Genomic DNA, 72,089 nt, shown 5'->3' with positions numbered 1-72,089 from the left:
TCATTTTGTGTCCTGTATGTGCAGGACAGTGCAGGACAATGATTAAACAGTAGCAGGACAGTGCATCACAGTGATTAAACAGTAGCAGGACAGTGCATCACAGTGATTAAACAGTAGCAGGACAGTGCATCACAGTGATTAAACAGTAGCAGGACAGTGCATCACAGTGATTAAACAGTAGCAGGACAGTGCATCACAGTGATTAAACAGTAGCAGGACAGTGCAGGACAGTGATTAAACAGTAGCAGGACAGTGCATCACAGTGATTAAACAGTAGCAGGACAGTGCAGGACAGTGCATCACAGTGATTAAACAGTAGCAGGACAGTGCATCACAGTGATTAAACAGTAGCAGGACAGTGCAGGACAGTGCATCACAGTGATTAAACAGTAGCAGGACAGTGCATCACAGTGATTAAACAGTAGCAGGACAGTGCACCACAGTGATTAAACAGTAGCAGGACAGTGCAGGACAGTGCATCACAGTGATTAAACAGTAGCAGGACAGTGCATCACAGTGATTAAACAGTAGCAGGACAGTGCACCACAGTGATTAAACAGTAGCAGGACAGTGCAGGACAGTGCATCACAGTGATTAAACGGCAGGACAGTGGTTACTTTTATATCAGTATAATATCATGTTGCCTACATAAAACTATCAAAGCCAACTACTGTACATTTTAACTAAACAGACCGCATGCGACGTTATCATCCCACAGTAACAGATATTTTAGCTAGCCTTTTTAGCTAACCTAGCTAGCTAGAACTCAACCATATGCCGAATGAACTATAAGGTCAACAAAGTCCACTGATTGTTGGTGATCATTACTCTACCCTCGGGTTTAGGAGAGACATTGTGAATGTAGAAGAATTGTGAAGAAAAGCCTTCCCCCAGCCTAGTGAATGAGAAAAGCCTGCCCCCAGCCTAGTGAATGAGAAAAGCCTGCCCCTAGTGGAGCAGGACAGTCCCTACACAATTACAACAGTACAGGACACAAAATGATCTAACTCCTACTGCATTCAGGGTCGAATCAGAGCGTGATCGCACCAAAATAGGGGTGATGAGAACCAGTGTTGCGTTCCTCATATCAACACTGGTTGCACGCACGCTAATGACGCCACGTGTGAAGAAACACACTCCTCAGTGTCAGTTTTAGTATTTAATTGACAAGGATGACGACACCCTGAAACAGACAATACAGCGAAATAAGCTGACAAAGTTTTACATACATGCATGTTGTCACTAATGTGATGCCCACTAGAAGTGGTATCATGTTAATATCTTTAGATTATGTGTCAAAACAGTGTGAACATATGGGTACAGGATTACCTCCATCAGAAACAAGTTAGAAGAGTCATTTATATGTAATGGGAGACATTAACATAATCTGGTCAATAGGTGGCGGTATAGGACTGGTGTTTAGTGACTTCGCCTTCCAGGGACCCGTTACTGTGTGCTTAGGAACGCACGAGGCGATCTCAGCCTCACAACCGGGAGGAGCCAGAGTCAATAACATCGTGTCTGCACCTTCCTTTGTCAAATGATTAACTACAACCTGTTTCATAGGTGGGTAATATACTACAAAACACACATAAAGGTTAACAAGGATACATGCAATGTCGAGGGTTCAAATGAAGTAACTATTGTCGATGTTTGAGTCAAGTTTAAGAAGTTTAAGACGACAGGTAACGTGGTTGAGAAGCAGACCGTCTATTGATGGCGCCACGTTTCGTTGGTACATTTAAATAGTGTTGGAACACAATTGTCCATTTAAGCACTAACGTGTCGAAGTTAAGTATCTCCAAGGGGATTATAAAGGTTTATGTTTTGAAATACATACTGTGTTGGGTTGAATTGCTGTGTAGTAAATGTGTATATTGTGTACAAGATGGTTAGAGGGAAAGTACTTTAGCTTACCCTACCAAGAAGGTAGCTAAATACCGGGGCTGTACCACATGCTCTCTCTCTCTCTCTCTCTCTCTCTCTCTCTCTCTCTCTCTCTCTCTCTCTCTCTCTCTCTCTCTCTCTCTCTCTCTCTCTCTCTCTCTCTCGCTCTCTCTATTGCGCCCTCCGTTAAATGTAAATATAAATCTATTCCCTTGAGTTATACCATGGTCACGGTTTAGCAAATTCCTAGTAGGGTTGAGAACGGCCCGATACAAATATAAATATAAATGTACTTTCAGTGCACATTTGAGTTTCAATAGAACTTGAGACCGGAACACAACTATGGATAACACTGAGGTGTGGAGGTATTTCGGTATATTAGAGAATAGTGGATATGACTGATGATAAGTGACTGATGATAAAGGTAACACTTATTGGTGATTTAAGGAATTGTTTGACAGACAATGAGAATGACAGTGTTGGTTAAAAGACATACTATGGTCCCTTCCAACATGCCTAGACATGTCTAGACAGAGGTTAACAGGATAATGTTTCTCTTCTCACGTGCTTATATTTAAGACGCCAAATATGTATAAAGACATAAGTAATCACAATGTACAGTATATAATACTGGATAACTACATTTAAAAGGAAAATGCTATTGAAGTGAACCAGGGTATTCTAAAAGGGTAGAATGTGTGTTGCAATGATGAATATGCTTTTGAATTAATAACAAGTATGGGAGTATAATTGAATGTATTGAAGTAATGTAACTAATTGAACTGGATGATTATACAATGATGATACAATGATTATACAATGATGATACAATGATGATACAATGATGATACAATGATGATACAATGATGATGATGATTGATTGATTATTCTGTTGAATGAATAAATGTTGTTGAAATATACAACCGGGAGGAGCCAGAGTCAATAACATCGTGTCTGCACCTTCCTTTGTCAAATGATTAACTACAACCTGTTTCATAGGTTAAACATATATCTGCTATCAGGTGCCATATCCTGGTACCTGTAACAGTTTATTGGGGGCTCGTCCGGGATCAGCGCCACCTGCTGGATGGGAGCTGATCCAGAGATCTTGACACCTGGACCAACCGCGACCCGATGAACCAGGAACCAACGCCCGGTGTAAAGGTCGTCGAATGAGGGATTGATCTGCGCAGTATCGACAGCAGTGAAGTGCCTCATCTGATGCCAGATGACAACGAGACTACGTCCACTACTCTACCTGACGAGAAGGAAGACCGGTGTCGTGTAGAGGAGATCCACCCACCACGGAAAGTCGTCACAGTGATCCTGAACTGAGAGCCAAGTGCGAGGAATCGGGAAGCAGCCATGGGAGACAGCGAGAGGAAAAGCTTGGTGTGGGACATCAAGAAGAGCCTGCTCACTCTACCTGCGGATGAACTGTTTCGCATTGCCGAGGCATTGGAACTGATACCAGGACTGGAGACGTCTGACCGAACCCACCTTACCGTAGACGACGTGGAGGGGTGCTTCAACTTTATCAACGACTACCTGTACAGTAAGGTTTTACTGGAGTTAGAGGATACAGGGTTGTCTTATTTATTACAGATAAAAGATGTAACTGATGGACTTATGCAGAGTGAGGTGGTGGGTCTAGAAGAGGGTAAAACCGAGGGCCTACGGTCCACCAGTCAAAGTGATGCAGTACCAGTCGACCCCGTTAGCGTCTTTTATGATGTAAGTGAAACCATTGAGGGTGTGCCCACTCCAAAAGTAAGCAACCAGGTTTTACAGTGCCTGCCCAGTGTACCACCACCCACAGCTCAGGCTGTGCCATTGAATAAGAGTGTAACAGACACCGAAAGTAAACAGGAAACCCCTGGTGTGTCGCCAGATAAACTAATATCTTTACGAGAACTGTCGTACCTTCACCGCAGGGAGTTTAAGCTCCAGGGAGGTCAGATAGGAGACCAGGGATCAGACATTAGTTACAACAGTGTCTGCAAACAGGTCGAAGGTCTGAAGGAGCAATTCAGCGATGCAGAGGTTGTCAGAGCAGTCTTGAGAGTGATCAAAGCTGGCAGCTTTAAGGATATGTTAATGGTAAAAGATGATTTGACTATCGATGAGCTGAAGGGTTTTCTCCATTCTCACCTCGGTGAACAAAGTAATACCGAGTTGTTTCAAGAACTCATGTGTACAAAGCAAAAGGATAGTGAAACACCACAGCAGTTTTTGTATAGAGTCATAGGACTCAAGCAGAAGATTTTACTAGCATCAAAATATGCTGCTACTGACGTTAAGTACAACGAACGAACCGTTCAGGATGTCTTTCTCCACACTGTATATCAAGGTTTAGGACACAAACATGATGACATTCGTAGGGAACTCAAACCCTTACTTGAAGACAGAGTACCTGATGAGGCCATTCTCAGACAGATGAAAAAGGTCATGAGCGATGAGAGTGAAAGACAGCGACGGTTAGGGCCTACCAATCGCAATAGACCCCCCCATGTACATAGTGCAGGTGCTGAGGTGAAGGGAGCACAGTGTCCCCCCCCCCCACTAGGGAAGAAAATACAGGAAAGAAACTTAAACTAGACCCGATCCAGCAGTTAACAGAGAAAGTAGAGAAACTTACCAATCTAGTGGATCTCCTGCAACAACCACCCCAGGTCAGAACAGGGAGGATAAATAGGCAGAGGGACAGGCCATATGGCTGTAGCAAATGTGTAGCACAGAATTTACCTAATTGCCCTCACTGTTTCCATTGTGGCGAAGAAGGCCATTAGGCTGTCAAAAGAGACCACCGCGTCAGGGAAACTGAGGCCGGTCACTGCAAGAGGACAACCATTGACCGGTTCCCCTTTACTGTCCCAACCTGACAACCGTCGTACTAGTGAGCCTGAGAAGGAAAGAGTAAGAGAGGAGAAAACTGCACCTAGAACAGGAACCAAGACGGTAAACCAGATACAGAAGCACACAGACCCCCCTAATTTACCAAACACTAAGAGTGAATGCCTCGCCAAGCTCGTAGGGAGAAGAGCTCTCACCCATTGTAACCTAAACGGTTTAGCAGTCCAAGCCCTGCTTGATACAGGGGCCCAAGTAAGCATGATTGACAGAACTTGGAAGAATAGATACTTACCTGACATGCCAGTCAGACCCCTTAGCGAAATCATCGAAGAAGAAGAGGAGTTGAAAGTCTACGCGGTAAACGGTGAGGTCCTCCCATTTGATGGTTGGGTGGCCCTTACGGTGAACTTAAAGGGGAATGAAGATCCTAACCTGTCAATCACTGTGCCTTTCCTTGTAAGCAGCCTTGTCCTTGAGAGACCCCTACTGGGTTTTAATGTGCTGGAAGTGATGATACAAGAACAACCTGGAAGACTGATCCCAACTCTCACCAGCCTGCTCTGTAACGCCATGGTGATACCAGCCGAGAAGGCAGAACTCCTGGTGAGTTATATCCAGACTGACAGACCCCCTGTCCAGGTTGGTCGCCTACGAACAGGTAAACAAGCCACTGTCATCCCCGCCGGTCAAGTGGCCTGGGTCAAGTGCCAAATCCCCCCCCACGTGGACCTGTCTGACCCCACCTTCCTGTTCGAACCAGATGACAGCAGTTTAGCGCTGGCAGAACTGGATGTTGGAGAAGGCCTGCTGCAAGCGCAAAACCCCAGGAAGCCGTATGTCACCGTGCCTGTGGGAAACAACACAAGGCATAACGTCACTCTCTCCAGGAAGACAGCTCTGGGCAGCATCCAGTGTGTTGGGAAAGTCATCACGACAGACTCCCCACGGCAAACCCCCATCCCAACCTACTCACCTGAAATCTCCCAGCCCACGGTACCCCCCAACCGTGCTGCTACAACGTCGGCTGTGCCCAGCTCCATCCTGTTCAAACCCCCCGTCGATCTCAGTCACCTCGACGACGAACAACAGACAATAGTCAACCGGATGCTTTGTGAAGAGGCTGGGTCCTTTGCACAAGACAGTGGTGACATTGGGTGCATCCCGAGCCTGCAGATGACAATCGCTCTCCATGATACTGTCCCGGTCCAGAAGACGTACTCATCAGTACCAAAGCCACTGTTTAAAGAAGTAAAAGAGTACATACAGGAACTGTTAATGAAAGGTTGGATAGTCAAGTCAAAGTCTCCATATTCTGCCCCAGTAGTCTGCGTCAGAAAGAAGGACGGCAGCCTACGGCTATGCATCGACTACCGCCTCCTGAACAAAAAGACTGTGCCCGATCGTCATCCACTACCTAGAATACAAGACCTGACTGACACGCTTGGAGGCTATACCTGGTTTAGTATCCTAGACCAAGGGAAAGCCTACCACCAGGGCTTCGTCGCCGAGGGTTCACGACCCTTCACCGCCTTCATCACTCCTTGGGGTCTTTACGAGTGGGTGCGCATCCCATTTGGACTCTCGAATGCCCCTGCAACGTTCCAACGGAGCATGGAGGAGATGCTAGGTCCCCTCAGGGACGAATGCTGTATCCCGTATCTTGACGACGTACTCTGTTACGCAAAGACATTTGAAGAACATGTAGAGACCCTCCGCAAGGTTCTCCAATCCCTTCAACGTCACGGAGTGAAATTGAGACCTGAGAAGTGTGACTTCTCAAGCAAGAAGTCAGATACGTGGGTCGCCTTGTGTCAGCAGAAGGGGTCAAGATAGACCCACGAGACATTGAAGCCGTGAAAGCCCTGTCAAGTAAGACACCCAGAACTGTCGGCGAAGTGAGGAAAATAACAGGATTCCTGGGATATTTCCGTTCATACATTCAGGATTTTTCCCGAATTGCCAGACCCATCTACGAGCTACTCCAAATCAAGCCAGGAAAGACCCCAGCCCCAGCGCGGAGTAAGAACATCAAATGCCCCCAGTTGCCCTCCAGAGAGCCCATAGAGTGGACCACGGAACAGCAGAGAGCACTTGAACAACTGATTGACCTTCTCACAAACCCCCCTGTCTTGGCATATCCTGATTTCAACCTACCCTTCAGGTTGCACACGGATGCCTCCGACCAAGGCCTGGGAGCTGTTCTGTATCAACATCAAGATGGAAAACTGAGAGTCATCGGGTACGGGTCAAGAACATTGTCACCAGCCGAACGAAATTACCATATGCACAGTGGGAAACTGGAGTTCCTTGCATTGAAATGGGCTGTGTGTGTGAAATTCCGTGACTACCTGTATTATGCCCCACACTTTACTATCTACACCGACAACAACCCGTTGACCTATGTAATGAGTACTGCCAAGCTCAATGCAGTCGGTCATCGGTGGGTTGGAGAACTGGCAGACTTCCGGTTTGACATCAAATACAGACCCGGAAAGTCCAACATAGATGCAGACACTCTTTCCCGCCTTCCCCTGGATATGGAGAGATATGAAAGGACCTGCACAGAAGAGCTCTCTAATGAAGCAGTACGAGCAACGTGGGAAGGAAGCCAAGCAGCTGAAAGGAAAGACGTGGCATGGGTTGCGGCGCTCAACATCGCGTCCCCAGACTCAAACCAGCAGTCTCACCCACACCTACAAACAATCAGTCACGATGAACTGGTGAAGGCCCAAAAAGAGGACCAAGCCATCAACACGATCAGGGAGTTGAAAGAGTCGAACACGAAATTGTCAGACGACGTACGAAGAACCGTAAGCGCAGCAACCCGAAAGCTACTTCATGAATGGAGCAGATTACATATTGAAAATGATCTCCTTTACAGAAAGACCAATCAATACCAACAGTTGGTCCTCCCTGTAAAATATAGAACACTTGCCCTGAAACATCTACATAATGAGATGGGTCATGTTGGAACAGAAAGAGTGATCCACCTCGCAAGAGAAAGATTCTACTGGCCTTTCATGTCCAGAGAGATTGAAGAATATGTGACCCGAAGATGTCCTTGTATCAAGTCTAAGAAGCCGGTCACCCATGTCCGAGCTCCCATGGGCAGCATTACCTCCAACTTCCCATTAGAACTTGTGTGTATCGACTATCTACATCTGGAAACCAGTCGTGGAGGGTATGAATATATCCTAGTGGTGATCGACCATTTCACAAGGTTTGCCCAGGCATACCCCACCAAGAACAAGAGTGGGAAAACAGCTGCAGAGCGTATCTTTAATGACTTTATACCCAAATTCGGTTATCCCTCGAAATTACATCACGACCAGGGTCGAGAATTTGAGAATAAACTGTTCCAAGCACTGCAACGGCTGTCTGGGGTCGGCCACTCTAGAACATCACCCTACCATCCACAGAGCAACCCAGCGGAGCGGCTCAATCGGACCATACTACAGATGTTGAGGACATTGACTGAAAATGAGAAATTGCGGTGGAAGGACCACCTCCCGCATGTGTTACACGCGTACAACTGTACCAAACATGAATCAACGGGTTACTCACCCTTTTTCCTCCTCTACGGTCGTCATCCACACCTCCCCGTTGACCTGTTGTTTGGGTTAACGAAGAAAGAGGAACCGTACTCACCCAGAGGGTACGCGGAGCAATGGGCTGAGAAGATGTCTGAAGCCTATCGGATTGCTTGCGAACATAGCAAAAAGTCCAGTGCAAGAGGAAAAGTAACTTATGACAAGAAAACAAAAGGAGTAGTACTGCAGTCAGGAGACAGAGTTCTGGTGAGAAACCTCAATCAGCGTGGAGGACCAGGCAAGTTGAGATCGTACTGGGAAAAGGCGATCTACGTGGTCAAAAGCCAGCTCGCTGAGAGTCCAGTATACATTGTCTGCCTTGAACATGGAGACCAGAAAAAGACCAGAACACTACACCGAAATCTCTTACTGCTGGTAAATGATTTGCCCGTGGAAATGACTCCACCACCAGCCAGAACTGTCCCTGCGAAGAAAACGAATGACAGACCAAGACAAGGAAGAATGTCAGACACACAAAGACAAGTAGAGACAAGGGACAGCAATGACAGTGATTCGGATGATGACAGTGACAGAGGATACTGGCTAAGGATACCTGTTGAAAGGACAGAGGAAAGATCACTTGGACACCGTGAACAACGACCTGAAGTCATGCCAGGCCTGCGCCCTGAGAGTGAAGACGACAGGGGAGGAAACATGGATGGAAATTTGCCTGTCTTGGCCAGACCGGAGGGAGATGTTAGTGAATCAGGGGAAGAAGAAGAAAGGGAGACACCCCGAGCTCACTCTCCAATACCCCAAGCTCACTCTCCAATACCCCAACCCCACTCCCAAGCTCACTCTCCAATACCCCAACCCCACTTCCAAGCTCACTCTCCAATAGCCCAACCCCAACCCCAAGCTCACTCCCCCGTAGCCCAGCTCAATCTCCGAACCCCTCCACTCTCGCCGGTAGAACAAGTCCAGTCAGAGGTTAGGAGGTCTGCCCGTGACAGAAGGCCTAAACAATGTCTCACGTATGATATGCTAGGTGAACCGTCAGTGCAGAACAAGGTGACTGTGAATTCAGTAGTACAGTGGCCACCGATGGTGCCCGCACCACACCACAGTCCACTACCACATCAATTGATACCCTTCGTAATGCCATGGTTGCATTCAATTTTTTACAGCCTTCCACAACATGGCCAGTATGCTTACCGTCCAGCCGTCACCCACGGTCCGCCCATGGGAAGTTTGTTAGGGGTTTGAGGGTGATATTGGATGGGTGTATTTAGTGATTTTCGGAAATGTCAGGAGCCATTTTTTTAAGGTCAGGGAGTGTGTGATGCCCACTAGAAGTGGTATCATGTTAATATCTTTAGATTATGTGTCAAAACAGTGTGAACATATGGGTACAGGATTACCTCCATCAGAAACAAGTTAGAAGAGTCATTTATATGTAATGGGAGACATTAACATAATCTGGTCAATAGGTGGCGGTATAGGACTGGTGTTTAGTGACTTCGCCTTCCAGGGACCCGTTACTGTGTGCTTAGGAACGCACGAGGCGATCTCAGCCTCACAACCGGGAGGAGCCAGAGTCAATAACATCGTGTCTGCACCTTCCTTTGTCAAATGATTAACTACAACCTGTTTCATAGGTGGGTAATATACTACAAAACACACATAAAGGTTAACAAGGATACATGCAATGTCGAGGGTTCAAATGAAGTAACTATTGTCGATGTTTGAGTCAAGTTTAAGAAGTTTAAGACGACAGGTAACGTGGTTGAGAAGCAGACCGTCTATTGATGGCGCCACGTTTCGTTGGTACATTTAAATAGTGTTGGAACACAATTGTCCATTTAAGCACTAACGTGTCGAAGTTAAGTATCTCCAAGGGGATTATAAAGGTTTATGTTTTGAAATAAATACTGTGTTGGGTTGAATTGCTGTGTAGTAAATGTGTATATTGTGTACAAGATGGTTAGAGGGAAAGTACTTTAGCTTACCCTACCAAGAAGGTAGCTAAATACCGGGGCTGTACCACATGCTCTCTCTCTCTCTCTCTCTCTCTCTCTCTCTCTCTCTCTCTCTCTCTCTCTCTCTCGCTCTCTCTATTGCGCCCTCCGTTAAATGTAAATATAAATCTATTCCCTTGAGTTATACCATGGTCACGGTTTAGCAAATTCCTAGTAGGGTTGAGAACGGCCCGATACAAATATAAATATAAATGTACTTTCAGTGCACATTTGAGTTTCAATAGAACTTGAGACCGGAACACAACTATGGATAACACTGAGGTGTGGAGGTATTTCGGTATATTAGAGAATAGTGGATATGACTGATGATAAGTGACTGATGATAAAGGTAACACTTATTGGTGATTTAAGGAATTGTTTGACAGACAATGAGAATGACAGTGTTGGTTAAAAGACATACTATGGTCCCTTCCAACATGCCTAGACATGTCTAGACAGAGGTTAACAGGATAATGTTTCTCTTCTCACGTGCTTATATTTAAGACGCCAAATATGTATAAAGACATAAGTAATCACAATGTACAGTATATAATACTGGATAACTACATTTAAAAGGAAAATGCTATTGAAGTGAACCAGGGTATTCTAAAAGGGTAGAATGTGTGTTGCAATGATGAATATGCTTTTGAATTAATAACAAGTATGGGAGTATAATTGAATGTATTGAAGTAATGTAACTAATTGAACTGGATGATTATACAATGATGATACAATGATTATACAATGATGATACAATGATGATACAATGATGATACAATGATGATACAATGATGATACAATGATGATGATGATTGATTGATTATTCTGTTGAATGAATAAATGTTGTTGAAATATACAACCGGGAGGAGCCAGAGTCAATAACATCGTGTCTGCACCTTCCTTTGTCAAATGATTAACTACAACCTGTTTCATAGGTTAAACATATATCTGCTATCAGGTGCCATATCCTGGTACCTGTAACAGTTTATTGGGGGCTCGTCCGGGATCAGCGCCACCTGCTGGATGGGAGCTGATCCAGAGATCTTGACACCTGGACCAACCGCGACCCGATGAACCAGGAACCAACGTCCGGTGTAAAGGTCGTCGAATGAGGGATTGATCTGCGCAGTATCGACAGCAGTGAAGTGCCTCATCTGATGCCAGATGACAACGAGACTACGTCCACTACTCTACCTGACGAGAAGGAAGACCGGTGTCGTGTAGAGGAGATCCACCCACCACGGAAAGTCGGATGATTGATTGATTATTCTGTTGAATGAATAAATGTTGTTGAAATATACAACCGGGAGGAGCCAGAGTCAATAACATCGTGTCTGCACCTTCCTTTGTCAAATGATTAACTACAACCTGTTTCATAGGTTAAACATATATCTGCTATCAGGTGCCATATCCTGGTACCTGTAACACTAACATAACGCATATATAAAGATATAGAAATATATATATATAAGGATATATAAAGTAAATACACACTAACTAACAATAATGTAAACAATCTCACATGAATGAGTTGAACGAACGTCTTGACTGGAGGTGGAGTGAAACAGTAACGTTAAAACTAAAATGGCTGTGCCGCCCATAGATGCATGACGAGGACTCAGAGTTCTTGAATGAGGCTAGCGGAGCTAGCTAGCATCATGTGACTGTAGCATCACGTTCATCACCACCGTAGAACTACAATGCAGGAAATAATAACAATCAATATTCATACATTCAGTCAATAGAATTACAAAAACTAAACGAAAAGTGTAAATAAACTCTACTGACCACTTTGGCCTGCTTGCAGCTCAATGGGAGGGGGTTTATCTTCAAATCTCTAGTATTTAGTCTTTTAGCTTTGAACAAAATAAAGTGCACAAATCTGCTGCGCTGTCTTCTTCTACCCGTCTTGGCACGCTCTGCCTGATCTGATCAAACTACGGCCAGTCAGAGCGTGAGACAGGAAGTGATACGTCACATGAAATAAAAATGAAATATAAAAATAAACATGTGCCCTCTATAGGCGACAGCTGCATTTACAATGGCCGCTCGGCAATGCTGAATAGGAGCACGGCATATCCGGTCAGATAGTAGTGAGACGCTGCCCTCTAGTGGCCAGCGATAAACTCTTCATCCCCCCCAGACCGGAAAGCTATGGGCCGGAGTAGATTAACGGTCTAAATCCCGTATCCAGCTGCCGGACTCGGGCTTGTATGGTGTAGGCGGCCTCCTCACGCGGCCCGGCCGAGTAGGATGGGGCAGCGGCGGCGGCGACTGCGGCACCAGGAGTCTTTCATACACCTTAGGAACGGCAAGGTCAGAGGTCACCTCATCAGCAGGCGCCGGTGGGAGAGTGATCACCGCCGAGTCGCGCGGTCCATCAGCCGGCTACTGAGGTGGGGGCTGATATCCTGGGTGGACAGGTGGGGGCTGATAGCCTGGGTGGACAGGTGGGGGCTGATATCCTGGGTGGACAGGTGGCGCTGATATCCTGGGTGGACAGTGGGCGGCGGCGCAGCCGACTGCTGATGGGCGCAGGGTGTGGCCGGCGTGTAGGCACGGAGGAACCGCCGGTTGCACAGTGTCAGACGTCCCGAACCGATACTGGTCGTGGCCTAGTGACTCCACCACCACCCCTGACCTGTCCCATTTGTGGGGGCTCGGGCCCTGCTGGTTCTGGAGGAATACTCTCTCGCCGAGTGCCAATAGGCAGTGCGGTCTTGAGTGAGTCCCCAGAGACTCGGTGGTACGGGACATACGGGTCCGCAGGGCGTCCTCCTTCACCGCCCATGCCTCGCGCCATAGCAGGCGGATATGCGGGTTCGAGAACTTCTCGAGGCGATTCACGAAGGAGAGCGAGCCACGAAGGGGGCGGCCGAATATGATCTGCGCTGGCGAGAGGTTGCAGTCGGGGTCAGGTGTGTTTCTCAACTGCAGCATTGCACGCAGGAAGCGGTCCTGATCAAGGCCGCCCGATAGGCCGGTGTTGGACATCAGGAGGCGCTTAGTAGTCTTCACCGCAACTTCTGCCCTCCCGTTTGACTGCGGAAAGCTGACGGAAGATACACGGTGCTTGACGTGCCATAAGCGGAGGAAGTCCTCAGTGTGGCTCGCCTTGAACTCCAGGCCGCCGTCGCTCGAGAGCTCCTCCGGTACGCCGAAGGTGGCGAAGAACGAACGGAGGTGTTGGACCAGGCCAGCTGAGCCCGCCAGGGCAGTACCCGCCGTAGAACTCAGGACCTCTACCCAGCCCGAGAGCCGGTCCCCGACAACTAGGTAGTGGCCCCCATAGTCGAAGAAGTCAGCAAACACCGCCTCAAACGGAGTGGACGGGGGTGAGGACGGCAGGGGGGGTGTAGCCGCCTGTGACGGAGCATTGCGGTTGCAGTCTGCACACCCGTCCCTGGTGGCTTGAATGTCCCCGGACCTCCCGGGCCAGTAGACTATTGCTCAGGCATGCTGCCCCATTGCTGAAGTCCCCTGGTGAGCGGCGTGGAGATGCCGAAGGACTCTCTCACGGAGGGATGGGGGAACCACGACGCGGTCCCGATAGAGCAGGACGCCGTAGACGGACTCACAGACCGATGACAGACTCGCCAGGGCGGGATCGTTGACGTCAATCCCACCCTCCTGCTCGATGAGGCGGAGGAGGTGGCCAAGGTACTCATCAGCCGCTGTCTCCCATGCGAGGAGGGGCCAAGAGACGGCACCGAGCTCCCGTGCATCGTCATGGATGGAGGCCATGAGTGCTGATTCCACGGTGTCAGGCCCGCTCGGCAGCCCCAGTGAGATGCCGTTTGCCGAGCCCGAGGGGGAAGGGTGCCTTGAAGTGGAATCAGCGGCATAGTTGCTCTTGCCAGGCAGATGCACAATGTCGAAGCGCCACGGGAGGGTGCGCTGCTTGAGTCTAAATAGACGAGAGTTTGTTATCTCATCCAGCGTGCGGTCGCCAAAGATCTTCACCAGTGGCTTGTGGTCGGTGACCACGACGAGGTTGTCGGACCCCTGCATGAAGTACCGAAGTTTTACATACATGCATGTTGTCACTAACATAACGCATATATATATATAAAGATATATAAATATATATATAGGATATAAGTAAACTAACCCTAACCCTAACTAACAATAATGTAAACAATCTCACATGAATGAGTTGAACGAACGTCTTGACTGGAGGCGGAGTGAAACAGTAACGTTAAAACTAAAATGGCCGCTCGGCAATGCTGAATAGAAGCACGGCATATCCGGTCAGATAGTAGTGAGACGTTGCCCTCTAGTGGCCGGTGATAAACTCTTCAACGTGCACGCGCGCTCCCGGGCGCGTGCGTGCGCTCCCGCGCATGCGCATAAATGTTCCCTTGCTTAAGCACAGACTAAAGACAGTGCCTAATTGCCTCTACGAATGGAATGTAACACACTTCATTCACAAGTTCTGTGTGAATGTATCTGAGAACGTATTTAACACACCTGACGACCGGCGCTATTGATATGCAAAGTAGCCCAGGTGGGTACTTAGCGAGTTGGCGAGTGCAGCGCATTCCTGTGTGCAAGCGCGTGCCGTGCACATCCGTGTGTGTGTGCACGCGCTTCTGCTCACAAAACTTTGGTTGCACGCCATGCAACCCCATCCCATGAGGAACGCAACACTAATGAGAACGCTCCCCCACGTCCCCGGGGACGCTGATTCGCTCCAAACCTGAACCGCTGGAATAGGTGGTCTCGGGTGCGAACCAGCGTCCCCGACAACGGAGCGGGCGTGGTGTGCAAGCTAACTGTAATGCATTCATGCTTGCTTGAATTTTGGGCAGATAAAAACATACAGCAACAACTGGACAATACCCACAAAAACTATATTTATGGGCAATTTGGCGAGTTCAGACCTCAACCAAACAAGCATGTTGAGCCTCACGGCTCAGTGGATGAAAACTTCGAGATGAAGCCACGTTACAAGCCCAAGACTTTCCTGGCTCGCATTAGGCCTGGCAATTTTTTTGCCATTGCTATGTATGCATTGGTTTCTTGTTCGAATGCATTTATTTCTATAGACCAGTGGTGCCCAACCAGTCGGCCGTGATCGACCGGTAGATTGCAGACTGGTTTTCAAGTAGACCGCAAGATTATTTTTATATAACATCGAGTATGTTGTCACATCGCGGCTGAGATGAGGCTTGCTTGAGCGCAGAGCTCTCCTCTCATTTCATAGACACAGACCAGCGCGGACCTTCAATGACATGCAATTGTAATTTCATTAGACACAGACCAGCGCGGACCTTCAATGACATGCAATATAATTGACGCGAGCAATGGGCTAACGTTAGCTGCTAACTAAGTTATTCCATAACTAGGCTAAGCTAACTAGCATTAGCCGCTAGCCCTGGAAACGCTCAAAGCGGACTCCACGACACCAGTTCCATTCGTGAGAAAAGGGGGTGGGTTATATTGACAAGGCTTGACAACAGAGGTTCAAATATAACTTCATATTTATTGATTATTCGTTTCTTTATATCGGCATCCAGTTTCCATCACCGTGTGTTCAACTATTCCATGTGTTGACGTTTGAGTGTGACATCATCGCCTACGGCAGCTTACACGCTCAAAACGCAAACCGTAAATAAAACCCGGAGCGAACCAAGACTGTAGTGTGTACAAAAACCAGAGGGGGGAGAGGGAGGGGGGGAGTTCGCACTCAAAGTCGGAGCGAGGACGGAGCGGAGCACCCGTTCCTAATGAGAAAGCCCCCTAAGGTATTTGTAGATAATGAACTAATCATGAACAAACCATTTATATACATTCGTAAATTATTATTAAATCATTTATAACTATATTTGTATAACATTTACAAATTAGTTCTACATTATTTATAACTCATTATCAACATTGTTTGTACTTGATTTGTTCATGAAATAATGTTGTTTAATGTGTAGTAACACATTTGTAGATGCTTTGAAAAATGGATATGAAAAAACGACTATACTGTACCTCCATTTATTTGTTCATGTTCAACAAATGATTTGTTAAGACATTCATAAAACATCTATAAATCATTTGCAGATGCTATTGTGTGCCCAGTGCCCTAATCTAAAGTGAAGCCTATTCATCATTAACAAATGTCTAATACAGTTCATTATTTGTTGACTTTTTCATCACCTGTTACAGCTTTCGGATACACCCTTCTTTGTGACATCAAACAGTGACAGAATTAGGACTATAGATAAATGCAATTTTATTAACATATAAAATACATTTATGTATGTTATGCACACATAACATATAGTGTAACTTGGGGGCACTAGGACCCAGGAGTACCCTGGCCAGGTATTGCCAGAGTATGTAGAGGAAGTATCACACGAGTGACACTTGACTTCACGTTTGTTGCCGTCTGTTTGAATGGAAGCACGATATACATTAGCAGAGCCAAGTTATTCGTGCTGCCCCACGCTTTTAAGGTATGAGCAGGCTAAACACCTTTTTTGTTGGTAAATTTATTCCATAATTTCTGACCTACAACTCTTATATTTTGTGTAGACGTACTTGATGTGGTGGGTGCTAAGGGTCCTACTAATCACCCCAAAGTACCAGAAAATACCAGAAAATACCAGAAACTACCCCAAAATACCAGAAACTACCCCAAAATACCCCAAAGTATACCCCAAAATACCAGAAACTACCCCAAAATACCCCAAAATACCAGAAAATACCAGAAAATACCAGAAACTACCCCAAAACACCCCAAAGTATACCCCAAAATACCAGAAACTACCCCAAAATACCAGAAACTACCCCAAAATACCCCAAAGTATACCCCAAAATACCAGAAACTACCCCAAAATACCCCAAAGTATACCCCAAAATACCTGAAACTACCCCAAAATACCCCAAAATACCAGAAAATACATCAGGATCCCCCATTTTCAATTCATTAATGACATTTATGACATACACAACATACAGATACAGATATCAAAATCTAATCTAATCATCTAATCTAATCTAATCATGACATTTATGACATACATCAGTGGTTCCCAAAGTCGGGGTCGCGACCCAAAGGTGGGCCGCGAGCAGCCACGGATGGGCCGCGAGATGATTTAAAAAAAATAAAAAATTATTTTTTATTTTTTTTATTTTTTTATTTAAATTTTTTTTGTCAGGCCACTGAACTTAGAAGCAGGCCAGGACAGTGTTTCTAGTTGTATTCTAAAATTCTATTCTATTGTATTCTAAAATGTGACTATATGGTTTTATATTAACTTAATAAATAAACAAAAACGAAAAATCTACTTATTTCAACGAACATTTCAAACTAAACAGATTATGCACATAAAACGCTGAAAACAACCGAAGCAACAATAGTATTTTAATGAGGCTATTATTATCATTATTATTTTGCAACAAGTTAGCCCTCTCATAAATAGCACATATAAATGAATAACTAACTTGAACTAACTTAATAGGATTGAAGTGATATTTGGCTTAAAAAATCGGTCGCCTGGCAAAAAAAAAAAAGAAAAAAGCCAGACGATGTGCATTGGGCCGCGGCTCTCTGACGCCTTATTTTCTGGGCCCCGGCCTGAAAAGTTTGGGAACCCCTGACATACATGACATACAGATATACAGTACTGTTACATTTGTGACATACAAGATATGCAAATATACAATACTGTATTTTGGGGTATTTTGGGGGTATTTTCTGGTACTTTGGGGTATACTTTGGGGTATTTTAGGGTATGTTGGGGTATTTTGGGGTACTTTGGGGTATTTTGGGGTATTTTCTGGTATTTTGGGGTATACTTTGGGGTACTTTGGGGGTATTTTAGGGTATTTTGGGGTATTTTCTGGTATTTTGGGGTATTTTCTGGTATTTTCTGGTATTTTCTGGTATTTTGGGGTATTTTGGGGTAGTTTCTGGTATTTTGGGGTATACTTTGGGGTATTTTGGGGTAGTTTCTGGTATTTTCTGGTATTTTCTGGTATTTTGGGGTAGTTTCTGGTATTTTGGGGTATACTTTGGGGTATTTTGGGGTAGTTTCTGGTATTTTCTGATATTTTGGGGTATTTTGGGGTAGTTTCTGGTATTTTGGGGTATACTTTGGGGTATTTTGGGGTAGTTTCTGGTATTTTCTGGTATTTTGGGGTATTTTGGGGTAGTTTCTGGTATTTTGGGGTATACTTTGGGGTATTTTGGGGGTATTTTGGGGTAGTTTCTGGTATTTTGGGGTATACTTTGGTGTATTTTGGGGTATTTTCTGGTATTTTGGGGTATTTTGGGGTAGTTTCTGGTATTTTGGGGTATACTTTGGGGTATTTTGGGGTAGTTTCTGGTATTTTCTGGTATTTTGGGATATACTTTGGGGTATTTTGGGGTATTTTCTGGTATTTTCTGGTATTTTGGGGTATTCTGGGGTAGTTTCTGGTATTTTGGGGTATACTTTAGGGTATTTTGGGGTAGTTTCTGGTATTTTCTGGTATTTCCTGGTATTTTGGGGTATTTTGGGGTAGTTTCTGGTATTTTGGGGTATACTTTGGGGTATTTTGGGGTAGTTTCTGGTATTTTCTGGTATTTTCTGGTACTTTGGGGTGATTAGTAGGACCCGGTGCTAACATTACATTTGAATTATGTGTTTGTTCCTAATGTGTGCTCAGTATATTGCGGTATGTGATGATGACACAAGGGTAATAATTATTTGTATTTTCAGGCGCCTATACAGCCTGAAAATACAAATAATTATTACCCTCATGTCATCATCACATACTGCACACACATTAGGAACAAACACATAATTCGACACTTACACTTGTTATGTATGCACATGTATTTTATATGTTAATAAAATTGCATTTATTTATAGTCCTAATTATGTCACTGTTTGATGTCACAAAAAAGGGTGTACCCGAAAGCTGTCTACAACATTTGTAACAGATGATGAAAAAGTGAAAAAATAATTAACTGTATTAGACATTTGTTAATGATGAATAGGCTTCACTTTAGATTAGGGCACACAATAGCATCTGTAAATGATTTTTTGGTTGTTTTATGAATGTCTTAACAAATCATTTGTTGAACATGAACAAATAAATGGTACAGTATAGTTGTTTTTTCATATCCATTTTTCAAAGCATCTACAAATGTGTTAGTACACATTAAACAACATTATTTAATGATGAACAAATCAAGTACAAACAATGTTGATAATGAGTTATGAATAATGTAGAACTAATTTGTAAATGTTATACAAATATAGTTATAAATGGTTTAATAATAATTTACGAATGTATATAAATGGTTTGTTCATGATTAGCCCATTATCTACAAATACCTTATAAATGTCTTATAACTGAGTGTTATTATAAAGTGTTACCAATATTTTTTGTGATCAAATTTTTTATTAATCTTTTTTCATTTTCACATGTAACAAAACACAACACAATACAGTAATAATAATACACAATACATCACAGGACAGTACTTCAACAATAATAATTACAATAACGACAAGATAATTTAATTAAATCAAATTAAATAAAACAAAATACACTTCCCCCACTCCCAGGACCCCTCAGGACCAACACCCGACCCGCTCTGCCGCTAGATCATGGCCTTTACTTTCTCAGCCGCTGAGGTCCATAGTTAAATGTTGGATTGCCCAACTCCAATCACCCTAGCAGTGGAGATCTCCATGTAAATGACATCCTAAAGTGTCAAAGGCAATTGATCGTTGTATGTTTTTCAGGTTGTTTCCACCTCATGGCTATATAATTTTTGGCTGCTGTAATGCCCGCTAGAATGATTCTTTTTTGTTGTATGGAGGCCGGTAGTAGTGATATATCATTTAGGAGCAGTGTTGCTTTTGCAAGTGGAATTGTCAGGTTACATATGTCTGAAAGTTTAGTTGTTAGATTTCCAAAAGCCAGCCAGCGGTGGGAATTCCCAAAACATGTGCATATAAGTGCCAGTGGCCCTCAGAACGCACAAAGTGTATCGAGAGTCAGCCACAAACCCCATAGCGCACAGCTTCCTAGGTGTGAGATACGTCCTATGAATATGATTTAAATGTATTTGCTGGTGATTAGGGTTACGGGAAGCCAATGTGACATTAGTTCAGATATCATCCCAGTCAAACTCAGGGTCTAATTCTGGGATGTCCTCTCACCAAACTATATCTAATGATAGGTTTTTGTATGTGGATTTGATTGATCTGAAACAAAACCCCTTGAGGTTGTTCTGTCTCTTAAAAAAGGGTGTGGATGTAGTGTTTGAGCCCACGGAACCCCATGTGCCTTGAGCGCGCCACCCTTAGCTGTAAGTAGAAGAAAAAGGATACGCCGGGGATTGATTGAATTGATTGATTGATTGATTGATTGAAAACTTTATTAACAGATTGTAGAATGGGTACAATACAGTACAGCTCAATACACACAATTGTTAAGGGGATGCAGACCAGAGAAAGACTTTCATCTTGTTTACATCAGGGTCCCCCATTTTCAATTAATCAGGACATATATGACATACATGACATACAGATAGACAGTACTGCTACATCTATACATTTATGACATACCAGATTTGCAAATACAGTACTGTTTGTGATAAACAAAGAGTCCAGAAAAGAGAGTATATACATTTGACGTGGTCATAAAAATCTCGTAGGTCTTGAAACGCGCAAAGACCGGTCTTATCATAAACATCCCCTAGAGCAGTGTTTCTCAACTGGTGGGTCGCGAAACCCCCGTCCTGTTTCCTATGTTGAGTGGTGGTTATTTTAATTCACGGCCGTTTGTTGTTCCAAATGAACTTAGGCCCTGTCCACACGAACGCGGGTGTTATACAGAGCCTTAATGTGCGCGGTTGCACTGCTCGGCCACACGCAACCGGGGTTTTAGAACACTGCAACCGCGGTCTTTGAAAACCGGAGTCCAGGGTGAAGTTTTGCGCGCATCCCGGTTACAGTGGTTGCGTGTGGGCATAGTAACCGACGCTATTTCCAGTGTTTACGGCAGAGTTGTCGCAATTATTTCCCATGTTTACGGCAGACTGTCGCAAACAATAGCCAAACAATAGCAAGTTAGCAACCGAACGCGGGATAGAGAGATTAGAGCAGAGCCAGCTACATCTGAGGGAACGCCGTTTTGAAAATGACAGCTAATGAAATGGAACAAACTTTTGTTCGAAACGTCTGTGTTGAAGAGTGTTGTGATCAACTGATGATTTCTTTTGTCGCATTCCTGACCTGACGCTCAGAGTAAACCTGTAGCTGCGGGTACCAACTAAGCTCATTCGTTGTCAAGTTATTATTATAAGGAACCCAGTCTGCATCCCCTTAACAATTGTTTGTATTGAGCCGTATTGTATTGTACCCATTCTGCAATCTGTTAAATAACGTTTTCATCCATTCATTCTACTAGCATTTGTCACAATCCGCTTCCCCAGCCTGGCCACACTCTACCTCCACCTCAGAAGGCCTGCCCTGCAGCCCCCTCTAGTGGTAGTGGAGTGTTCCCGCTTCTCTCCCTTGTCCCTCTGTTAGTCACAATCCATATGTGCATTCTCCTTATGTCTTTATTGTTCAATGTGTTTAATGTATTCTTGTCTGTGTTGCCCACTCTGTTTCCCGGTCTGGTTTAGTGTTGTATTTGTATGTATCGTTGTTATTCAGTCCTGTCATGTTATATATTGTTGTCATTGTTTGTCTATCCAGGTGTGTCTTGTTAGTGATTAGTCCCCTATATATTCTGTCCTTCCCTGTCACTCCCCTGTCGGTCCGTTAATCTATCTTGTCACATTCGTTGTTTTCCTTATCAACGTGTGGTTGTGTTTCGACGCAGCACCCTTCCGTGCTGTGCTCTCCACGTTTGGTATTGTTTAGTCTGCCAGCTTATGCTGTGGTACTTATTATTGTTTTGTTGTTGTAGTTAAAGCCTTGTGAAGAACAAGTAAAGCCTTTTTTCAACTACACTCCCATTGTGTCCTGCCTGCCTCTCTCTCTCGTTCCTGTTATTGCTATTGGGTCCACACCAACAACGAATCCTTACAGCATTAACGTTACTACGTTAATGTATGCTAGCCACAATGCTATACTATTATAATGGCTTTAAAAAATCTGCAATCTTTTTGTGAGACTAAACTCCGCTCTTGGTGGTAAATTGTGTTGATGTTGGTTTTGTTTCATCAACAAATGAGGCAGAACACAGTGAATGTATCCTTTTTTGTTTATTGCAGTTTTATTGCACTTTGTTTCTTGCTGAAAAATAAATGCTATGTTGCTAAATGGCTCACGCGAGGTGATTTAAAGATGGTGGACTGTTTTTTTTTTTTTTTTTTTATTTATTGATCTTTTCCCCCCTCCTTTTTCCTCCATTTTTCTCCCATCCCAATGTTAGTCGTTATGCCAATTCCCAATCCCCTTCCTGGTCGCTGCGCACCTACCCCCCACAGTCGGTCTGGGAGAGTGGAGGCTATCACGTGCTTCCTCCGACACACGTGTAGCCAATCAACTGCTTCTTTTCACCTGGCAGCGCGGACTCTCACTGAGAGAGTGTAACGTGTGGAAGGATCACACTACCCCCCTTAGATCCTATCCTCGCTGAGCAGGCGCCCCGACTGAACTGTAGGAGTCGCTGTTTACAATGACCAGGACCCACCCATCAGCTTTCCCACCCCTAACACTGCCAATTGTGTTAGTATGAACGACCAGCCAAGCTGATAGCAATGTGGAGAGCTGGGCTCGAACCCAGCGTCTCCTGCATTGGTGGCAAGCGCCTTGCCCACTACACCACCTAGCCGCCCGGTGGACTGTTGTTTTTGAGCAGGACGTGGAGTGACTCGTTCAACCCTTCTGATTGTTTGAAAATTGCCTTCATGTTTGAGCTACATCGCCACCTACTGCTTTGGCATTGTACTACATGTATATACATCACTCTGTGCGGAATTTAAACCAGTCGTGTGGACAGAGTTTTCTTTTCTTTTTTATAATTTTAAAAAGCCCGGTGTCAAAAATACCCGTGATCGTGTGGACTGGGCCTTAGATACCATAGCTTGTATCTTGCGCCAGTGGTCAATTGGAGGGGGTAAGGGCTATTGTATAAATTAAAATAAAGTCTAACCCTAACTAACCTTACTGTGATGCACTTGTCCTAATATACTAACCTACACTGTAGCACTCAACACTTTGATCAACATTGTTATTCAGCTGATAGAGTTGTGCCCTTCCTGATGACTTGTCGTACATGTGAGGATTGGTTCTTTCCCCACCACAGGCTTCTTAAAGTACTGTGATGATTGGTCCGTTCCCGGCCACACGCTCCGTTCCTTTAGGGTACTGTGAGGATTCTGTGATGATCGGTCCGTGGCCGAACGCACACTTCTAAGTCAAGTATCAATTACCATCACGCACCTGATGTGTGTTCTAATCAGCGCCCCAGAGGCTTTATATACTCTGATTCCCCTACTATCGATGTGGGATCGTTCTGAATATTCCTGCATTTGCCTGTCTTCCCCGTCGCTGTTTGCTGTCTTTTGCTCTCCAGGACTTTCGTGGAGAATCCCTGTGGAGAACCTGGATTCCCCGTTCGGAGCTGCGCCTCGTTATCTGCCCGCTTTACGCGTTGCGCTCTGGTGAGTTTTTGGAAACAGTTCTTTTTGGATCACTAGTTTTTTGTGTGTTTGTGAAACACCGAAGAGATCCCGTTTTTGTTTATACTGTTCTCACCTATTTTTGTGTTGGATTTACACTTTGGATTACCGTATTGTTTTTTCTCTGGACTCTGCTAACTGGGTGTGGTACACCGAAGATCAAGTCACTTGGATATTTATTGGATCAGTCACCTCTCTGTTTCTGTTGTGCGCTGGGCTAACTCAGATTTCTCTCTCTCTCCGTTTCCACCGGGAGTGAAAGCTGGGAGGATCTGCAGAGCGGGCTTCAGACGTCACAAGCTAATTCCTTACCACCACCTACTGGGAGAATCTGCAGAGCCGCAACAATCTTCACATGCCAGATTCCCTGTTTGTTCGGTTGCTCAACTTAATTCAATCTTGTATCTCTGAAAATAAATACGCCCTTGCTTTGGCTAACTCTGAAACAACTCTCTCTGTGCCGTTGCGCTTGAGGTCGGTTACAAACCCTAACAGTACAGAACTTGTAAGTCGCTTTGGATAAAAGCGTCAGCTAAATGACTAAATGTAAATGTAGATGTATTGTGTTTCATTATTAAACCTATATTGATCATGAAGATCCGTCTACGACATAATTGATCAGTTCGGTTCCACCACACCCCAGTGGGGATATTTAAGATTTCTCTACTCTACTCTACTCTACTCTACTCTACTCTACTCTACTCTACTCTACTCTACTCTACTCTACTCTACTCTACTCACCCCTCTATTACCCCACCTCTCCAATACCCCACCCCCCTCCTCCATCCCTACCCCCCTCTAATACCCCCTATACCCAACCCCCTCTCCTCCACCCCCCCTCGAATACACCCTATACCCCAATCCCTCTCCTCCACCCCCCTCTAATACCCCCCTATACCCCCTCTGTCCTCCACCCCCACCCCTCTAATAACCCTATACCCCACCCCCTCTCTCCATCCCCACCCCCCTCTAATACCCCCTATACCCCAATCCCTCTCCTCCATCCCCACCCCCCTCTAATATCCCCTATACCCCACCCCCTCTCCTCCATCAACAACTCTCTTCTGACTCTCCTATCACTCACATTCAGATAAGATGACACCTAACAGCTGATGAGAATCTCTCACACAACATTCCTGATGATGCTTCCTCTCATCCTCATTCTCCTCCTCTCTTCCGGACATGGAGCGAACCGTTTGCCTCACGGCTGATTCATTGAGGGCGGGGTTTGTGATGCAGATACAGTGAGACAGATCAGATGGTAGACCCTTGAAACTTTGTGGAGTGGTGTGTGCGTGTGTGCGTGTGTGTGTGTGTGTGTGTGTGTGTGTGTGTGTGTGTGTGTGTGTGTGTGTGTGTGTGTGTGTGTGTGTGTGTGTGTGTGTGTGTGTGTGTGTGTGTGTGTGTGTGTGTGTGTGTGTGTGTGTGTGTGTGTGTGTGTGTGTGTGTGTGTATGCGCGTTGAAGGCATGCTGGAGTGCTGGTGTTGTTGAGCTGTGGAAGGTGAGATAGCCCACGGGCACGACGTGGTTCGGGGGACCTTTCAAATCTAATCGCATCGCCTCTTGGTCCCCAGCCCAGCCCGGCCCCTCGCTATCAGAGCAGATAACGTGCTCCAGTAAAGGTTACGACTCCCTGTGACATTTCTGTTGAGACCAAGCAATCCCGTGTTCCTGGACTAATCTTAAATTCATATAAGTGTGTGTGTGCGTGTGTGTGTGTGTGTGTGTGTGTGTGTGTGTGTGTGTGTGTGTGTGTGTGTGTGTGTGTGTGTGTGTGTGTGTGTGTGTGTGTGTGTGTGTGTGTGTGTGTGTGTGTGTGTGTGTGTGTGTGTGTGTGTGTGTGTGTGTGTGTGTGTGTGTGTGTGTGTGCGTGCGTGCGTGCGTGCGTGCGTGCGCGCGTGTGTGTGTGTGTGTGCATATGTGTGTGTGCGTGCCCTCGCTGCGTCTGTCTTCGTATCTCTCACATTGAATGGTTCATGTTAAAAGGTTTTGAAATATGGAGAAAGAGTGGTATGTCAGGATGGAAGGGCTGGACAGTCGATTAAGATGAAGGGAAATGGGGAACTATGAATCTCATATTGGAACATTCTGCCTTTATGAATTTTAAATTCAAACGGTTGTGTAAGAATCATCATAGACGAGAACATTATTATCTAAGGGTAGAGGTGGAATAGGTCATGGAACAACTATGCTCCTTTAAGAGAAAAGTTTATTTGTTACTCATAAAAAGTCTCTCAACACCTATTTTCTATTTCATTGAATTATGAATATAATTGGATTTAATGGAGTAAGATTAGATCTCCATGGTGTAGATTAGGTTGGAATCCAACCAGAGTGCAAATAGAGCAGTAAAGTGTAACAGCAATATACAATGTACAGGTGATTAAACTGGGTACAAAATATCCAAATTAGTACTACTGAGTGTAGTGCTAATCATATAAGTGTTAATTTTGGCAGCTATTTTAATTTTAGTTTTAGTCTTAGTCATGTGTCAAATGCTCCTTTTTCATTTTCATCATATTTAGTCACCTTCATTTATTTTTCGTTTAGTCAGTTTTAGTCAACTACAGGTCTGAGCATTTTAGTCTTAGTCAATTTTAGTCTTGATTTTGTCTTTTTTATTTTAGTCTAGATTTAGTTGCAGAAAATGACGATGACATTTTTGTCTAGTTTTCGTTAATGAAAAAAAGGCATTTTATATTTTTATATTGTAAATAATGCAATTCTATTTATTCTTTAAGTATAGTCTAGCCAAAACCCTATCAGCTGATTCACAATAAGTTCAGTAGAAGGCTAGAAGCCCAATAGTAACCAAACATACCTTGAAATGGTCAATAGATTCAGAAATAGTCAGACATGGAATGGAACATATTCTGATTTCAATTGCTTATTTTCTTTTTTTAACCAACAAAGCAACCAACAAACCAACAAAGAAACAATAGGATAGTGTAAATACACAGTACATACTGATTGCAATTCTCACTGGGACCTACTGTACAAATTTCACACACGTCACACACACATTCTCTTTTGTCCGTTGAGTACAACCGTAGATCGCTGACGTCACTTTAAACTTAAAACTTAAAATGGCGGCCTCCATCAGAGCATTCGGCTAACAACATTAGCTTAGCGAACCTGCCACTGCACTTCTATGTGCATAAAGTGTGCTAACCAAATATCACAGCCCCTAAGACTGGGAGCGTTCTAACTCTACTGAGCATGTACCCAACATTATATGAAAAATAAAGTCATTACGGGCGGCTGATTGGCGCAGTGGGCAAGGCGCTCGCCACTAACACAGGAGACGCTGGGTTCGAGCCCAGCTCTCGGCATTGCTACCGGCTGGCCGGTCGTTCATACTAGCACAATTGGCAAGTGTTAGAGGGTGGGAAAGCCGGTGGGTGGGGATTGGACGTTGTGGACAGCAACTCCTACAGGTCGGTTTGGTGACGCCGGTGCGCGTGTATCACTTCCGCAACGGATTTGATTTCCGGGGTTGGCCTGATTGGCCGCGACGGCCACGTGACACGCCGCGGCCCCGCCCCGCGGCAGCGGGCGAGGCGGCAACGCCAGAGGCTGCTGTGTTTCACTGCCGATTTCCCACTTCAACAATGCAGCAGCATTGTCGCGCCTAGCACAGTCTCTAACAGTAACAGTAAGAAGCATTAATGTTGCTGAATTAAAGAATGAATAAGTTAAACGTGTCAATTCAGCAGTCAAAGTGTACTGTATAAATCTAACTTCATTAGACGGCCGACGTACGGCTCTCTTGTCCATTAATGGATATATAATGGATATTTTATTTATCTGCCACCGTGGTGTAATGGTTAGTCCTCATACCTCTCACGCGGAGGCCGGATGACCCGCGTTCGAATCCCCCCTTTTTCAAAATGTTTCGTGTCAATTCAGCAGTCAAAGTGTACTGTATAAATCTAACTTCATTAGACGGCCGACGTACGGCTCTCTTGTCCATTAATGGATATATAATGGATATTTTATTAATCTGCTATCGTGGTGTAATGGTTAGTCCTCATACCTCTCACGCGGAGGCCAGCCGTGTATAGGTGTAACAGACTGACAGCCAATGAAATGGGGTGCATTTGTCACGCTGTCCAAGGAGCTGAACTGCTCTCGTGCAGCCGTGTTCGAATCCCGGTCGGGGCAAAAGCCTGTCATACATTATCAAAGATAAACAGCTATGTTGAATCAATAAACATGAATATCACTAAATAAACATGAATATTGCACAGATTTAGATTATAATAGTAAAGCTATTATAATAGTTCAATGGTTGTGATGGCAAAGTTCGTGTCAGGTTCCTTACTGTATATTTGCATATCGAATGTCACAAATGTAACAGTACTATATACCTGTATGTCATGTATGTCCTTGTCATAAATGTCATGTATGTCATAAATGTCACTATGAATTGAAAATGGGGGACCCTGATGTAAACAAGACAAATGTCTTTCTCTGCTCTGCATCCCCTTAAACATTTTGTGTATTGAGCCGTACTGTATTGTACCCATTCTGCAATCTGTTAAATAAAAATTCATTCATTAATTCTGTCCCCGTCTCTCCTTGTTGCACATATTTAGATTATCATTAGATTGTAGCGGCAGAGGTTTTTGTCAACTTAAATCATGTTTCTTAATTTATGCACAGGAGGACTGTGTGTGGATGACCACAGGCCTGTGGTCCCCAACACCTCTGGGGTCAAACACCATCTCCTCAGTCTTCTTAACATTTAAAACCAGACAGTTATTGTCGCACCAGTTTACAAACCACTGGATTTCCAAATAATAGTCAGCTAGGTCACTGTCATTCTTAATTAGAGCTAAAATGGCAGCGTCATCAGGAAATGTTCATATCATATCTGGTGAATTACCTAGCTCATGGAAGTCGGCCATGGTTCTCCCCTTGTTAAAGGGCGGAGACCCCTCTGACCTAAATAATTATCGCCATATTTCCAGATTGTCTGTAATGGCCAAAGTCTTTGAATCGCTTGTAAACAAACTGAAAGAGTTTCTAGCTGACCATAATATTCTTAACAAGTCTCAGTCAGGCTTCAGATCCATAGTACTTCAGCGACTATGCTAGTCTCAAATGACATAATTGAAGCACTAGACAAGAAAAAACACTGTGCAGCATTGTTTGTTGATCTGTCTAAAGCGTTTGACTCTGTGGATCACGCATTACTGCAGAGGCTTGGCTGCATATAGGTCTTGGTAAAACGGCTTTGAGCTGGTTTAAAAACTATCTATCTGAAAGAACTGTGTCTCAGTAATAATAATAATAATAACTTTATTTGTATAGCACCTTTCATACAGGGGATTGCAGTTCAAAGTGCTTTACATCAGTAAGAAATAAAACATAAAATCAGTGTAAAACAAGCAGCAAGAGCAAAGCATAAAGTGAGATAAAATAATGCAGATATATTAATCAATTCATATCAGAACCTCACGTTCCAATATGCTTCTGTAATCTGTTACAAAACATGATAAGGTTATAGTATGCACCCAGCAGATAGTGGGGCGTAAAGATAAAAGTAGAAATAAGTCAAATGAGCAGACATATAAAATCACAGTTTTTCACATTAGGATCTAACATCCTTTAGGGCCACCTTGTTTATGGTTTGATTCAGTTTTAGTAGAATGTAAAATACATGAATGATGAAATGAGCACATAAAGTGCAGACATACTATAAAATCCTCTGATATATAAAATAAAGGAGAATAAAGACATCCCTCCAGGCCTCCAACTCCCTCTGAAAAAACTCTGTCTCAACAAAGTCCTGGAATGGCATCCTGGGATTGGTGAGTCCTTCTGCTGCATAGGTCTGGAAGACCTTAGTGGAGCAGTAGAAGTACAGTATCTCACCGCTCCAGTCTGATAAAAAAAAAAGTGGATGGTGGAGCCATCTCTGAGGAACCGGGACTTTGGCTGACCACAGGCGAGGCAGGTGTGTGTCCTCTTGGGGAGCCGGCGCCGCTGTTGTTGTTGCTGCTGCTGCTGCTTCTCCAGCATCTCACTGAATGAATGAATGAAAACTTTATTTAACAGATTGCAGAATGGGTACAATACAGTACGGCTCAATACACACAATTGTTAAGGGGATGCAGAGCAGAGAAAGACGTTTGTCTTGTTTACATCAGGGTCCCCTATTTTCAATTCATAGTGACATTTATGACACACACAACATACATGACATCATGACATTTATGACATAGGGACATACATGACATACAGGTATATAGTACTGTTACATTTGTGACATATACGATATGCAAATATACAGTACTGTTACCCATAGATCCTAACTATTATAATAGTTCAATGGTTGTGATGGCAAAGTTTGCGTCAGGTTCCTTACTGTATATTTGCATATCGTATGTCACAAATGTAACAGTACTATTGTTTCTGGCTTAAAGGCCAACCTTCATGTTGTATTTTTGTTCAATAAACAATGTGGACTAAACCTTCAACAATACACAGAAGGTTAACCCTTTCACTGCCACACGACAGCCGGTTAACCCTGTAAACCTTCTAGTCCCAAAACATTCTGTGACTAATTCAGTGCAGATTGTAATGTATTGTCATCATGCAGCACAAGTACAGTACAACCAAAAGAGGTTTGGCATCCAACCAGAGTGACTATGTAGCAGTAATGTGAAATAGTAATATACACTGTACAGGTGGTTAAACTGGGTATAACATATATAAATTAGTACTATGAGTACTACATGTATGTACAGAGTTGTAGTATTAATATGTACAGTGATACAGGTATAAAGACACTATGGTAGTAAGTCATACTGGCCAGCAGTGTAACTAGTAAGAGTAGGTAAGAGATATGTACAGATATATATATAATTATATACCAATGATGTAAACTACCCATAATTGATCAGTAGGGTTTAACCTGGAGGTTGGGCTTTAACCATCTGGCCCAGGGACTACAACTGAAAACTAGCAACCCTGCTAATGTTGGCATATTTACAGTTTTTAATTTGTATTCATTTATAAATGTATAACTGTTGATTGATATGCACTGTCCCTGATCAAATAAACGGAGTAAAAAATAAAAGCATAGCAGATAGATAGAGATAGATAGATCAGAAACAAAACACGACTCAGTCAGCTTCACAGAGTACATCCAACTGTTGAAACTGCCAACACAAACGCTAAAAAACAGTTTAACCTATTGGTAAACAAACGTATTGTTGAAAATATACAATATGACTGCTGTTGTGACATTGTTGGATCTTATACTGTAGTTTACATTTGAGAAAAAACGAACTCAGTCACTCGGTAAATCAATTCAATTGGAGTCTCTTTAAACAGCGGCAACACAAACCAAATAACCTATTGGTAAACAAACGTATTGTTGAAAATATACAATATGACTGCTGTTGTGACAGTGTTTAGGAATCGGATCTTATTTAGTAGTTTAAACTCACCTTCAAACTTTAACAGGTTGAATGAAAAACGCTACTTTCTCCAGCTCTGCCAAACGGATCTCTTCTTCTGTTCTTCTTCTCCTAAATGTGGATACAGCGGCGCAGCAGCCATCCACAAACTCGCAACAGCGCCACTAGTGGCCAAAATAATACATGGTTTTGTAAACAGGGAGTGGATGGAAGTTAAGGGAAGGATCGTTGTTAAGACACACGAGTGAATGGACGTTAAGGCCAACTACTCCAGGGTGCCGGCCGCGGACGACCCGCGTTTGAATCCCCCCTTTTTCAAAATTTTTATCTTTTTTTGCGATGTAAATGCTTCAATCTGGTGCACTTTGAGAGCTATATAAAGAATGACATCCTCAATGCATGTAGATTTATAATAGTTTAACTTAAAACTAGGCTACTTTTGCGTATACAGTCATTAATATTATATTCCAAAAAAAATTATATTAGACACGCGGGGTTTCGAACTCAGGTCATCCACTTGACAGGAATGAGCACTAACCATTACACCACTGTGCCAGACAAAATATATCCATTATATATCCATCAATGGACAAGAGACCCGTGTTTCTAAACAAGATTACAAACATCACAAAACAAACTGGTCAGACTACTGTTACTGTTAGAGACTGTGCTAGACGGCATAAGCGCGGCGCGATGTGAAAGGCGAAGTGAACTCCAGCGTCGCGCCACTGGTAACGCAGTGGGAAAAGTGATTAAACAGCTCTGCACTCAGAAGATGTGGCGCGACAATGCTGCTGCGGCGTTGAAGTGGGAAAGCGGCAGTGAAACACAGCAGCCTCTGGCGTTGCCGTCTCGGCCGCTGCGTGTCAGGTGGCCGTCGCGGCCAATCAGGCCAACCCCGGAAATCAAATCCGTTGCGGAAGTGATACCCGGCGCGGCCGAATCAGGAAGTAGCGGGGGCATCTTGAGCCACCCACGCGTTACTCCTCGCCAATGAGAGTTTGAGCTGCTGCGGTGAAAAGATGTGACAGGCTGCCTCCTCGTTTACCGGAGGGGACACGTGATGCAAGGCTTCTATCCTCACTACAGCCGACCAGTGGGAGGCATAGTCTAGCAACGTTCAAGACAGGGGAGGGAAGAATTGGATACTACGAAATTGGGATGGGAGAAAAATTTAAAATGGGGAGAAAAAGTGGATAAAAAAGAAAAAAAAAGTTGTTACGATGTTTTAGTGCGCTTCAAGCGCTAAAGGGATTCATTAACAACTTATACTAGTAGGGTCCATCTCACTCTGTGTTAGTACTCGTCTGTGTCTTTTCTTTTCATACCAACATTACCTTTTTAACACTTTGAGTGCCACGCCGGGTTTTCCTTTTTACCCCCTGAATGCCACCATCGGCGCCAATGTTAACGTTAATATCGCCTAATCTATGTTTTAAATTATGGCTATGTGTCTAATCTGCCCATCGCATTATCAAAGACTATTTTCCAGTCAGTGCTGTAGAGGCAGATTGGTTTTTTATCGCGTCATTTCCGTTTCAGAGCATTTAGAAAAGCACCCGTTTTCAGATAAAAAACAGCCCATTCTGGACCATTCTATGAAAATCGTCTTTTACTGGAATATTCCACAACGTTGATATTCGTCTGCCTTTTTATGAATCGTTTTCAAATAAACGCTAGATGATCAATATTATACGTGCACGCAAGCACATTCGGGCCGCGCACGGATAATCGCCGCATTGATTTCCTCTTGGGCTCTTTCGGTTTCACTGTAAAAGTCCATTTCACAAAACAACTTATAACTTCATCAAAATTAGTCTGATTATCCTAACACTGATAACATAGAGTCCTTACCTGACATCAGATGGTATCCAACTGGTATATTCCAATTCCTGATCACCATTCGAAAAAATCGATAAGTGTATAGATCCAACGCGATACAGTAGAACTCCATGATCAGCGGGGCTCAGACGCTCCAGAATGAACTGTGGTAACCCCGGCTGGATCAGTGGACTGGAAAATGTGGAGTACCGGATTTTTTTCCCCATCCATTTTCATTGAGTCCATTCCAAAATCCCTTATGTCATATGGGAGACGATAGGGGGCGCTTTTTTCCACATATAATCTCCGGCGGTGCTCGTGTATACTCGGGTAGGCTCGTGTGATGCAATATGATTTCAGATCGCTAAAAAAAAAAAAAAAAAATCCGAGAAATCTCGTGAGTGGCTTTCAACCACATAAAAATAAACCCGAGATATCTCGTGTGTGGCAGTTAAAGTGTTAAGTGAACGTGGTCTTGTCCTTGTTGTATCCATGTGTAATGTTGATAGTAGTGGATGTACACAGACGAAGGAGTATCTACGGGGGAGAGCAAGTCTGTGTCTGGGATATAGATTCCAGGCTATTAGCTCTTCTCACAGCCTCTTTAATAGTTGTCATACAGAAGTACAGAATACTTTCATACAAAATGCTTCTTACTGTTACGCTCCAGAGACTGTGCTAGACAAGATAGTATCAAATAACATAGTATAGCCTGTAATTTAGAAGAAGAAAATGAGGTCACAGTGTTCGGTATAGACATATGTACAATGTTCTGAGTTACCATATAATATACAATACTATGCAGTGTACTAATGTACAGTACTATCTAGTGCAAAGCAGAAATGGGATGAGGTACAATTTAGCTACAATTTACAGTAAGGTGTACGAGTTGTAGTGCAATCCTTCATCAATAAATATAAAGTGTGGGGAGTGGGTGCTACAGTGTGTTTGTTTAAAGTGGGTGTGTGCTATAAAGTGTGTGGAGTGGGTGCTACAGTGTGTTTGTTTAAGTGAGTGTGTGCGTGTGGATGTGTGTGCTATGTGCGTTTGGTGGTTGTTGTTGTGTAGTGTTCATTCATTGTTCGTTTAGCAGCCTGATGGCCTGGGGATAGAAGCTTCTTCTGAGTCTTTCTGTGCTCGCCTTGAGACTCCGGTATCGCTTGCCTGACCGCAGCAGTTCAAAGAGGCAGTTGTTCGGGTGACTGGAGTCTTTAATGATTCTCTTAGCCTTGCCCTTGCAACGCTTGTTGTAAATGTTCTGGAGGGTGGGGAGCCCCCCTCCAATTGTGCGTTCGGCTGAACGCGTCACTCTTTGTAGTCTGCTTCGGTCTTGTGCAGTGCTATTCCCAAACCAGGAGGTGATGTTGCCGGTCAAGATGCTCTCTATTGTACATGAGTAGAAGTTCTTAAGGATCTTCTGACTGACTTGGAACTTCCTTAGGCGCCTGAGGAAGTAGAGGCGTTGTCGTGCCTTCTTCACAACACTGTCAATGTGTGTGGTCCATGTCAAGTCCTCGGATATGTAGGCTCCGAGGTACTTAAAGCTGTTGACTCTCTCAACCGGTGCCCCGTCGATGCTGAGGGGGCTGTAGTCCTTGACCCCCGACCTCCTGAAGTCCACAATCATCTCCTTTGTTTTGCTGACGTTCAGGGAGAGGCTGTTTTCCTGGCACCATCCCGCCAGGACCTTGACCTCTTCCAGGTAGGCCCTCTCGTCGTTGGCAGAGATCAGGCCCACCACCACTGTGTCGTCAGCAAATTTGATGATTGTATTGCTACTCCGCTGAGCCACACAGTCGTGTGTGTACAGGGAGTAGAGGAGGGGACTCAGAACACAGCCCTGGGGGGCCCCTATGTTGAGGGTGATGGATGAGGAGGTGCAGTTGCCTGCTCTCACCACCTGGGGTCTGCCAGTCAGGAAGTCCAAGACCCACTGGCAGAGGTCATAGTTCAAGCCCAGGTCCCTGAACTTGGCTATGAGTATGGAGGGGACTATGGTATTGAATGCCGAGCTGTAGTCGATGAATAGCATTCTCACATAGTTCCCCTGCCTCTTGTCCAGGTGTGATGCTGCTGTGTGCAGCACATGGGCTATGGCGTCCTCCGTGGACCTGTTGGGGCGGTATGCAAATTGCAGGGGGTCCATGTTGATGGGGAGGGAGGAGCAGATGTAGCCCTTTACTAGCTTCTCAAAGCACTTCATGGCTATGGAGGTGAGAGCTACAGGGCGGTAGTCGTTGAGGCAAGCAGGCTTGGATTTTTTGGGTACAGGGATAATAGTGGACTTCTTCAGGCAGGTGGGGATGACAGCCTGTTCTAAGGACAGGTTAAATATGTCAGTGAATACTGGGGCCAGTTGGTCGGCACAGACTTTTAGGACGCGGCCGGGGATGCCGTCCGGACCTGCTGCCTTCCTGATATTCACTTAGTTCAATTAGTCACGTTAGTGTCACATGATCTACATTAACGTGACGTCACGTCTCATTGTCGTCGGGGGGAAAAGCTTTGTTGACGACCATATTTAGTCATCATTTTCGTTGACAAAATTAACACTATGTACAGAGTTGTAGTATAATATGTACAGTGATACAGGTGTAAAGACAGTTTGGTAGTAGTCATACTGGCCAGCAGCATAACTAGTAAGAGTAGGTAAGGGATGTATACAGAATATATACAAATATGACAATGAAGATTTGTGTGTAAAAGTAACAAGTGTATACAACTGTATTTCACATTAGGTATGTGGCAGTCCAGGTTCAGTAGCAGCAGTCTGCAATAGCTGCATTTTTATGCAAACAGTGCAGGTGAGCAAGTTTCAAGTTTGTTTATTATTAGTTGTCACAATAAAGAAAATTACTTTAAAGTGAAATGCTTGGTTCTGTATGAGCCCCTGAGTGTGTTTCATACAGTAAAAAAGTAAGTAAAAGAGGAATATACAATACACCTGATATACCTGATCTGGTCTGGTGGTATGCATCCCTGCTCCTGTATCGTCTGCCAGATGGTAACAGGGAGAACAGTCTGCGTGCTGGGTGGCTGTGGTCCTTGATGCTGCTGTGCTGCCTCCACTACTCTCTGCAGCTGTGGGCAGACCGGTCCCCCTACCAGGCCGTGATGGAGCCCATCAGTATGCTCTCCATGGTGCACCTACAAGGGTTTGTGAGGATGCTGCTGTTCATGCCAAACTTCCTCAGTCTCCTCAGAAAATAGAGCCGCTGGCAGGCTTTCTTGACCACTGTGTCTGTGTGTAAATGGTAAATGGTGCATTTATATAGCGCTTTTATCCATTTGTTCCTCACATTTTACCCATTCACTCACACATTCACACACCAACGGCGGAGGCAACCATGCAAGGTGCCAACCTGCTCATCGGAGGCAATTAGGGGTTAAGTGTCTTGCTCAAGGACACTTCAACATACTGGGAGGAGCAGGAATCTAACCGGGGACCTCCGGATTACCAGACGACTGCTCTACTTCCCGAGCCACTGGTGCACTGTGTAGTGTCCAGGAGAGGTCCTCTGTGATGTGCACACCGAGGAACTTCAGCCTCACCAGTGTAGATGGTCTCCTGTAGTCCACAATCATCTCTTTACTTTTACTGACGTTGAGAGAGAGCTTGGTGTCCTGGCACCAGCTGGTTAGAATCTTCACCTCCTCTCTGTAGGCCGAATCATCATTGTCTGTTATGAGGATGGTTGTGTCATCAGCAAACTTGATGATGGCGTTGAAGCTGTGCTTGGCAGCACAGTCGTAGGTGAACAGGGAGTATAGAAGGGGGCTGAGCACACAGCCCTGTGGTGCGCCTGTGTTGAGGGTCAGTGAGGGGGAGGTGTGGCTGCCGAATCTCACCACATGGGGCCTGCCCGTCAGGAGGTCACATATCCAGCTACAGATGGAGGTCTCCAGTCTGAGACCAGTGAGCTTAGAGACAAGTTTAGAGGGAATGATGGTGTTGAACGCTGAGCTGTAATCAATGAAGAGCATCCTCACATATGTGTTCCCTTTGTCCACGTGAGTGAGCCTGGTGGTTGCCAGGGCGATGACATCATCCGAAATGAAGGGGGTCGAAGGTGTCGAGTGGAGCAGATGTGGCGGTAGTCATTTAGACAGGAGGCCAGTGGTTTTTCGGGGGCCCAGCATGGGATACTGTCCAGCCCCAGAGCCTTCCAGGGGTTGACCCTTTTGAACTACCATCTCTAGGGTCACATTTTACCCATTCACTCACACACCAACGGCAGAGGCAACCATGCAGGGTGCCAACCTGCTCATCGGGAGCAGTTAGGGGTTAAGTGTCTTGCTCAAGGAAACTTCGACACACTTCCGGGAGGAGCCAGAATCGAAACTGTAACCTTCTGATTACCAGACGACTGCTCTACCCCCTTAGCCGCTGTCACCCCCAAAAGTAGTAGTGGTCTAATGTCCGTTCCCCCCTGGTGGGGAAAGTGACATGTTGGTGGTATTTTGGGAGAAAGTTTATCATGTTGGCTCTCTTAAAAGTCTCCCAACATGACGGGTGTGAGTTCTCCAGTCCATTTACAATCCTATACAGCTCGTCCAGGGCTGGAGATTCATCAGCTCCCCATCAACCTGGACCCCCTGCAATTTGCATACCACCCCAACAGGTCCACGGAGGACGCCATAGCCCATGTGCTGCACACAGCAGCATCACACCTGGATAAGAGGCAGGGGAACTATGTGAGAATGCTATTCATCGACTACAGCTCAGCATTCAATACCATAGTCCCCTCCAAACTCAATGCCAAGCTCAGGGACCTGGGCTTGAACTATGACCTCTGCCAGTGGGTCTTGGACTTCCTGATGGGCAGACCCCAGGTGGTGAGAGCAGGCAACTGCACCTCCTCATCCATCACCCTCAACATAGGGGCCCCCCAGGGCTGTGTTCTGAGTCCCCTCCTCTACTCCCTGTACACACATGACTGTGTGGCTCAGCGGAACAACACAATCATCAAATTTGCTGACGACACAGTAGTGGTGGGCCTGATCTCTGCAAACGACGAGAGGGCCTACCTGGAAGAGGTCAAGGTCCTGGCGGGATGGTGCCAAGAGAACAGCCTCTCCCTGAACGTCAGCAAAACAAAGGAGATGATTGTGGACTTTAGGAGGTCGGGGGTCAGGGACTACAGCCCCCTCAGCATCGACGGGGCACCGGTTGAGAGAGTGAACAGTTTTAAGTACCTCGGAGTCCACATATCTGAGGACTTGACATGGACCACACACATTGACAGTGTTGTGAAGAAGGCACGGCAACGCCTCTACTTCCTCAGGCGCCTAAGGAAGTTCCAAGTCAGTCAGAAGATCCTTAAGAACTTCTACTCATGTACAATAGAGAGCATCCTGACTGGCAATATCACCTCCTGGTTTGGGAATAGCACCGCACAAGACCGTAGCAGACTACAGAGAGTGGCCCGTTCAGCCGAGTGCACAATTGGAGGGGGGCTTCCCACTCTCCAGAACATTTACAACAAGCGGTGCAGGGGTAAGGCTAAGAGAATTATCAAGGACTCCAGCCACCCAAACAACTGCCTCTTTGAACTGCTGCGGTCAGGCAAGCGATACCGGAGTCTCATGGCAAGCACAGAAAGACTCAGAAGAAGCTTCTATCCCCAGGCCATCAGGTTGCTCAACGAACAATAACACTATGCAACAACCATCAAATGCACAGCACACACATCCACAAGCACACACTCACTTTAAACAAACAACACACTGCAGCACCCACTCTCCACACTTTAGAACACCTAGACACACTTTATATTTATTGGCAAAGAATTTGCACTACAACCCATACCTCAGTACACCTTACTGTAAATTGTACCTAAATTGTACCTCATCCCATTTCTGCTTTGCACTATATAGTATATTGTATATTAGTATATTGCATAGTATATTGTATGGTAACTCAGTTACTTCTATTCTGCATTGAACATTGTACATATGTACATACTGAACACTTGTGTCTACGTACGTGACTTCTATTTTTTACATTCAATTTTTTACATGCTATACTTATTTTATTTCATACTTATCTTTTTTGTCTAGCACAGTCTCTGGAGCGTAACAGAAAGAAGCATTTTGTGTAAAAGTATTCTGTACTTCTGTATGACAACTATTATTAAAGAAACTTGGGGGGAAATGTAAACTCTCTGGGGAGGTAGAAAGGTCCACAGCTCCACAACAGGGGAGATGTGCCGTGCGCTAGTCGCCAGACGGCCACGACAGCTATCACATAAACAGATAGCTTTAACAACCTTAATGGAAACTGTCAAGCACAACATCCACTATACAAACACGGCTGGTGATACAAACAGAGATGGCATACAGTGACAAGGCCTCCACGTTCTAATGCCTAGATTGGAATCTACAGTACACGGAGCATGAGACAGATATGACCTACCCCCCCCCCCCCCCCCCATCTCTTCATATTTCATTATTTGATTAGATTTTTTACAATCAAGCTTTGTCTTGAATCACAAGTCGTTATTGGTATTCTGCGTGGAATCAAATCAAGTATCCAATCAGCATTTTAACCCTGGTGAGTTGACCAGCATTCCTCCTCTCCTTTGCACGGCCGCGGAGAGAGGCTCCCCTCTCATAACAAAAGCATTTTTCTTCAGAGATCCACTTCATTACCCCGACTAATATGAAGCAAAATGTTTATTCAAATGAGTGTAGCTCGACTGCGGTAAAATGAAAGGGGAGGGGTGGCTGGGGGTTGGCTGTTGAAATGGATTATCTGCTTGCAAAAAAGAAATCATATTTGAATTAATTACAAATTGAAGGGGCACAGGGTTAAAATAATGCTTATTCTACGGCTATTTTCTTATTTATTTATTTTGCTCATGCATTCGTTTATTCTCTCCATCCATCACACTGGCCCAGTGCCATCAGAACGTGTCCATGAAACAGAGAATAATTACATTTTATCAGGATCAACATGACAATGAGAACCTTTGTGAGCAATTGATTGGCCATTGCTTGGAGGAGATGGCACATTGTGAGCATTTGATTGGCCACTACTAGGGGAAAGACTTTCTATTAGCAATTGATTGGGCGGCGTAATTTTCCACCTGAATGACTGCCAGGCACATACTGTTATTGTGTGACTTTGGTTGAAGCCACCTTTGTGTGTGTGTGTGTGTGTGTGTGTGCGTGTGTGTGTGCGTGTGTGTGTGTGTGTGTGTGTGCGTGCGTGCGTGCGTGCGTGCGTGCGTGCGTGCGTGTGTGCATGTGTGTGTGTGTGTGTGTGTTTGTGTACATGTGTATGCTGGTGTGTGAGCATGTGTGTGTGTGGGGGGGGTGTTGGTGTGCATGTGTATGCTGGTGTGTGTGTGTGTGCGGAAGGGGGCATGTTGGTGTGTGTGTGTGTACATGTGTGCTGGTGTATGTGTGTGTATACTCATATTCTCTTGCTGTAGAATGGTGTTCTCTGAGTCCAAATGGGGTCTGGTGGGTGGGGTAGGGCTTTTTGGAGTGGGGTCTGGTCGGTGGGTGGGGTGGGGTAGGGTGGATGTCTGGTGGGCGGAGTGGGGTCTGGTGGGGGAGGAGTGGGGTCTGGTGGGGGAGGAGTGGGGGCAGGTGGGCGGAGTGGGGTCTGGTGGACGGAGTGGGGTCTGGTGGGCGGAGTGGGGTCTGGTGGGCGGAGTGGGGTGTGGTGGGGTGGGTGGGCTTGAGAACAGAGCTGGCCATCACTGGATCAGCTTCATGTGACAGTCTGTCAGGTCACCTCTCATCAGGATGCATACAGCCGAGACAGTAAATCCTCAACAATGCACACACACACACACCCTCCACATGTGCACGCACACACACACACAAACCCTCCCCTTGTGCATGCACACGCACACAAACACACACTGTGATTGCTAGTTTTCACATCCACGCACCCCTGATATTTTGTACAAAGATGGCATTAATTTGTGAGAAAAGACATGGAATATCATCGTACCATCTGCATCCAGCCATCAGGCTGATATGACACATGTAGCAACCACAAGATACGATCCGCCTGCCACTCACACTGCACTCCTGTCGGCACGGAGACGGCCATTTAGCAGGAGAGTGCAATCAGAGCCCCATCTCAGAGAAATAGGACGCTGTGACCTCTCTCACACCTCTTGTCTTCTCCTTCGCCTCTCTCCTTTTCACTTTTCCATCTCTGCCTCTCGGCCCTGATTTAATTTACTTACATATCAGGCAGACGTTGACCAAAGGAGTGTCAAAGACCAGTTTACATGACAGTCTTCACAACCCCTTCAATCACTGCTGGTAAGCGTGTCCGCGATACCAATGCATGTACAAACAGCTGTTTAACTTTTGCCAAACGCACATGAGTAATCGACGGTAAGGGGTACTGTAATGACTGTTTTCATATCTGATTATTTACAGTAACTCACTAATGTATTGCTGGCATGATGTCAAGTTCCTTGTCATTTTCTGTTCTGATCGTCTCTTATATGATGAATTAAGAAATTAACTTTTTAGTCAAATGTCTTGCAATAGATAGCGTTCTGCGATCTGATTGGCCACTGACCTTTCTGGTCGTGTGACATGTGCGGCCAATCGTGTGATGCCTGTTTCTTTCACCGGTTAAGCTTAGGCACTCTTTCGAAGTTGGTTAAGATTAGAGTTTGTCTTAGAGCAGGGCGATAGAACACCAGCCCTGATTCCAAACTCTAACCTTAACCAACTTCGAAAGAGTTGCCTAAGCTTAACCAGTGATAAACTAGGCGTTAGGTAGTTTGCATGCCGTTCGAGGCGGAAATGGGCAAATACACAGGCGTCACGCGATTGGGCGCACATGTCACATGACCAGAAACGTCAGTGGCCAATCAGATCGCACCAGAAACGTCAGTGGCCAATCAGATCGCAGAACGCGAACGCGGAACTGGAAATCCGTTGGTAAAAAAATAGACGCGGACCGGATACCTTGGTGCTTGACACTCAAATAAAAGGAAATCAATCGATCGATCAATCACACCATTTTCATTACATACCAATAATTACATGCATATAGGATCCTATGGATATGGAACCTTATCAATAAACAACGCCCACGGCCATGGCCACGCTCGTGTATAGATCACTTTAACAAGCGGATCAGAGTCCTCCTATGATACCCGATCAGAGACTCCACTCTTCTGAAGGACACCGACGGAGAGCGTGACAAACTGCTTATTAAACCGAGAGCGAGCGAGACAATCTCTAGACCGAGCAGCAGGGGGGGGGCGAGGCGTGACCACGAAGGGGTGACAGAGCGAGACGGCGAAATGAAGAGAGGTGGAGAGAGATGAGAGGAGAGAGAGAGAGAGAGAGAGAGAGAGAGAGAGAGAGAGAGAGAGAGAGAGAGAGAGAGAGAGAGAGAGAGAGAGAGAGAGAGAGATGGAGGGGCCTGCTAGAGCTCACAGGGCTTAGAGGAAGAGGGAGGGAGGGCCACTCGCTTATAGTGGTATAAACATGCAAGGTTGGGGAGTAGGTACGAAAAAGTGACTATACTAGGCGTATAAAAAAGTATATTGGATCATGTCTCCAGCACCCCCACAGCCATAGCTACAAGCACTTACGTCAAGGCTCTCATCAACATTCATTTATTTTCTTCCCCCACGCTCCTCCATGAGCTCAATTGAATGCAGAAGTGCAGTGGTCTATGGTGTCATTTGTTTACTGGGGCGACAGTGGCTCAGGAGGTAGAGCGGTCGTCTGGTAGTCGGAAGGTTCTGGTTAGATTCCCTCTCCTCCCGGGCAGCATGTCGAAGTGTCCTTGAGCAAAACACTTAACCCCTAATTGCTCCCAATGTGCAGGTTGGCACCTTGCATGGTTGCCTCCGCCATCTGTGTGAGTGAATGTGAGATAAAAGCACTATATAAAATGCACCATTTACTATTTATATAAAATGCACCATTTACTCTAATTATACCAAGGTATCACAACTAATCTGACAATGATATATGATAGGATATTATTGTTTAACCCTACAGCCAGGGGGCTTTAAAACTAATATCTTCCCTATTTAATCAGACCCACTGAAGACCCACATTTGTCTACCTTAAAAAAATAACACATCATAAATACACCCATCCCCATTTCCTTTGGACGGAGGGAATTTATGATAATTTCTGAGGGAAGGAAAATAGCAATCCAATGAACAGACTTATTAATTGAAAATGGGACCCTGATGTAAACAAGACGAAAGCCTTTCTCTGGTCTGCATCCCATTAACAATTATGTGTATTGAGCCGTACTGTATTGTACCTATTCTGCAATCTGTTAATAAAATGTTCAATCAATCAATCAATCAAACTGTGAGGCGGTATTGGACGTCAATCAATTTGAAATGCAGCCATTTGTCAGGACTAAAGCTCCAAATGATTAGAAAATAAACTGGTTTTAACCTTGTCAGTCTTTTCTTCCTCCTCCCTTTTGTAATTATTGAATACTTGCATAATATATATTAGCGACGAAGTCCGTTTGTGATAAAAAAAAAATTGCATGCAATTTGAGTTTTTAAGATAGTAGGGGGCAGAACAGTCAATGCCGCAGTGTTCGCGGAACCAAATGTGAAAACAGCAGGGTTTAGATCTCTCTCCAGTGCTTTCAAACCCCAAAAATATTCTATCTGTTCCTCATTTCCTCACAATCCAGTTTAATGTTGATAAAGTCAGCAGTAAAGACGCAGCGGGCCCCTAAGAAGCTCTGGTCCTCCAGTCCTTAACACTTTCAGTGCCAGCCATAACGTTGATTAATGTCCTTGGATGCCAGCATCCACTTCAATGATAGCGTTAAAAACGCATAATTTATGTTTTAAATTATGGCTATGTGTCTAATCTGCCCGTCGCTTATCAATGACTTGTTTGCAGTCAACATTGTCGAAACGGATTGTTTTTTAATCGGTTCATATCCTTTTTATAGCATTTCGAAAAGCTATCGTTCTCTCGAAAACTTCAGGAAAATAGAAAGACACACACACACACATACACACCAGTGGCGGCAGGGGGGAGGGGCTAGCAGGGGCTTAAGCTCCCTCTGAAAAAGGCTTAGCCCCCTCTAAGCCCCCCCTCCCAGTTATGTTTTTCATTTTATTTATATATAAAATACATTACGAATTCCGTTATATTGGACATATGTCTGTCACTATAGCCAATTGAAATGCTAGAAATGGTCACGTGGACTGGGAGAACCAATGGAATAGTCCCACCGGGCCGTGTGTATATTTCCCTAACGCACGTTCACTTCCTCGTTCGAGATGCGAGCGTGTTAAAAAAAACAAAACAAACATATTTGGATAGCTTCTTTGCAACGGGGAAATATAACGCTTCTTTTAATAAACAGGAGCCATACTTAAAATACGGGTTTATCGCAACAGGTCGGTGATTCTTGCGTGCCGAGCCGACGTCCTCTCTGCATAATATGTGGCGACAACAACAACAACAACGATGAACAGCAATGATGACAACTGTGTTCAAGTTGGCAGATAAAGTAGCTGCATTCAACGCCAATCTGGAATTGGAGGGCGGCGAGTGGATATTTAACGTGTTTCAAACATTAGCAGGGATTTTGGAGGACTTAACAACAAACAAGGTATGGTGAGTCATGTTTTCATGCTGATCTGTTCATCACTCGCCGCGGTGATCTGCAACAGCTGATCTGCTGTTCATGAATGAATGAATGAAAACTTTATTTAACAGATTGCAGAATGGGTACAATACAGTACAGCGCAATACACACAATTGTTAAGGGGATGCAGACCAGAGAAAAACGTTTGTCTTGTTTACATCAGGGAAACCCCATTTGCGAGTGATGCTCACTTATGCCTGTTTTTTACTGTTGTGAAGCACACTGTGAAGCACACAGTGAAGTATGAAAAGTGCTATACAAATAAAGTTATTATTATTATTATTATTATTATTATTATTATTATTATTATTATTATTATTATTAAGTGTATGCACCCGCCGTGGTGCTGCATTTTTCAATATCAGTATATTAAATTAGCCATTGTTTTTGATCCTGGCCCGCCAAGCAAAGGCTTGGGGAAAATCTAATTGCCGACCCCATATTAGCCGTTATTTTGTTTGTTATTGTTTGTTGCATTAAAATTCATTAGCACCTGCTATAAACAATCCAGCCCCCCAGAGCTCCCCCAATGCCAATTCTCTGGCGCCGCCACTGCGGGACACGCTGTTTTCTCAGTGAAAACAGCTCTGATTATCCTAAAACTGGTAACATAGACTCCTTACCTTAGATCAGATGTTCTCCAAAAAGATTATTCTAATTCCTGATCGCCATTCCAAATATCGATCGCGTTTATTGATTGATTATTGGCTGCTTTAAATATATATTCCAGGCTGCTTTCCATCTCGCGATCACTTCCCTCTTGATCAGACGGCTCGCCAGCATAGTGGAGCCAGTAGGCTCCCCCTCCACACATCCACCAGTCTAATCGAATGGCCTGCAGTTACACAGGGATAGACGATAGGGGGCGGTATTTTCCCATCGGAGCTCCTAGAGGGGCTGCTGTACCAACGGGAGACTCGGTTGATGAAATATGAATTCAGATCGCTAATAAAAAAATCAAGCGACAATTCGCGTCGGTGGCACTCAACGGGGGGCATGAAATAACGAGTTAACACGTCTGTGGCACTCAAAGTGTTAAGTTTCAACCTCAGGGGAGGGGAGGAGCCAGGAGGAAATTACTCACTAGTTTAGTAGCGAGGCAGAAGTGATCAGATAAGGATGCATTGTACCGGTACATGCTGCCTGTAAATCAATCAAGGTCGTCTGGCTTCCTTTAGTAATCTTAATTTGTGTTGGCAAAAAGCTGTTGCACAGGGAGTGTAAATGCATCTTTTATTTCCATTTCTTCCAAAGCAAATCATCATAGTTCAGTCCATTAATTGACTCGTGTGATTACTACTAGGTTATATCATTGCCCCTCCCCCTGTGCTGGTTAGTGATTCTATACTGCCACCTAGTGGCCATGAAACAACAGACGAGTTGTAGGTTTAATAACCTGCATTAAATGTGTCTGACAGTCTTTAAAAATGATGGATGTTTCTCAACAGAAATAACACAGCAGGCACTATGTATTTAAAAAACTGAAACACAAACATTCGTTTTGTTGTTACAATTAAAAGTCAACAGACCAAAATAACTTTTTACAGATGCTTTTATTGTTTTGCTTACAAGAACTCAAGTGGAAAAACAAACGATGGAATTCAGAAACAAGATCTGACTAACTTATTTCATAAAGTCCTACATCACAACATTGCTGGAATGGGACTTTGTGCTTAATGTTCCTTGAGCTTGGAAGATCTGCCTTTTCTGTTGATGCTCCTAACAGAAATGAAAATAACCCAGGCCTATGTTAAAGTGCAGATTGGCTTAGAGGACGATAATGTCTTGTATGAACTACCAGTAATATAAATCATATTAACAACTTAGGCATAGATGAGTTTGTGTAGGCATATAGATATCATAGGCAGTGAGAGTGGGTATGGATGGGGTGGTTCTGGGGCCAGGGGTGTAGCTCCAGATTCTGGGCCCCATGAAAGAATGTATTTGTAGGCCCCCAAATGCATTTTTTTTGGCAATTTCTTTATTGATGAAAACGCATAATATGGTTTTTACCTATACATTCGGATCAGCAGTTCAGCACCTGCACTGTTGGTGGGTGAGCCTAGTAAAGGATGTCGCATTGCGTTCATCTTCAATGAATGGACCAATGCAATAGTCTACCAAAGCCCCCCCTCTCTCTATATATATCTCACACACACACACACACACACACACACACACACAAACATAGTATCAATGAGAGCATCAATAATACACCTGAGTGATGTCTAGTATAAAAAAAAAAAAAAAAAAATTGGGCCCCCCCCCCCCCAGTGCTGGGCCCTTGGAATCATCCTAAGCTACCCCCCCCCCCCAGCTACGCCCCTGTCTGGGGCACCTACACATGTTTGTGGTGGCCATTAAGGGCCATGTGTTAGTGTATTGTTATGTAGCAGTAGCATTGGCATTGTCAATATGAAGCTCACTTCAAAAGGGCTGATTGGGGGCCATTATGGGCCATGCTCTCTACATGCTTAGTTTATAGGCTTCATTCAGCGCTTTATCCTTATCCTTAGGGCACAAGTATTTGCATTTTATTATTAATATAATAAATGGTTATTCTAGTTATACATTCGTATGTATTATTATAAGTTTAAAAATAAATGACGATGCGTATGAACTGAATTAAACTGTAGATTTAAATCATCATTGATTATTTATTAAAACAACCAGCAACATCAACTCTCTCAGAAAGTATAAATCGGAAATCCATTAACCATTTGATCACAACAAAGTTTATTAGCCCTTCGATGGTTTGGAGCAGCTCTCGCCGACCCACCCGGGGAAGCATGTGCACTGAAAGTTGGCCTTTGTGTCCACAACCTGACGCAGTGTCATCTGTCCAAAGACGCTGTAGTCCTGTCCTCCTTCTGGCTTCTTCATCGTCACCACCGTCCAGGCTGTGGGGTCCAGGTGGAGGTAGGCTTTGGAGTTAGGGTCTCTCCTCTGGCATCTCCCCTTTGACGAGCACAGATGCTTGCTGCACAGGGTGGCCGCTGAGGTCACGTTCACTAGATAAGGACCCAGGGTGTCATCGATGTAGTTTTTAACCGCTTCACAAGAAGCCTGGGAAAAAAGAAGACAATAAACAGAATAGCAACCAATCAGTCGGAATCAACATACATTTTACACATGATCGAGAGAACATTGAAATAGCCATTTTCACCTGAGACTCTGCGTAGTTAGCGTCTCCCCAGAGTATCACCCCTGCCGATCCCAAAGCAGCACTCTCTCCAATAGTGTAGACCAAGTGCTCCTATACAGGACATGGAACAAGAGGATATCAGATCAGATGATTCAGTCAACCAACACCACACTAGTATGTGTGTGTGCGTGGCACTAAACACTAACGACGGCCACTTGCCTGAGAGAGGAACTCCATGGAGTATGTGTAGACGAAGCGAGTGTATGGGATCACAGGGAGGGGGGAGGGCATCAGCAGCCCTACTCTTATGGCCTCACCGACACGGTTTTGAGTGTACCGTTGGACTTCCTCGCCAAGCCCGTTCATTTTCATGGGGAGGTAGATATCAGGATAGAGAGCGGAGGAAATCTGCCACAGCCATAACAGCTCGTTGTTCCTCTCCTTCTCGATGGGCTGACATTCCGCCTTGTACTCTATATCATCGATATCGTAGTTGTTGTAGCAGCTGGGAAAGCCGTAGTAACCCCACAACCCCTTGGGTCTCTCCTTCTTCCCCAGCTTCAGCGTCGCCTCCATGAACTCTCTCGCGGCTTTCTCAAACTGCTGCATGGCTTCCCGCTTTATCTGCTGAGGGCTCCAGTCTGGGTGTTTATCTTTCACCAGTTCCATTGAGGCCTTCCAGTATATACGCTTCGCATCCCAGTTTCTCTCCCATATTGGCCTCCAGCTCTCCCAGTCTACCACAGCCAGGCCCTTGAAGTCCCTGTCCGGAATGTGGACGTTGATGTCTTCGGCGGCAGCCCTGAGGTGCTTGGGGAGACTGGCGTTCTGCGGAACGCCGCCGTAGATGGCTTCTCCATCGGTGTAGTGGGGATACAACCCCAAACTTTTCTCATAAAAGATGGTGATGTTTTCACCCATGAAGCTTTGGTCCTGGTTATGGACGATGTTGAACACACTCAGGTCCAGGTCCACGCCATAGCGAGAAAGACAATGGGCTGTGGGGGCGTTCCATACGGTGAGGAAAGGCTCGTGGAGAAAGGAGGGTGTTTTTTTCGCATGATGTTTCAGCCCAAATACAAGGTGGACGCCGATTAGGCCGAGCAGCACCACACAGTGAGTGGAACTGGTACCTGGAGACAAGGAGAGAACATGTTTGTTGTGGGATGCAATTTGGAGCAGTGTGAGACTGGGTCAGTTTAACGCTCATCCAGCAATAAATACATCTTCTGCTGATAAAGATAATTGCCTATTAATTTAAGCTATTAATTGTCTACTAATTCTAGCTAGCAGTGGTCTATTGTTGTTTTTCCAAACTTGTAATCGTTCTTGGTTTTGCATGTTTTTTATTAATTATAGGTCTATTTTAATTTTGGAAAACAACTTTTTTTGGTCAACTGCCTCTAACTACGAGAATAAAGATGGTTTATATTAGGCAGTCATTCAACTGCCATCTCATGACATCTAGCCTAAAGCACCAGGGTTTACACATATTTTGCCCTGGCTGTTCAAAATGGACCAGAAGCCTACTAGCCTACAGTATAGTCATAGTGGAAAGAAGTCAGGAATCCTGGAGCTCATGCAACAGGTTTGGTTATATATATAGTATTATTAGTTTGCTTTGCTTTTTCTGATAGGTACTCTCTCTTTTCCGGATATTGTCGTGTCTTTTTCCTCAGAATTAGATTTTACAATTGTAAAACTAGAACCCATAGAAATTATATTTATATATATATATATATATATATATATATATATATATATATATATATATATATATATATATATATATATATATATATATATATATATATATATATATATATATATATATATATATATATATATATATATATATATAATATTAAGGCTGTCAAATATATCGCGTTAATATCGTGTTAACTCCCGATTCTATTAATGCCACTAATTTTTTTAACTCAAGATTAACTAAAAAAAAAAAAAAAATCTTTTTTTATTTTTTTTACTAGACTTCACTCAGGTGTATTATTGATGCTCTCATTGATACTATGTTTGTTTCTGAAGTGTGTGTGTGTGTGTGTGTGTGTGTGTGTGTGTGTGTGTGTGTGTGTGTGTGTGTGTGTGTGTGTGTGTGTGTGTGTGTGTGTGTGTGTGTGTGTGTGTGTGTGTGTGAGATATATAGAGAGAGGGGGGTGAGAGAGATGAGGAAGGGGCAAAAGAGAAAAAGAGCTGGGAGAGTGTGTGTGTGAGGGAGAGAGGGGGGTGTGTGATTAATCAGCCCTTGTGTGTGTGAATGTAACAAGTTCCTAACGTTTTCTTTCCCCTATTATTTCATGCACACTTTATTCATTGTTTTAAATTATTATTTTCTTTTAAGTTATTTTGTGCATCACTCTGTTTTGAATTTGATGCAATTTTGCAATGCATGAGGGTCATCCTTTTGTGTTAAATGGCTGCACAAAGCAAGCATTTGTTGACTCGCATGTTGATAAGAGTATTAAAACTTGGAACTTGAAAAAAAAAATTAAAAAAAAATGCGATTAATTTGCGATTAATTGCGAGTTAACTATGGACAATCATGCGATTAATCGAGTTAAATATTTTAATCGTTTGACAGCACTAATAAATATATAAATATATATATAATTTCTATGGGTTCTAGTTTTACAATTGTAAAATCTAATTCTGAGGAAATATTTTGACCAAAAATTTGATATGATGAGGATGGGGCGTTATCACGGAACTGTTACTTGTATAACGTTACACTTTTCACTTTTACACACATTGACATATATGTACATAGTGTTATATTTTATTTTCTCATTCCACTCTCATATCTCTTTCCATTTTTGTAATACTGTTTTATACCTTTATACATACATTTTCACATACTCTATGTACAGTATAGTATTTGTATAGTAGTGTTGTATTTTTTACTTATGTTATTCCATACTTTATACATTTGTATTTAATTTCATCTTTATAATTATGACTAATACTATAATGCATCTAGTGCTCCTACTGCTGAGCTGACCTGCTCCTACTGCTGAGCTGACCACCATCACGTACCTTGTGAGAAATTGTTGTTTTTCCAAACTTGTAATCGTTCTTGGTTTTGCATGTTTTTTATTAATTATAGGTCTATTTTAATTTTGGAAAACAACTTTTTTTGGTCAACTGCCTCTAACTACGAGAATAAAGATGGTTTATATTAGGCAGTCATTCAACTGCCATCTCATGACATCTAGCCTAAAGCACCAGGGTTTACACATATTTTGCCCTGGCTGTTCAAAATGGACCAGAAGCCTACTAGCCTACAGTATAGTCATAGTGGAAAGAAGTCAGGAATCCTGGAGCTCATGCAACAGGTTTGGTTATATATATAGTATTATTAGTTTGCTTTGCTTTTTCTGATAGGTACTCTCTCTTTTCCGGATATTGTCGTGTCTTTTTCCTCAGAATTAGATTTTACAATTGTAAAACTAGAACCCATAGAAATTATATTTATATATATATAATTTCTATGGGTTCTAGTTTTACAATTGTAAAATCTAATTCTGAGGAAATATTTTGACCAAAAATTTGATATGATGAGGATGGGGCGTTATCACGGAACTGTTACTTGTATAACGTTACACTTTTCACTTTTACACACATTGACATATATGTACATAGTGTTATATTTTATTTTCTCATTCCACTCTCATATCTCTTTCCATTTTTGTAATACTGTTTTATACCTTTATACATACATTTTCACATACTCTATTTACAGTATAGTATTTGTATAGTAGTGTTGTATTTTTTACTTATGTTATTCCATACTTTATACATTTGTATTTAATTTCATCTTTATAATTATGACTAATACTATAATGCATCTAGTGCTCCTGCTGAGCTGACCTGCTCCTACTGCTGAGCTGACCACCATCACGTACCTTGTGAGAAAGTGTTGAGCTGGGATATTGGCAAATATAATAGCAGGAAATAGAGAGAGAAAAGACACGACAATATCCGGAAAAGAGAGAGTACCTATCAGAAAAAGCAGAGCAAACTAATCCCCTAGCCCTCAATCTGATACTCTCCTCGGTCCATAGGCGGATTAACTTGCAGGCAAATGCCACACAATCTAGGTCCAAACGCATAAACTTTGTGTTTGGCTGACGTGTCTCCCCCACCCCATCTAGCTAAATGTACAGCGACCCAGAGATAACGATATGTATATATGTGCTCTGGCCTTGATAAACGCCACTGAACCAAGGAGGCCTGAACAAGCTTACAATCTGTCATAATTCACACACTCAATACCCTGTATCAATAATGGTTGTACCTAATAACATTTAATATTTTTTTAACTTAGATCAATGTCCCCAATTTAATAAAGTATTTACAAAGTCAATTAACTGCTCTCAAGTCTGAAAATATTTTCCACACATGCAACCTGCAAATGTACAACTAAGTAAAAAAAGAAAAAAGGCTATCCGCTCAACTCACCCATATCACTATTTGAAGTAGCGCTACTGCACACAAATTTACTTTGGTGCCACTGCCAATCCGAACGTGCGGGATAGGCATATATATACCCACAGTCCCATGATCTTGGGGGTGTGTCTAGATCCCATCACCCAGAAGGACCGCCTTTTTTTCTTTTTTTTTAAACTTTTTTTTTTTTAGCATTTATCGCTTTTCTGGTCAAGCATGACCGACAGATATAGGTTGAAACGGGATATAGATCAGGGGAAGACATTCTGGGAAATGACGGCGGGTCCGGGAATCGAACTCGAGTCCCCCAGATCCGTGACACAGCACGGTTTTCCCCGACGCAGAAATAGCGCCGAGATATGCGGTGAGCTACTGGAGCTCCCAGAAGGACCGCCTTTTAAGGATATGTTTCATAAGCAACCTTTTGGGTTTAAGTTATGACAGCCAAAGAATTCTAATAGGTAATATATCTGTGCATCTTTGCCAACGAAACGGAAGTTTCCCCTTCTTTTCAATGGCCATGTTGGTCAAGTCTGATGTGATGTGAGGTACGGATGTGGGAGAGCCCGTTCACTTCAATGTTAAAACGTAGCTATAAAAATGCCACTTCAAGAACCAAAATAGTCAAAACAACAGGTAGAACATCGGAATTACAAGCTTGTGATTACCTGACTCAGATTGGTTTTCCCCGCCCAGTTGTCTGGGCAAAAGCTCCAAATGATGTCCCCGTCCATATCAACGGGACAGAGGTCACGCGTGTCTCCAGCTTCAAATTCCAGGGTGTACACATCTCCGAGGACCTCTCTTGGACCCTCAACACCTCGTCACTGGTCAAGAAGGCTCACCAGTGTCTCTTCTTCCTGAGAAGACTGAGGGCTAGATCCACAAAGAATGGATTGCACGGTGCTAATTGCACCCTTACTTAAAATTCATTATGAATTGAAAATGAGGGACCCTGATGTAAACAAGACGAAAGTCTTTCTCTGGTCTGCATCCCCTTAACACAATGGCGCCCAAGGACGTATTTATCCGTGTTTCGATTCCAACGGTTGTGGACAGAGGCACGGATAAATCCGTGGCAAGTTGTTATTGCTTTTATTCCATTTTAATAACCTATTCAAGGTCGCCGAGCGGCACTGCAGATCTACCCTACGCTATGAATTCGAGAAGGTGCAATACCGGGCGGCTACGTGGTGCAGTGGGCAAGGCGCTCACCACGAATGCTGGAAACGCTGGGTTCGCCTGTTCGAGCCCAGCGCTCCACATTGCTTTCAGTTTAGCTGGTCGTCCGTACTAATACACATTGGGGTGGGAAACTGATGGGTGGGGATCGGGCGTTGTGGACAGCGACTCCTACAGGTCGGTTGGTGCGCCTGCGCAGTAGAATCAGGAAGCGATGGGGGCGGCGCCCCTCCAAAGCGCAGACCCCTGACGCTGAAAGATCGCGCCGCACAGGTGAAAAGATGCGACTGCTGTTACCTCGAGTATCGGAGGGGACTCGTGCTATGTATGACTTAGTCCACATTGCAGCCGGCTTGTGGGAGGCAAGAAACAGCGTTCGAGACAGGGGAGGGTTGAATTGGATGATACAAAAATTGGGATGGGAGAAAAATAGAAAATGGGAGAAAAAGTGGATCAAAAAAAAGAGAAGGTGCAATACCGGCCAGATCCTCTTAGGGGCGCTATCACGATAATGCAGTGTTCCCTGTGGCCGAACGGTGGACTCTTTTTTTTTTTTTTTTTTTTTGTTTCCAGTAGCAGGATTCTGGATGTGTAGCATGTAGCTTGGATTACGTTTTGCATCGCAGATTTCACCATGCAATAAGGGGATTTATCATCAGCCAATGGACATATCGATCTACCAGATGGCGATCGATAACGGGGAAATGCTCGGGGACATCCCACCGGACCACGGTAAGATCTTTTTCACGGAAAGTACATCCCGATCGGGCCTTGCTTTGATAGCCATCCAGGCGTTCGGCCTAGGAGGCTAACACGGTTATTGGTGATCAATAATCAGAAACGATGTCCCCCGCCCCCCCCCCCTTTCATGCATACATGCGTGAGGATCGTACCGATCATATGCAGTTTGAGTTTTAACTGGAGCGTATCTATAACCGAAATGCCATTGGATTTAATAGCTATTAGCCCTGTATCTCGGCTTCCAGGAAATATACTAGACCAAATCCGGTATAAAGCTTATATTCACAGCGCTATAAAATGAGAACCTATTGATGAAAAAAAAAATCGAAGCCATTTTGAAGGGACGGTTTATGGACTCAATTGACAATGAGAATGGACAGATAGCAATACTATAAAGTATAGATTTAGCTCTACAAACAGCCCCATGTTTGTTTACATTCCCCGATCCTCTTGAGATTAATTAGACTCATCCCAATGGCCCTGAATGTGTTAACAATTGTGTGTATTGAGCCGTACTGTATTGTACCCATTCTGCAATCTGTTAATAACATTTTCATTCAATCAATCACCATGCATGTGATTGATTGAATGGAAATTTATGTCCGATATTATCGGCCTACCGATATTATCGGCCGATATTGGCATTACAATGTAATATCGGAAAATATCGGTATCGGTTTTTGTCATGTACCAAGGTCTAATGACCACATAGAATAGAAACTTGAGGCAAGCTGCACATGAACAAAACAACCCCCTCAGTAGATGCTTTTAAAGCAAGGTCCCGGCAGATAGTAAAACACCACAAACGCGCTTTCAAAAGGTAAATTATATTTATTACTGTGGTAGGACTTCAAACCTCCACTTAAATGATGATGAGGATTTAATAAAGGGAAGAAAACAACCCGCAAACAATTAACAAACAGGGAGAAGGGTAAGGGGAGAACACACAAGATAATTATAATTAATGGGTAGCACAAGCCCTAGTGACCTAGTGTCACCACAAACCCTGCGGTTGGCAGTCTGGGAATCCCCCAGCAAATGTACACCACGTGCACAACACAATATAATTCCACACAAGCAGTGGCAAAAAGGCAGAAGGCCCAATACATATATATATATATTAACACATTCCACACGGGTGGCAAGTGGCACTGAGGCCACAATATACATATATATATATATATACTTACCTGGTAGCTGCACCAACACGAATACAAGGCCTACCAGGTAAGTGGTGTGAACAACATGAACACACTTAACATATCAATCCCACACCACAGTGGACAGTGTCATAATAACGGTTCCACACAAACAACAGTGGACAATGTTAAAATAACCATTCCACACAAACAGTGGTAAACAATGGCAACCTCCAACAGCCTGGTCCCTGGTAACTGACACAGAGAGGCGCCCGGACGAGTGTGTGCTGTCTGGTATATCTGTCCACCCGTCCCTCTTGAGGTGATTGTCATCAGCTGTTACCCATTAGGCAATCAGCACTCTTCAGGGACGGGCGGCACCTGATAGAGAAAACGAGACAGCATTAGCCATCATTCAAACACACACACACACATCACATCCAAAACATAACATATACTAACCTGATGTTCAGATGGTGTCATAAATACAGTAATAATGGTAATAATAATAATAATAATAATGACTTGGATTTATATAGCGCTCTTCATGACACCCAGAGCGCTTCACAGAGTCCATTATTCGTTCATACACAGTCATACCGGTGGTGGTAAGCTACAATTGCAGCCAGAGCTGCCCTGAGGCAGACTCACGGAAGCGTGGCGACCAACCCACGTACGTCACAGTTTTCAAAACAAAACAAAAAAATTTTTTATATTTACCCAGGCAAGCAAGTAAGAGCAAATTCAGATTTTATTTATTGTCAAAAGTATGCATAATGTTGTTGTTTTTGTGATCACATTTTTTATTGTCTGATAACTGACCTCTGACGCGCGCTATTGACCAATCACAAGCAAGCATTTCGGCGAATGTGAAAACGCCATGTAATGTTAATTACCTGAAATTATTCCGTTTTTTGGGGGGGGGAACCCTGCATATATCGGTATCGGTTGATATCGGAAATTAAGAGTTGGACAATATCTGTGTATCGGTAAAAAAGCCAATATCGAACATCCCTAGAAATTTTATTAACAGATTGCAGAATGGGTACAATACAGTACGGCTCAATACACACAATTGTTAAGGGGATGCAGACCAGAGAAAGACTTTCGTCTTGTTTACATCAGGGTCCCCCATTTTCAATTCATAATGAATTTTAAGTAAGGGTACAATTAGCACTGTGCAATCCATTTTTTTTTTTTAAACTTTGACCAGTCACCTGGTTCTTTTAGCGTTTATCGCTTTTTCTTCGCATTCATACTTGGTCAAGTTCGACCGACAGAAGCAGGCTGAAAGGGTTCAGATGGGGGGGAAAGACACTCTGGGAAAGGCACGGCTGCCGTCCGGGATTCGAACGCGCTCAGCCCCAGATCCGCGCGAGCGCGGTTGTCTACGGTGCTGAAATAGCACTCGCGGTACGTGGTGAGCTACTGGAGCTCCCCTTGCAATCCATTCTTTGTGGATCTAGCCCTGAGGAAATTCAATTCAATTCAATTCAATTCAATTCAAAAAACTTTATTAGTCCCGCAAGGGGCAATTTAGAGCATGATATGGCAAACAGCTGCATTTCTACACATTCAAGACAAAAACAGGACAAAACAGGGACAAGAGATATACATGACACTTCAAAGCACAAGAGACATGACACTGCCAGAACGGGATCCCTACACTCCAATAAATAAATGGATTCGGTCAGTACAAAGGTGCACTTTCTTCAAAATGTTAAAATCAAGGGGTCAAAGGGTGCACATTAGTAAACTGACCTTTCCTTGTACTGTGGCCATTCACCAGTCGAATGGCCTCTGGTACAAACCCAAACTTTCTTCTGTTTGTTGCAGGCAGGCTGTCTGAAAGCCCACCTTTCTCCTCAGATTCTGCTCAGTTTTTACCGGTGCGCCATAGAAAGCATATTCACCAACTGCATCACAGTCTGGTACGGCAACTGCACTGCCTCTGACCAGAAAGCACTGCAGAGGGTGGTGAAAACCGCTCAACGCATCACCGGTACATCACTCCCTGCAATTGAGGCTATTCATCACAAACGGTGTCTGAGGAAGGCACGCAACATTGTCAAGGATACCTCTCATCCCAATCACAGACTGTTTGCCCTCTTTCCCTCTGGGAGGCGCTATAGGAATCTCCATTCCAAGTCAAGCAGGCTCAGGAACAGCTACTTCCCCTCACCTGTCATCTCTCCTAGCTTTGTACCACGATGACCATAGATATATATAAAGACTAGATGACTCACCCGCGCTGCTGGCCAACGGAGACCGACATTGCCACATGGTGGCCATCTTGCCACGGGCAGCATATCGTGAAGCGCAGTCACGAAAGGCTGGGGTGAGTAGCAGTGCTATGGGTTAAACTCACTCTCATCCTCAAAAGACACATAGACACGTTACAAAGCAGTGAGTTCACTTCTTGGTATAGCGGTCTGTGCTGTTGCACGCGGCGTGGGAGACCAGTGTTCGAAACTCCCTCTGGGCATCGAAGTTTGAGGTGACGTTGTCACAACCGTTACACATGTACTATTGAAATAACCATAGCTTGCTATACATTTTCAACCGGTTGGTTTGTTAATAGCGTCAGAGATGTATACATACTGCATACTTATAATGGACTTTCATATGAAAAAAATTATAATAATCTAATAATCCTTCCAAGCAAGAATCATAGCCACGTAATCCGTCAAGATTTCAGCGAGTTAAGAGTATTCTTGTTTGTGCAGATCACTCACCAGCAGTAGTTGACCGTAACAAGATGGCCGCCGGTGAACTATGCGGGAGATTCCGCCTTGCGCCATCTGGTCTTTATATATATCTATGACGATGACAGCCCCACTCCCATACCGTATAAACTCTGAACTCTATTGCCTATACTCTAGGCTCTGTTACCCATACTGTACGAACTATATTGAACTCTGTTGCCTATATACTCAATTTATACCTGCCTACTGCCTTCACTGTCTACAACTGCCTTACACTGTAATCATAACTACTTACCTCAAACTATAGTCTACCCATATTAAATCTGTATGATAGCATGTAGAATAATGTTGTATATATTTATATGTATCCACATCTGTCTGAATATACCTGCATATAATCCTTTTTATATATATACCTGCATATAAAGAAAATTGGAAAATGTTTTGACCTGTTTCATTTGATTATTTCATTTCATTCGATTGTTTATTAATTATTTAAATTTTCATTTATTATTCTTTATATTTATCTTTATATTTATAATTGAAAGACGACTACTATGGGTCATGAGTGTTTATATTTCAGTAGTTTAAGATGTAGGCCTACTCTGTATAATATATATAGATATATCTTTTTGATTTACATACTTCTGAAAAGGTTGTGCTTGTAAGTGGTATTTTGTACTCTTGTGCAGATCTCTTGTTGGAATGTGTTGTCACTTCCTATGTTGTCACTTCCTGTTTGACTTGTATAAACTTGGGTCACTTACCCTTCATGCTTCATGCAAGCCATTCTGAAGAAGGTGTGTTCACACCGAAACGTCATGATTTCAGGCTGCCAATAAATTTGAAAAACCTGGAGTGCATGGCTGGACGCGTGAACACTTAAGGTAACCTACTTGCGTTCAGCGTTTCGTTCCACGTTTCTCCGTGACCGCGCGCTAGCCCGCCCCCTTATCGCGCACTTGTTTCCCTATTTTTTATGTATGGTATCAGAGGTTACAGCACCCAGTGTCAAGTCTAGTGAGGTGAGCGCGTTCTACTACTTTTTTCACTTTATACCTGCATATAACCCATAATTATACCTCTGTATGATAGTATGTACAATAATGCTGTATATATATATTTACCGTATATATATTTTATTTACATCTGTCTGTATATACCTGCTATTTTACATTATGTATCTGTAGATACTATATCTATATCTCCAGGATACTCTGCAACTTTTACCGGTGCACTATAGAGAGTATCCGGACATGCTGCATCACTGCCTGGTATGGCAACTGCTCAGCCATCGACCGCAAGGCTCTGCAAAGGGTGGTGAAGTCAGCACAACACATTACCAGGACTGAGCTGCCAGCCATGGACAACCTCTACAGTCTACACACAGAGGTGCAGAAGGAAAACCCAGAACATTCTCAGAGACGTCACCTCAGTCACCCCAGCCACAAACTGTTCACTCTGCTGCCATCTGGCAAACGGACCGGAGCATCCGCACAAGAACCAGCAGGTTCAGGGACAGCTTGTTCCCACAAGCCACAAGACCAAGAACAAGGACAAGAACAGGAGATAGCCCTATCAAAAAACTCATGAACACACACACCTCTTAAAAAAACTCTTGAACACACACACACACACACACACACACAACCTGCACTGCACCTTAATGCACATACACTTTTACGCAAGACACTTTCTGTAAAAATGTACTATTATATTTTATCTTACCTCATTTTATATTTTATTGTATCGTACTACTACTACTACTTATTGTTATTGGACACATACACACACGCACTCTGCACTGCACTTTCATGCCATACACTATACACAAGACGCTTTCTGTAAATAATTGACTATTTTATCTTACCTCATTTTATTTTATCTTACTACTACTTATTGTTACCATTCTTGTATTCATTGTTGTTTCTTAATTGTGCACTGTTGAGCTCGAAACACAAACATGTCATTACCTGCAATGACCCTGTATTGTGTATTTGACAAATAAAGAACTTGAACTTGAATCTGTACATATTCCTTACCTACTCTTACTAGTTACATTTACATTTAGCTTATATCATTTAGTATATATTTTTTTATTATCTCTTTTTCCTACACAGTACTGTATATTTGTATGTCTTGTATGTCATAAATGTCTTGATGAATTGAAAATGGAGGACCCTGATGTAAACAAGACAAAAGTATTTTTCTGGTCTGCATCCTCTTAGCAGTTGTTTGTATTGAGCCATACTGTATTGTACCCATTCTGCAATCTGTTAATAAAGTTTTCAATCAATCAATCAATCAGCTGATGACTTACAAGTTCTGTACAACAAGTCAGCAGGAAGGGTACAACTCTGGTAGCTAAGGGTAAGTGATATTGTTTGTCAAACAGTGTTGAACTTGAGTGCTACACTCTTGAGTGCATAGTAGTATAGACATATTAGCAAGCCGTAGTAATATAGGCATAGTAGATTACTTAGTAGCAAAGTACATAATAATAAAAGACAGTACGTTTATTTTCTTTTATTATTATTATTTCCGATATTGATTGAAGAAGTATGTTTTTAGTCAACGGTGGAAAATTGGGTGGGTTTTGGCTGTAGTACTAATAATAATAACTTTATTTGTATAGCACTTTTCATACAGAGGTTGCAGTTCAAAGTGCTTCACAACAGTAAAAAATACAGGCATGAGCGAGCATAAAAAAGATAGACAGATAGCAAGGTATGGTAAATCACAGTGTTTCACATTAGGATCTAGCATCCCAATAGGCTCTACTGACTGATAGAAAGTTCATTCCCCCATTGTGCAGCGAGAACAGAGAATAACCTGCTTCGCTCTGATGAGTCCCCAGGAGTCTGAATAGGAGTGAGTCTCAGGCGGCCAGAAGAGTGTAGGGCTATTGAGGGTGTGTAGTTAGTTCAGTTCAGTTCAGTTCAGTTTATTGTCATTGTATAATGAGCGAGGCACAAGCATAGGGATAGGATAGGTACTTTATTGATCCCCTTGGGGAAATTCCAGTGACATACACATACAGCTCATCGTCTCATTAACAACATCATATCACAATCATTACATTTTTACAGTAACAACGGCACAACATAAATTCAAACAGGCATGTACATTTGTTGACACATGTCGACTACAGAATGCCTGAGACACCATATGCGATTGTCGGCTGCAGCAACACAATGTCACAATGACACAATGTAGACACAGTACAGGGCAATCAATAAAAAAAACTATTTAAATCATCATCGTCATCATCATCATCACAGTCATCATCATAAGACACTCAAAAATACCTAGATAAAAATATAATGTATAAAAAATATAAGAGACATATAGGAGACAGTAGACAGTAAAGTGCAGCATTCATGGTGGTAGTCAGGTAGTGATGGTGCATAATAGTACACTGAGTGCAGAGTTCATCAGGGTTACAGTCCTGGGGAAAAGCAGTTTTTGAGTCTAGTGGTGCGAACCCGGAGACATCTGTACCGTTTCCCACTTGGCAGGGGAACAAACAGTCCATTGCAGGGGTGGGTGGGGTCTCTGCATGCAGCGCTTCAGGTAGATGTCCTTGATAGTAGGTGGTTGGGTGCCGATGGTGAACTCTGCGGCCTTAACTACCCGCTGCAGGGCCTTTTTTGGATTTCCTGAAGTCCACTATAATTTCCTTGGTCTTTTTGACATTGAGATCGAAGTTGTTGTTGGAGCACCATGTCACACTAGGTGTTGGATCTCATCCCTGTATGCTGTCTCGTTAATAATAATAATAATAATAATAATAATAATAATAATAATAATAATAATAATAATACATTTTATTTATATAGCACTTCTCAATGACCCGAAGTCGCTGACAGTAGTTAGGAACATAGTAAAAACAAAGAAACAAAACACAAAGAAACAAAAACAAAGAAACAAAAACAAGAGGAACATGAGACCATGTGGGGAACAGGGGAAGACAGCATGAGATAGCACAAAAAGTCAGAGCGACAGGAGACAGACATCAATCGGGTTGGAGGGGGGTGGGGGTTATGGGTGGGGGGGTTGAAGGCAAGGGAGAACAGGTGGGTTTTGAGGCGAGCTTTGAAGGTGGAGAGTGTAGGGGAGTCTCTGATGGACTGAGGGAGGGAGTTCCAGAGTCGGGGTGCAGTACGAGAGAAGGCCCGATCACCAACGTTTTTGAGTTTGGATGTTGGGACAGTGAGGGAGGCAGTGGAGGAGGACCGGAGGGAACGGGTGGGGCGGTAGGGAAGAAGTAGATCAGTCAGGTAGGGGGGGGCCAGGCTGTGGAGGGCTTTGAAGGTGAGGAGTAGTGTTTTGAAGTTTATGCAGTGTTTGATCGGGAGCCAGTGGAGAGAGTGGAGGACAGGAGTGATGTGTTCACGGGACCGGGTGTTAGTTAGGAGGCGGGCGGCTGAGTTTTGGACCATTTGCAGTTTATGGAGGGAGCGGGAGGTGATGCCAGTGAGGAGGGAGTTGCAATAGTCCAGGCGGGAGGAGATGAAGGCGTGTATGAGGGATTTAGCAGCAGGGGGGGAGAGGCAGTGTTGTCAGAGATCCGGCCTACCACTGTGGTGTCATCCGCAAATGTAATGATGGTGTTTGATTCATGGACACACAGTCATGGGTGAATAGGGAGTAGAGGACAGGACTCAACACACAGCCCTGAGGGGCACCTGTGCTCAGGGTCAGGGTGGAGGAGGTGTGATTTCCCAACCTGACAGTCTGAGCCTGAGGTCTGTTTGTCAAAAAGTCCAGGGTCCAATTACAGAGTGTTGTGTTCAGGCCAAGGTGGAGTAGTTTGGGGACCAGCTTTGGGGGGATGATGGTGTTGAATACTGAACTGTAGTCAATGAACAGCATTCTGACATAGGTGTCGTTCTGATCCAGGTGAGTGAGGGTGGAATGAAGTGCAGTGGAGATGGCATCCTCTGTCGACCTATTGGAGCGATAGGCGAACTGATGTTGATCAAGTGAGGGGGAGCCTTGATGTGGTTCAGTACAAGTCTCTCAAAGCACTTCATTATAATGGGAGTGAGAGCAATGGGGCAGTAGTCATTCAGGCAGGTTACAATACTGATGACTGTTTAGGAACAGGGATAATGGTAGTGGTTTTTAGGCATGTGGGTAGGCTACTGTCGCTGAGGCCAGCGACAGGTTGAAGATGTCAGTAAACACCTTAGCCAGCTGGTCGGCAGCTTTGTGTATGCTCACTCTGCTTAACTCATTCAGCGCCGTCTACGTGTATATACGTGTTTGCTAGACAACCGTTGAACGCCAACCACGTATATATAAGTGATTAGATCGTTTATTATTTTTTCCTATATTTGTATTCATTATTCATCCGGGTACCTTGGCGTTACCAGAGGGAGTGAGTCTGCGAGCGCAAAAGTCCAATACCGCCGCCTGGTAGGATGCGGTCGGTATTGCACACCCTTTGAAACTCTGTGTATTGGGCTGTGTGTCGATTATATTGGTCCGGGTGGACTTTTCTAGTAACCTGAACCTAGGGCTTCCTAGCTGAACCTAGGACCCCCGATTCATTATGCTGTGGTGGGTTATGTCGTGGGCCAAATGGACATACAATCTACCAGATGGCAATCGAATAATTGGAATATTCTTTTTGGAATCCCACCGGCCACAGGTAAGAGCAATTTAACGTCAATTTCAGCTTGATTGTGCCTTGTTTCCATAGCCATCGCCCTGATCAGCGTATGTTGTTGTACTAACAAATGCCGTTATTGACAATCAATTAATCAGAAACGACCCCCCCCCTTTCATGCATTCATGATGGAACATAATACCGATCATATGCATTTAAATTTTTTATTGTAGCGTGTGTAGGGACGAAATGCCAATGGATTAAGTATAATACATGTTGCAGGCTATTACTAGCCTCTCAGGAATGACCCTAAACCACGGTATAAAACGGGAATGTATGGATGGAATTTATTTTTCTTTTTCACATCTTGAACGATAGATACTCGATGTCAAATGGGCCATAGTATTTGCATCCATAGCTATAATATAGAATATAGTTATAGCCCTGCAAACAAGGTGACCGACCCCATTGGTTTAATGCGTGGCAGTGCATAGCCATATCCCGGAAACAGCGTGGCAGCCAATGAGTTAAGGAGGATTTAACCTCAGAGGTGTACAGGGTGAGCACTGGTCATCTGGTGGTGGCAGGGCTTTGATGGCAGTCTCTGTGTTGGATCTGTCAAAGTGGGCATAGAAGTTGTTCAGTTCATCTGGAAGAGAACATTTTACATCATACATTTTAATCTAATATAATATAATCATTAGACAAGAAATGTATTTTAACCTTGTCAGTTTTTTCGTCCTCCTCCATTTTGCCATTATCGAATAATTGCATTTCTTAGAGGCCAAGTCGGTGTGTGATAAAAATTGCATGCAATTTGAGTTTTTACGTTTCTGGCTAGGGGGCAGAACAGTCGATGCCATGGTGTTTGCATAACCAAATGTGAAAACAGCAGGGTTTAAATCTCTCTCCACTGCTTTCAAACCCCATATCTCCTATCTGTTCCTCATTTCCTCACAATCCAGTTTAGCGTTGATAAATTCGGGACTGGGAGTAAAGACGCAGCGGGCCCCTGAGAAGCTCTGGTCCTCCAGTCCTTCCAACCTCGGGGGAGAAGAGGAGGAAATTACTACAAACGACACTAGTTTAGTAGCGCGGCAGAAGTGATCAGATAAGGATGCATTGTACCGGTACATGCTGCCTGTAAATCAATCAAGGTCATCTGGCTTCCTTTAGTATTCTACACGCTGTTCTGTTGGCTTAATTTATGTTGGCAAAAAGCTGTTCCACGGGGAGTGTAAAAGAATGTTTTATTTTTTATTTAAAAAAATTCCAAAGCAAATCATCATAGTTTAGTTCATTAATAACTTAATTGACTCCTCTGATTACTACTAGTTTGTATCCTTGATTCCCCTCCCCCTGTGCTGGTTAGTGATTCTATACTGCCACCTAGTGGCCATGAAACAATAGAGGAGTTGTAGGTTTAACCTGCATTAATAATGTGTCTTGAGTCTTTTAATCCTCTGATTACTACTAGTTTATATCCGCGATTCCCCTCCCCCTGTGCTGGTTAGTGATTCTATACTGCCACCTATTGGCCATGAAACAACAGAAGAGTTGTAGGTTTAACCTGCATTAATAATGTGAAATGTTTAAATGCATGATATAAACAGGAATTCCTGGACAAGTATAAGTTAGAGGAGCTTGAAAATAATGTGAACTAGTATTTTTGTAATTATTTATTTATCTTTTGCTGTAGTGGATAGGTATATTATTTTTGATATTGATAGATAACTTATTACATATTAATATGATATTGTAAGGAAGGGGCAGGACCAGATAAGCTTTGCTTCATTCTGTCCCTTCTCGAACAAAACCATTTGTCTTGAGCTATGTTGACAATTGCTTCCATATAGGAAGATATATTTTATTTGTATTTTATTTATTTTATTTTTATTTATTTTTTGTTATTTCAAGTTTGTGTGTTTATGGTTGTTCGAGATAAATAAAGATCAAATCAAATCAAACAAAGGGTGGATGTTTCTCAAAAATAAATAAATAACACAGGAGGCACTTTGTATTTTAAAAACTGAAATACAAACATTATCTTTGTTATTATAATTAAAAGCTAACAGACCAAAGTAACTTTTTGCAGATGCTTTTATTGTTTTGCTTACAAGAACTCAAGTGGAAACAAAAACAAACGATGGAATTCAGTAACAAGAAAACGTATTTCACAAAGTCCTACATCACAACGTTGCTGGAATGGGACTTTGGACCCTATCTGTGCTTAATGTTCCTTGAGCTTGGAAGGTCTGCCTTTTCTGTTGATGCTCCTGATTCATGGAACATCCTTCAATGCACTTCAAAGAGGCCAGAGGTTTGTGGCTTTGAACCTCTGCACTGTTCAAAGCCATGATCATCAATCACTGTGTATCCGTCTGTAGCTGTTTTAGCTGATTTTCTTAGTTTTAATATTAATTTTAGGTGATTCTTTTTACTATTAACTGATTAGGTTTAAACTGATTATGTGTTTATTGATTATTCACACCCTTTCTCTGTAATGTTTTTTGTAAACTTGGCATCATTGTAAATGAGGGCCACCCTTAAATAAAGGTTGAATGAATTTAAAATACATTTGTATTTAATGTCAGCGCATTCTAGAATGAATGGTTATTGTAGTAGTACAATCTTTTATTTCAATGCATTCCATAATAAATTGTTATTCTAGTAATGCATTATTTATTTGTATTTCAATCCAATCCAGTATCTACAATTGAATAGTGTTGTTTTCAAAAGGATAAGGATAAGGTCAGGGAGCTAGCATGTATCATTTGTCTGTGTGCCACTTAGACATAGATGAGTTTGTGTAGGCATATAGATATCATAGGCAGTGAGAGTGGGTATGGGTGGGGTGGTTCTGGGACACCTTCCAGAGGTGTCATGGGCCTAAACACCAGTGAACTTGAGAGGTGCCAACTTGATAACCCTGGTGATAATGCTGGCTCTCACTGCCTATCTACATGTTTTGTTTGTGGTGGCCATTAAGGGCCATGTGGTAGTGGATTGTTATGTGGCATTGGCAATACCTGAAGCTTACTTCAAAAGGGCTGATTGGGGGCCATTATGGGCCATGCTTCTACATGCTTAGTGTATACTGTAGTTCCATAATAGTATAACTGTTTATAGGATTTTTAGACTGTCCTTTCTAATTGGGTTGAGGTTTCTTCATTCAGCGCTTTATCCTTATCCGTAGGGCACAAGAATTTTGTATTTTATTATTAATATAATAAATGGTTATTCTAGTTATACATTCAAATGTATTACAATACAGAGAACTGAATTAAACTAGATTTAAATCATCATTGATTATTTATTAAAACAACCAGCAACATCAACTCTCTCAGAAAGTATAAATCCAAGTGGCGCAGTGGGCAAGGCGCTCGCCACTAATGCAGGAGATGCTGGGTTCGAGCCCAGCTCTCGGCGTTGCTACCAGCTTGACTGGTCGTTCATACTAATACAATTGGCAGTATTAGGGGGTGGAAAGCTGGTGGGTGGGGATCGGACGTTGTGGACAGCGACTCCTACAGGTCGGTTGGTGCGCCTGAGCAGCAGAATCAGGAAGCAACGAGGGCGGCGTGTCCCTCCCACGCAGACCCTCGCCGCTGAGAGATCGCGCTGTTAGAGAATCATTAAAGACTCCAGTCACCCGAACAACTGCCTCTTTGAACTGCTGCGGTCAGGCAAGCGATACCGGAGTCTCAAGGCGAGCACAGAAAGACTCAGAAGAAGCTTCTATCCCCAGGCCATCAGGCTGCTAAACGAACAATGAATGAACACTACACAACAACAACCACCAAACGCACATAGCACACACATCCACACGCACACACTCACTTTAAACAAACACACTGTAGCACCCACTCCACACACTTATAGCACACACCCACTTTAAACAAACACACTGTAGCACCCACTCCCCACACTTTATATTTATTGATGAAGGATTGCACTACAACTCGTACACCTTACTGTAAATTGTACCTAAATTGTACCTCATCCCATTTCTGCTTTGCACTATATAGTACTGTACATTAGTACACTGCATAGTATTGTATATTATATGGTAACTCAGAACATTGTACATATGTCTATACCGAACACTGTGACCTCATTTTCTTCTTCTAAATTACATGCTATACTATGTTATTTGATACTATCTTGTCTAGCACAGTCTCTGGAGTGTAACAGTAAGAAGCATTTTGTATGAAAGTATTCTGTACTTCTGTATGACAACTATTAAAGAAACTTGAAACTTGTTCAGGTGAAAAGATGCAACAGCTGCCTCCTCGTGTACCGGAGGGGACACGTGATGCAAGGCTTGGTCCACATTGCAGCCGACCTGTGGAAGGCATGGCCTAACAGCGTTCGAGACAGGGGAGGGTAGAATTGGAGAATACGAAATTGGGATGGGAGAAAAATAGAAAATGCGAGAAAAAGTAGATACAAAAAAAATTATAAATCCATTAACCATTTGATCACAACAAAGTTTATTAGCCCTTCGATGGTTTGGAGCAGCTCTCGCCGACCCACCCGGGGAAGCATGTGCACTGAAAGTTGGCCTTTGTGTCCACAACCTGACGCAGTGTCATCTGTCCAAAGACGCTGTAGTCCTGTCCTCCTTCTGGCTTCTTCATCGTCACCACCGTCCAGGCTGTGGGGTCCAGGTGGAGGTAGGCTTTGGAGTTAGGGTCTCTCCTCTGGCATCTCCCCTTTGACGAGCACATATACTTGCTGCACAGGGTGGCCGCTGAGGTCACGTTCACTAGATAAGGACCCAGGGTGTCATCAATGTAGTTTTTAACCGCTTCACAAGAAGCCTGGGAAAAAAGAAGACAATAAACAGAATAGCAACCAATCAGTCGGAATCAACATACATTTTACACATGATCGAGAGAACATTGAAATAGCCATTTTCACCTGAGACTTTGCATAGTCACCGTCTCCCCAGAGTACCACCCCTGCCGATCCCAAAGCAGCACTCTCTCCAATAGTGTAGACCAGGTGCTCCTATACAGGACATGGAACAAGAGGATATCAGATCAGATGATTCGGCCAAACTCATACCAACGCCACACTAGCATGTGTGTGTGCGTGGCACTGAACACTAATGACAACCACTTGCCTGAGAGAGGAACTCCATGGAGTATGTGTAGACGATGCGAGTGTATGGGAGCACAGGGAGGGGCGAGGGCATCAGCAGCCCTACTCTCATGGCCTCAAGGACACGGTAATGAGTGTACCGGAGGACTTCGTCGCCAAGCCCGCTCATTTTCAGAGAGAGGTAGATATCAGGATAGAGAGCGGAGGAGACCTGCCACAGCCAGAACAGCTCATCGTTCCTCTTCTTCTCGATGGGCGGACATTCCGCCTTGTACTCTGTATCATCGTTACTGTAGTAGTTGTAGCAGCAGGGAAAGCCGTAGTAACCCCACAACCCTGTGGGTCTCTCCTTCTTCCCCAGTTCCAACGTCGCCTCCATGAACTCTCTCGCTGCTTTATCAAACTGCTGGCGGGCTTCCTGCTTTATCTGGTCAGGGCTCCAGTCCGGGTGTTTAGCTCTCACCAGTTTCATGGAGGCCTCCCAGTACACATGCTTCGTATCCCAGTTTCTCTCCCACACTGGCCTCCAGCTCTCCCAGTCCACCACAGCCAGGCCCTCGAAGTCCCTGTCCGGAATGTGGACGTTGATGTCTTCGGCGGCAGCCCTGAGGTGCTTGGGGAGACTGGCGTTCTGTGGCACGCCGCCGTAGATGGCTTCTCCATCTGCGTACTCGGGATACAACCCCAAACTTTTTGGGTAAAAGATGGTGACGTTTCCACCCATGAAGCTTTGGTCCTGGTTCTGAACGATGCTGAACACACTGAGGTCCAGGTCCACGCCACTGCGAGAAAGACAATTGGCTGTGGGGGCGTTCCATACGGTGAGGAAAGGCACCTGTAGCAAGGGGGATGGTGTTGTCGCATGATGTTTCAGCCCAAATACAAGGTGGACACCGATTAGGCCGAGCAGCACCACACAGTGAGTGGAACTGGTACCTGGAGACAAGGAGACATGTTGTGGGATGCAATTTGGAGCAGTGTGAGACTGGGTGAGTTTAACGCTCATCCAGCAATAAATACATCTTCTGCTGATAAAGATCATTAATTGTCTACTAATTCTAGCTAGCAATAGTCTATTGTTGTTTTTCCAAACTTGTAATCGTTCTTGGTTTTGCACGTTTTTAATTAATTGTAGGTCTATTTTAATTTGGGACTTTTTTTGGTCAACTGCCTCTAACTATGAGATGGTTTATATTAGTCGTTTAACTGCCGTCTCATGACCTCTAGCCTAAAGCACCAGGGTTTACACATCTTCTGCCCTGGCTGGTCAGAATGGCCCAGAACGAAGCCTACTACAGTATAGTGGAAATAGGTCAGGAATCCTGGAGTTCAAGCAACAGGTTTGGTTATTAGCGGGTTTTCGTTTTACAATTCTAAAATCTAATTCTGAGGAAACATTTGGACCAAATGTATTTTATCTTTATATGACTAATGTGTCTAGTGCTCTTACTGCTGAGCTGACCTGTTCTCTCGTCCAATACATTTCATTGTACCATTGACCTAAACTGAGGAATAAATGCGACCGGGAACATCACACAAACATCTGATTGGTCAAAACATCAATAACCAATCAGATGTTTTTGGCTTGCCAAGTGGTGTGTTCCCTAAAACCACCATCATAAAAGGTACACTGGGATTTTTTTGTTTGTTTGTTATTCAGTAGTGAATCACTACCCAGTAGTACCCACTTTTAAAACCACTCTCAAGGAGCACCTACGGTAGACTGCAATTCGAAACTGGCCCCTGTAAATGTCCTAACCCAACCCCCTCCAATGTACAGTAAATGTCCTAACCCAGTAATACACGAGACCCTCTTCTTGGAACCAAGTAAGGTTGTCGATAATCCAATGTACAGTTACCCCCCACCCCGCCTACCCATCCCCCCCCCCCCCCACCCAACCACCTCCAATGTACAGTCCCCCCCCCCCCCCCCCCCCCCCACACACCTCCTCCAATGTACAGTTTCTTCGTCAAATGTATACTCTTTTTGTATCACAAACAGTACTGTATTTGTAAATCTGGTATGTCATAAATGTATCTTGTAGCAGTGCTGCCTATCTGTATGTCATGTTATGTATGTCATATTATGATGAATTGAAAATGGGGGACGCTGATGTAAACAAGACGAAAGTCTTTCTCTGGTCTGATTGATTGATTGATTGAAAAGTTTATTAACAGATTGCAGAATGGGTACAGTATACAGTACAGCTCAATACATACAATTGTTAAGGGGATGCAGACCAGAGAAAGACTTTAGTCTTGTTTACATCAGGGTCCCCCATTACAATTGTGTGTATTGAGCTGTACTGTATTGTACCCATTCTGCAATCTGTTAATAACATTTTCAATCAATCAATCCACAATCAGTAGTCTGTGGAAAACCGAAAGACGAAAGTCTTTCTCTGGTCTGCATCCCCTTAACAATTGTGTGTATTGAGCTGTACTGTATTGTACCCATTCTGCAATCTGTTAATAAAGTTTTCAATCAATCAATCAATCAAACCGTTGTTGTGTGTCAACAATGGGCTTGCAAAGGGGGAAAACGCTCATACACATGACAAATAAAGGCACTTGATGTTCTGGGAGAGCGACTCGCATACAACAACCAGCAAACGTACAACTACTAAGGTCAAACAAAAGCAAAAACAAATAGAAGAGCTACCCGCTCAACTCACCCATATCACTATTTGAAGTAGCGCTGTACGCGATTTTACTTTGGTGCCCACCGTTATTGGAACGTACGGGATAGGGATACTCACAGTCCCATGATCTCGGGGGTAGTGTCTAAATCACAGCACCCAGAAGGACCGCCTCTTAAGGATGTATTTCATAAACAACTTTTTGGGTTCAAGTTATGACGAGTCACAGTCAAATAATTATAATGGGCTATATATTTTTTTGCAGCTTTGTCAACGAGTGACGGTCAACAATAGAAAGTAATCTATTGAAACACACTGCACTTCCGAAAATGAATGAATGTGGATGAGAGCCTTGACATTAATTAAGTGGTTGCAGATACGCCTGTGGAGGTGCTGGAGACATGATCCAATATACTTGTATAGCATGTTGAGTCTCCTGAACACAGAGACCAATCCCAAATCGATCGGCACTTTCTCGGCCGAGCTATAGTCGCATTTCCACACCTACTCCCGAACTACGCATGCGCATATTGATGAACCTAGACTCCGTGG

The 72,089-nt window shown here is 43.7% G+C and overlaps 2 protein-coding genes across 2 annotated transcripts; both read right to left on the bottom strand.

Annotated features, from left to right (window-relative positions):
• Nucleotides 1–47,540: 47,540 nt before the first annotated feature.
• LOC311229618 (hyaluronidase-1-like) lies at nt 47,541–64,928 on the bottom strand (the record flags this gene model as incomplete). The annotated part of the gene is made up of 5 exons (XM_084315694.1): nt 47,541–47,871; nt 47,972–48,061; nt 48,170–49,083; nt 64,349–64,441; nt 64,751–64,928. The coding sequence occupies 5 exons, from the start codon at nt 64,926–64,928 to the stop codon at nt 47,545–47,547; spliced, it is 1,602 nt and encodes a 533-aa protein (XP_084171820.1). The 3' UTR covers nt 47,541–47,544.
• Nucleotides 64,929–65,925: 997 nt separating this feature from the next.
• On the bottom strand, nt 65,926–71,680 carry LOC311230407 (hyaluronidase-1-like). The gene is made up of 4 exons (XM_084316676.1): nt 71,574–71,680; nt 68,921–69,834; nt 68,716–68,805; nt 65,926–68,615 (listed from the first exon to the last, which is right to left on the bottom strand). The coding sequence occupies exons 1-4, from the start codon at nt 71,575–71,577 to the stop codon at nt 68,289–68,291; spliced, it is 1,335 nt and encodes a 444-aa protein (XP_084172802.1). The 5' UTR covers nt 71,578–71,680; the 3' UTR covers nt 65,926–68,288.
• Nucleotides 71,681–72,089: the final 409 nt, after the last annotated feature.

This window comes from Notolepis coatsorum (assembly GCF_963971535.1).
Source record: "Notolepis coatsorum genome assembly, chromosome: 6".
Classification (NCBI taxonomy): domain Eukaryota; kingdom Metazoa; phylum Chordata; class Actinopteri; order Aulopiformes; family Paralepididae; genus Notolepis; species Notolepis coatsorum.
This window is presented reverse-complemented; position numbering and strand designations above follow the sequence as displayed.

What these genes read in the sequence shown, in the direction of transcription:
- LOC311230407 (XM_084316676.1), bottom strand. An exon ending in CCATGGAGTTCCTCTCTCAG is followed by an intron (nt 68,806 to 68,920) that starts GCAAGTGGTTGT and finishes TGTCCTGTATAG; the next exon opens with GAGCACCTGGTCTACACTAT. An exon ending in GTGACTATGCAAAGTCTCAG is followed by an intron (nt 68,616 to 68,715) that starts GTGAAAATGGCT and finishes CTTTTTTCCCAG; the next exon opens with GCTTCTTGTGAAGCGGTTAA.